Genomic DNA, 53,996 nt, shown 5'->3' on the forward strand with positions numbered 1-53,996 from the left:
AATCGAAAATTTAATTTTCAGTTTTTTTTTCCGATTTTTAATTTTTTTTATGATTTTTAAATCTATTTTCGGATTTTTTAATTTAAAAAAAGAATTTTTAAATTTTGAAAAAAATAAACAAAATTTAATTATGTGGCATGCCACGTCAGCGCCACGTGGCAAAAGTTGCGCAGTCAGCTCCTGCCACGTGGCCAAAACCATGCCGGCACATACTAGAAGTGGGGCCAGAGACCTTTTTAAAACAAATTTTTTTTTACAGGGATGTAATTAATTTTTTTTTTTACAAGGACGAAAATCAAAACGCGCCCAAATTACAGGGACGGTTTGCCTATTTAAGCCCAGAGAGAATCAATAAAAAGAAAAGAATACCAAAAAAACAAAGAGGAGAATAAGCAAAATCAAAATAAAATATGTCTGATCAAAAGTACCCCAACTACTACAAGTATGTTAAGTGGAACAATTCTGACCCGTTTGTCCTAAAAGACAAGGACGTAATCCTCTTTTTTAAAAGGAACAAAATCAAAGATCCAGTATAGTATAGAGGCATGGCTGCAATGCCACCAATAGCAAAGAATAGAATATGCGACAAATCAGAGTCTAGATTCATGCTCTTTTGTTTTTTCTGTTCCACTTCTCTCTCTCTCTCTCACATTATTTATTCATCCAATTCAAACGCATTCATTCATTCAATTGTTCTTGTTATAGGTTTCTCTCCCATTTTCACGCTCCATCATCGTGGAGTAACATTCTTAATAATAACTCCGAAAACGCATTCATCATCTTTTCCGATCTCCAAAATGCAGGCTACACTTTTACCTCTCTCCCCTTCTTTCTCTCTCTACAAATCTCGCTCTTCTCTCTTCTCATCTCCTTCCATTCTCAATTCATCTCTCTCTTCCTCTTCCTTCTCATCATGCACACCTCTCGTTTCTTCTCATTCTTCTTCAAAATTCATCTCCCTAACACCCCTTCATTCCTCCACCCGCTTCCAAACCAAAGCAACCACCACCATCGACGCCGCCGACACTCCTAGTTCTCTATTCAAAGCTCTAGAGCTTGGAGTTCTTTTTTGCCTCTGGTTCTCCTTTAACATCTACTTTAATATCTATAACAAACAGGTCTTGAAAGTTTACCATTTACCAGTAACCCTCACTGCTTTTCAATTTGCTATTGGGACACTCCTTGTAGCATTCATGTGGGGTCTTAATCTTTATAAGAGACCAAAACTCACTTCATCACAGGTTTTTACCTTCATCTCCCTATAGTGTTTTTGTTACTGTTCTATTTTTTCTGTTTTGTAATATTTATGGTTCTGTTATTTCTCTGTTTTTGCAGCTTTTAGCAATATTTCCATTGGCTTTGGTACATACATTAGGGAACCTTTTCACTAACATGAGTCTTGGAAAGGTTGCTGTCTCTTTTACTCATACTGTTAAATCAATGGAGCCTTTCTTTTCTGTCCTCCTGTCTTCTACGTTCCTTGGAGAGGTAAAGTCACCAAATTATGCTATTGTTATGAAATTTTAAATTTAATTTTGATGTTGATGTATGCCTAATGCGATACTGTTATTCGCGATTAAACATTGTTATTTTGCTCGATAACTGAACGCGACAAAATGCAAAAAACGTATCTTTAGTTCGACTGTCATGTGTTTTGCGTGGATTATATATGTGATGTTTTTGTCTTTATATTGAAAGTAGAACTCAAAATTGAATTTTTTTATATTTATTTTAGCATCGCTAGACAGGGGGTGGAACCAAAGGGAATGTACAAAACAATTTGTCTCATTTTATTCTTTATATAGTTGGAGGCTTGGAGCTGTTTTTGTCCTTGTCTACGTTATTACTGTTGTTTCTTTTTGATAAATCTGAGGATCAGACAAATGAGTATGTGGTTACTTGTGTGTCCATGAGGTGCTAGCTTAGTAATAGGAGTTTGACCTTGTAACTTTGAAGGACAAAGTTCAAATCCTCTTCGGAAAGTTTATAAAATGGTCATTAGTTCTGCTTTAATACATCATAGTATATTGTGTATGCTAAGCTTGTTCTTTTGAAGGAAAAATAAATTCATGGTTGCTGCTTCAACATTCAATACACTGTGAATTAATATTTGCAATCTTAATTCCTTACTTTGTTACAGATGCCTACAGCATGGGTGGTTGCTTCCCTTGTGCCTATTGCAGGTGGAGTGGCACTGGCGTCTGCTACCGAAGTCTCTTTCAATTGGTGAGTCTTAATCCTTCTATAGGAAGAGAAGAATAGAAATCCAATTATGAAAAGAACTATTTGGTTATTTGAATTCTAATACGTGGCTTTTTTTTCCTTGCAAATATTGAATAGGGTTGGGTTTTTGAGTGCAATGGCTTCCAATTTGACGAATCAATCTCGTAACGTTCTTAGCAAAAAACTCATGGTTAACAAGGAGGTAATAATACAATATTATGATTGATGAACATGGTTAAGAGTAGCACTTAATTAGTTATGAAACTCTTGTCCAAAATTTAATCACGCGATGTTTGTTATTGTGAAAAATCACGAACAAATACCACTGCTAATCGCAGCTGTGATATGATTGCAGAGAAATAAAAAATTGACAAGGAGCATACCATTTTTTTAGAACTTACTCTTTTGTTTCATTTCATATTGTTATACACAAGTATTAAATAACAATAATTTTGTTCTTCTCAGGAATCCATGGACAACATAACCCTCTTCTCAGTAATAACCGTCATGTCATTCTTCTTATCAGTACCTATAGCTCTCTTCATGGAGGGTGTTAAATTTACCCCTGCTTACCTGCAATCTGCAGTAAGTAACTTCATTGTTGAAAATTATAGTAATCGCTGTTAGCGTTCTCAAATCAAAATAAATTACTCTTTCGGTAACAAAATATAGGCAAAAAAGTACATACATGGATCAAATCCATGTAATTTTTTTGTTTATAGTTTGTTACGGAGTGAGTATTTTGACGAGGCTACTAATATATGATTGATAACATTTTTATTCACAGGGATTAGATGTTCAACAAGTGTACATTAGATCTCTTCTTGCTGCACTTTGTTACCATGCGTATCAGCAAGTGAGTTTTCATCTTCTATGCACATTATATTTTCCCCTTTTATTCACTTTTTTTGTGAAAAAATAAATCAAGACTTCATTAGTTATAATTCACTGAAAACAAAATCAAATTATTTAGTATGAAATGGTTTATCATATGTGCAGGTTTCTTATATGATACTGGAGAGAGTATCACCTGTTACTCATTCTGTAGCAAACTGTCTGAAGCGTGTGATAGTTATTGTGAGCTCTGTCATATTTTTCCAAACACCTGTCTCACCAATTAACGCATTAGGTACTAAAATAAAATTGCTTCCTTCTTTTTAACCATATATATCTCTTGTTGAAACTGAAAATTGTATGTGCTTATTATCCTCTGCAGGAACTGGTATAGCTCTTTCTGGTGTTTTCCTATATTCCAGGGTGAAGAGAATTAAGCCAAAGACAGATTAATTTTCACAATTTTGGTAGCAGCAGCATAACAAACACACAAACTTGTTACAATTTTCTTTATAGGTTAGATTGGGATTCATGATTACTTTTCTTGATATCCCTTTTGTGTGGATATCATTTTATATGTCTGAGTCTGAGTGGTGCCTAATGGTTCTACTCAATGAATAATTTATCATCATTTTTTTTATTACATGTCACAGTTTTTCTTTTTTATTAAGAAATGTACAAAACATTAGTTGACAAATGTTGGCCAAGTTTTACCACTTGAAATGTGGTTTCCAAGTTGAGATTTTCTCACTAAAATTAACTAGTGGTTTGATGTAATCTAGTATATAAAGTGAACTGAGATTTTAAAATGCAACAAATGGAAATTTAGACACCAGATTTTTTTAGGATGATGAAATGGTTTTCAAATCTTAAATTGAAAATCAATCCAATACAGTACTGATCCAAATAAATCTTATAGATCGTTTTCAAAACTTTTTATCTAACTTTAATCCTTACTCCTTTTTTTCTTATACTTTAATACTTCATTACAGCTTTCAGAATTGGCCTCCACCATTGTTGTCATTTTCTAATGACATGGCCAACTGATATTCACATCATCAGCACTTACTAGTGGATAAGTTGAATGATGTGACATCCACGTAGTGTTTGAGTGATTTTTTTTTAAAAAAAAAATTATTAAACCAGTTTTTATAATCGGAAGCCCCTAGTATGGACCTCTTTTTTTAGGGTCCACCAATGGTCCTTGTTAAATGACAGGCAATAGCAGGTTATACACTTCCTTTCCAGTTTCCATTTGGTTACAAATCAGTTTTCTATTTTTGTCCTCCATTTCTTCATTTCACATTGTAAACCTTCCTCCATCTATGTGAATCTTAACCCAAGAAAAACACTATCTAAATCTAACATTATCAACAACTTTGATGTATAGAACCCTTGTTGGTGTTTATACGTAACTCAGAAAATAGGAAGGGAAAAACTAGAACTTTATTGAATTGAAAAACTGCTGTCAAATACAAAGCTGTAACTTAAATAAAAACAAATACTGAGTAACTAACTCCTAATCTTAAGCCACTACTTTATTAGCTAATTAAAAACTGAAATATTAAAAACAAATTCTCCTAAAGACTTGGTCAATCAGTGCAGCTGGCAGTAACAACTGCTGATACACACGTTCAACACTCCTCCTTGTATCAGTAGTTGGATATTCCAAGTTTCTCCCTTAGTAACTCAAACCTGCCTATTGGAAGAGCTTTTGTAAAGATGTCTGACAGCTGGTCTTCAGTCTTGCAGTACTTCAAACACACATCTCCATTCTTTTGGACATCTCGGAGGAAAAATAATTTGATGCTAAAATGCTTTGTTTTACCGTGAAAGACAGGATTTTTGGAGATGGCAATGGCTGCCTGGTTGTCCACCATTACCTCAGTAGTTTCCCTTTGCTCTAAGTGCAAATCAGCTAGAACTTTTCTTAGCCACAAGGCCTGATTAACAGCTGCTGTGGCTGCAATAAACTCTGCTTCAGCTGTTGATTGTGCAACAATATCTTGTTTTTTTGAACTCCAAGAGAATATCCCTGTTCCATAACTAAAACAGTAGCCTGAAGTGCTTTTCATGTCATCCAAAGATCCTGCCCAATCACTATCTGAGTAACCTTGTAACTTGAAATTTTCCGATCGACAAAACTTAATGCCAAAATTTATGGTTCCCTTAACATACCTCAACACTCTTTTTGCTCCTTTGAAATGAGATTCTTTAGCACAATTCATGAATCTTGAAAGAACATTTACAGCATACAAAATATCTGGTCTTGTAGTTGTAAGATACATTAAACATCCAATTAAACTTCGGTAGAGTGTTTCATCCACTTGTTCTTCTTCGACATCCTTGCATAGCTTCTCCTTTGGACACATAGGAGTGCTCATGCTTTTACAGTTCTCCATATTGAATTTCTTTAACATCTCCTTTGCATACTTCCTTTGACAGATGAATATATCTCCACTTTTCTGCTCAACTTCCATGCCAAGGAAATAAGACATTTCTCCCAAGTCTGACATCTCAAACACTTGCATCATATCATCCTTGAACTGCTGAATCAGTTCAACACTGCTGCCAGTAACTAGGAGATCATCAACATACAAAGAGATCACCAAAAAATTAGCTTGATCACCTTTGACATATAAAGTGGATTCACTTAGACTTTTAACAAAGCCTAACTGCACTAAGTACTCGTCAATCCTGCTGTACCAAGCTCTTGGAGCTTGTTTCAAACCATACAAGGCTTTCTTTAATAGATAGACATTATCTTCATGCCCTTTCACAACAAAACCTTCAGGTTGCTCAACATATATTTCTTCCTCTAGAAATCCATTTAAAAATGCTGACTTGACATCAAGATGACATATTTTCCATCCCTTTTGTGCTGCAATAGCTAACAACATTCTAATAGTATCTTGCCTAGCAACTGGAGCAAATGTATCAAAGAAATCTACTCCAAAAATTTGAGCATACCCTTTAACCACTAACCTGGCTTTATGCTTGTTGATTGATCCATCTGCGTTTAGCTTTGTTCTAAACACCCACTTCACCCCTATGACTCTTTTATGCTCAGGCCTTTTAATAAGTTTCCAAGTTTGGTTTTTATCGATCATGGTAAGCTCCTCCTGCATTGCAGCCCTCCATTTGGGATCTTTTTTTGCATCCCAATATCCTGCAGGTTCAAGGACTGCAACATTGCATCTTTCATAAACATCAGAAAGCAATCTAGTACCTCTTACAGGAGGATCATCAACTAACTCATCTTGATTTTGAAAAGGATCAACTATTGACTTATTTTCTGTATCATTCCAGTTCCACTGCTCATTCTCCATGAACTGCACATCCCTGCTTATCAAAAATTTCCTTGTGTTAGGTTGGAAAACTCTATAAGCTTTAGATGTTGAGCTATAACCCACAAATATACCGGGTTCAGCTTTCTTATCTAACTTGTCTCTTTTAATCCGTGGCACATAAGTAAAACACAAGCATCCAAATATTTTAAAATTTTTTAAGAGAGGCTTGTAACCATACCAAGCTTCAAAAGGAGTCTTCCCGTCTACTGCTTTGGTGGGAAGTCTATTAAGTAGAAATACAGCTGTGTTTGCAGCCTCTGCCCAATATTCTTTAGGCAATCCTTTCTCATGAAGCATGCATCTGACCATTTCCATTATTGTTCTGTTCTTCCTTTCACTCACTCCATTTTGTTGAGGGGTGTAAGGGGCTGTAAGTTGATGCTCAATGCCTGCCTCCTCACAGAACATAGTGAATTGTGTTGAAGTGTACTCAGTGCCATTGTCAGACCTTAAAACTTGAATCACACAACCACTTTGCTTTTCAATCCAATTCTTAAATCTCCAAAATACCCCTGCAACCTCTGACTTGGACTTGAGAAAATAAATCCAACACATTCTGGTGTAATCATCTATAAAGACAATGTAGTATTTGCTCTCATTAAGCGAAGCTGTTCTTTGCGGTCCAGCCAGATCTGTGTGAATCAGTTGCAGCTTCTCTGTTGCTCTCCAGGTTGCTTGCTTGAACGGTAATCTTACTTGCTTACCATACTGACATGCCTTGCAGCTTGGTAATTCAGCATCTAAATGAGGCAAGCCTTGAGCCAGATCCTTTCTTTGCAAATTCAATACTGCTGCATGATGAAAATGGCCTAATCTTTTGTGCCATATCTCTGTACTATTAACCGTAGCTGGATAAGCTATTTGCTCCTCCTTCATTGGATCAAATGAAAAACTTTTGCTTCTCATTTTAATGCTGAAAATTACCTTATCATTGGCATCTTTGATCAAACATTGCTTATTTTCAAAGATGACTTTAAATCCTTTATCAAGTAATTGACCCACACTCAGCAAGTTTTGATCAATCTCAGGTACATATAAAACATCAGAAATTAGCTTTGTACCTGTGCAACTTTCAATGGCCACGGTTCCTTTTCCTTCGACATCAATCAGTTTACCATTACCGATTCTGACTTTTGATATTTGTGATTTGTCCAGCTCTCTGAATATTTCTTTATCATGGGTCATGTGATGGGTACAACCACTATCCACTAGCCAACTTTCACTTGAGCTACTGCTTGTAAAACATGTTGCTACAAACAACCGCTCTTCCTCTTCTTCCTCTTCTTCCTCTTGTTGATTTTCAGCTTGAGCCTCATTACTTTGTTGAAAATTGCTTCTGCAAATTCTCTCATGATGCCCAAGTTTGTTGCACTTGTTACACTTCACATCAGGTCTTCTCCAACATTTGAAAGGAGGATGACCGAATTTTCCACAATGCTTGCAAGGAGGAAATTCTCTATTTTTTTCTTCATTTTTGTAGTCGGTGCTTCCAACTGCCTCTTGTTTGTTGAAACTCTTCTTATACTTATTTCCCATGCTCTTTTCTCCTTTGTTGATTTTTAATTTAGCTTGTAATGCTCCTTCCACTGAACCTTCAGACCTTATTATTCTTCTTTGTTCTTGGGCCTGCATAGCATTTACAAGCTCCGCCACGGTAAGCTTTGACATGTCCTTGGTATTTTCCAAGGAAGTGATAGTAGCTTCAAATCTTTCAGGGACAGTCACGAGTATTTTCTGAACTATTCTTGAATCAGACAATTCAGAACCAAGCAATCTTACTTTGTTAGCAATGCTAATAAGTTTATTTGCATACTCTTTAATTGTTTCAGACTCCTTCATCTTTTGCATCTCAAATTCTCGAATCAAATTAAGAGCTTGCATTCCCCTAATTCTTTCATCTCCTTCATATTCAGTTTTGAGGAAATTCCATATTTCATATGCTGATTTGATGGTCATGATTCTGGTGAAGATTTCTTCTGAGACAGCAGCAAACAAAGTAGCTCTTGCTTTTGACTTTCTTGTTTTCCTTTCCTTGTGATTTTTTATCTGAGCCATTGTTGGATTGTCTGACAAAGGAAGAACTTCGTAGTCCTCCTCAACAGCTTCCCAGAGGTCATTTGCCTCTAAATACGCCTCCATTCTTGCTGCCCATATATGATAGTTTTCACCATCAAACACAGGTATTGGTAGGGCTTTGTAGGATGTTTCAGAATCCATCTGATTGATGAATTGAAAGATAGTGTTTAAGCTTTTATGGTGGGTTTCACTCACTTCACTCACAAGTCCCTCTAAGAAGAAGGCTCTAGATACCAATCTGTTGGTGTTTATACGTAACTCAGAAAATAGGAAGGGAAAAACTAGAACTTTATTGAATTGAAAAACTGCTGTCAAATACAAAGCTGTAACTTAAATAAAAACAAATACTGAGTAACTAACTCCTAATCTTAAGCCACTACTTTATTAGCTAATTAAAAACTGAAATATTAAAAACAAATTCTCCTAAAGACTTGGTCAATCAGTGCAGCTGGCAGTAACAACTGCTGATACACACGTTCAACAACCCTTCAATAAAAAAAACTTTGACATGGAGAAAGTAACAGCCACAAACAATTATATGAACAAATATCACCAATTGAAGAAATATCACCAAAATGTGACGGTTCTCTTGTTGAAATTGGTTTCCCAACTTCAACCATGGATATCTTTGTTATTACTGAACTGGTTCTAGAAATCCAGGAAAAAAAATGTTTGATCCAAAATCCTTATAAATGTGAAGCTTGTTTTCTTGTTTAAGGTCTTGTTCAAATGCTAGAGTTGCAATAGAAACTTTGTTTTGGAAGGTTTGTTTCGTCTTAAGGAGAATCAAGTTTATGAATTGGCGTTTTGGATACTGAAGTTAAATTGTTGAAATTGAATTTAAATTATTGTGTGAATGATGAAATTAGAGTTGGTGTAACAAAGAAGGAGTTAACGAGTTGTTGCAAATTTGATTATTTTGATTTCCGATTGCAAAAACTCAACGACGTAAAGATTCATATGGAGGAAGGGAGTGTGAAATGAAGAAATATAGAGCAGAATATAAAAAAGGATATGCACTACATGTAAACCAAAAAGGAACTGTGACTACCCACCATTGCAGGTCATTTAACAAGGACCATGGGTGAACCCTAAAAAAAGAGGTCCATATTAGGGGCTCCCTTTATAATCAATCTATTTTAAATCATCGTTTCTTTTTTGCCGTCCATATCATCATTTAACACCAATTAGGACCAACAATCAAAGTGTTTCGCGGAAATGTAAAATGAAGTGGGTGACTAAAGTTCACTCCTATCCGGAATCAAATGCTTGTGCACATGCCATAGTAATAGAGTTAATCATTACCCAAGTTATTTAGAATGTACTTACCCGTCTCAACTATAAGCAACATTTCACATTATCTGACTCAATCCGACACAATGTTCAGGTTTGGGAAGTAGTCCACAAACCAATATCAATCTCATATAAAGTTTAAAATATGCCAACTACTCTGAATTAAAGAGCATTAAGAAAGGGTCCCGTGAGCATAGCTGAGTTGGTAGGACAATGCATTATTATATGCAGGGGCCGGGGTTCGAACCCCAGACACCTCACTTATTCACCTTATAAGGTGAATTCTAGCCACTAAGCTACCTGACCAAAAAAAAAAAAAAGAGCATTAAGAAAGGAACTAATGCCTGAACCCTTTGGTTCCTTGACTCAGATGCTACACATCAATTAACTCCTAATCTGTTTAATCTTTTAAAGAGTCAAATCTCAATTAACTCCTAATCTGTTTAATCTTTTAAGGAGTCAAATCTACGAGTCTTCACAAGTCCACATGGGAAATGGGCAAGGTTTGAACATCCATTATGTTGGCTCATCTAAATAATTAATCATCGTCTTTGGGTTAGTTAAAGCGTTGTCATCACGTTAAGAACCATATTATCATTATCACCATGCTTCCGGCATACTTCATGATTCCTAATTCTCGTTTGGTTCTCCTTGAATGCTCCCTTGGTTCAAATGGCCTATACATGTTCACTCATCTTCCACTCCTCAAGGAGCCTTCTCATACCAATGTGTATGTACCACTTCTGACATGCCTGCTCATAGTTTTCATTATGTTATTTCCAATAATTCTTCTGCGGGGCATTCAAGGCTAGGTCACGCTAACTCTAATGCCATAAAAATGTATTAGATCTTTGTAACATTCCATTCATGAATAAAAATTTCAATGGTCCCCCTTCCCTTAATTTTCACTCCACCACTTTTGAACTAATTCTCGCATATTTGTGGGGTCCTACCCCTTCTCCCTTTTTTTATGGCTTTTTATACTATATTGGTTTTGTGGATGCTTACAGAAAGTACACTTAGATTTATTTTCTTAAAAGAAAATTTGACACCTTCGATGCATTTAGAAAATTTCATTGTCTCTTTAAAATTCAATTGTTTAGTTGTATTAAAATTGTACAATTTTGATTGGGGTGGGCGGGCAGTTCAGACCTTTCACAAAATACTTGAATGATCTTGGTATCACACATATAAATGAGGCTAACCTAACATTGTTGGCTCATGCATCAATCCCTCTAAAATTGTAGGGTCATAGTTTCATTACTGGATATCCACACCATTAACATGATTCCAACTTTTCCACTATACAAGTCCTTCACTAGTCTATCTCTGTTTATCTAAGCTTCAAGACATGTTGTTGTGCATTTTTCCTTCTTTAATACCATATAACCAACATGAGCTTTAGTTTAGGAGTCAAACAGATGTTTACCTAGGTTCATCACCTGAGCGCAAGGGATAAAAATGCCTCAGTTTTGATGGTAGGTTATACATTTCTAAGGATGTACTTTTCAAATAAATTAATTTTCTTTACCTTTAATTGCAACATTATTTCAATCACCTAATACTCCTTCCTTTGCTCCTAATACTTCACCCTCTATGGTTAATCTCATCTCACTGGCTCTGCTATCCATTGTCGGTTTCATACACTCCTTGATCTCATGCTTCTACATCTCACTGGCTCTAAGGATGTACCTAACGCTTGCTCTACGATAACCAGAAGTCAAATTGGTAAATTAACATCAAAGTCATTTATTGCTAATATAATGTAGAACCTCACAAGTCAAGAAAGCCTTGTCTCAACCTTGGTGGCTTAATGAAACACTCCAGAGCTTATTACACTCATACATATTGTGTTCCAAATTAATAAGTTTTTTTTTTTTTTATAAAAAATATTAAAATGTACTTTTATTTTATTTATAGTTTTTGTATTTTTTTTTTTTGGCCGGGATTCGAACCCCGGACCTTGCATATATTATGCATTGTCCTTACCAACTGAGCTAAGCTCACAGAGATTTTACAGTTTTTGTATATGTTGTATAATTTTTCCTTCAAAAAAAACTTACCCTTATAATTTCTGCTATTAATTGAACTGCCAAGTCAGAATATCAAGGCAGCAGGATGGCGAGTCATGCTATCCAATTTTCAAGCCACCAAATTCAGCGTTATTGTATACTATTCAGTGAAGTTTAATAACTGAACGAAGGAATTATACACCAAAACTTGCAACTTCATTTTTATGTTAGTAGATAGATTGCAACATTACTTTATACAAATGTCTTTAATCTCATTCACTGTTTGCAAAGGAATACTAATTTCTTTCATTTTTAAAAATAATGAAATTAAGTGCAAATTAAATCGTAACTTTACAATATAATATCTTAGGTTTCGCACGATGAAATTACTGCATTGTTTTTGTATTGTTAACAACGTACTAATAAATAGCTTACAAAGAAATCAAAACTACAAACAAACAACTCTTATTTAAGAAAACAAGGTTACAAAACCTTAAACAAACAATCAAATCTAATAATTTATAATTATAGTAATACAACATCAAACATTTCATATCATGTGACGATGATAGCACATGCAAGATTGATTACAGTGAATGTTTTGTTATATATCTTGTTTGTTGGGAAGAGGCTGCTGCACTTGAAACCTGAAATGTTTAATGATTATGCATGTAAAACTCAAAGCGTATGGGGTTGCCACACTAACCTTTAGGTTCGATTCGCCCCCACCAATAACTGTAATTGGATGCAATAAGGAATGACCGGCGAATCCCCTTCAGGATACTATGAGTTCCTTGACGTGTATTGCACAACCACACCAAGCGTATCTCCTAACAGTATTTTACAGATTTATGGTTCCAGCAATTCACTCATGCATTAGAGAATTGATGGATGATTTAGAGTAAGAGAATGATGAAGAATTATGTTGTTAGTGCAACAAAATTCTGTCCAAAATTGTGTGTCCAATTAATGCCCAAATGCCAAGTATTTATAGTGCATTATATGACCCTTCACATGAGAGAAAGCACCCCTTTGACTTGAATCAATGTTATGGTTCATTAAGCACCATTTTGCCAAAGGTTATGATCATTCATACTTGAACCAATGCTATGGTTCATTAAACACCATTTTGCCAAAGGTTATGATCATTCACACTTGAACCAATGCTAAGGTTCATTAAGCACCCCTTTGCCAAAGGTTCTAATGTATATGAAAGCTTCTCATGAAGATTTACAACTCTTGATCTAAAGTGATTACATTATTTTGGAAATCACCAACAATCCCCCACCATTTTCAAAATACTAAATCTCATAAATCCGGAAATTCCATGCCTTCAGATAATGGTATCTCACGATTTGAACCATTACTTAGTAAGTTAAGTTTTCGCTCATTCCCAAATAGTATGGTAGGCAAGCTTTGAACCAACTATTCATTAGAACAAGTGTGCATAACTTACACATAGAATCTCGGTACTGTTGATAAAGAGACTTGTAAAATGACACATTAAGAAGGCCTTGTGTCATATATCCCTTTTCATGAGAATTTAAGAGTCAAGCCCTTGAACTCCGTGAAGCGGCCAAACTTCATTCTCACATAGGTAGACTATATCGGGAATGCCCCATAAGTATGCATTCCAGCAAATATATGCTATATGTCCATTAAGAGGAAAACCTCATCCTACCTTTTTTCTTCTTATGGTCCAAGTACTTTTACCCTTGGGATGTATCTATTGTCAAGTACTACAATTACTCTAATAGTGTACTTTCACCATTGAACCCAAGACTTGATGCTACTCAAGTGTGGGTTGAGTTTCCACTATTGGTAATCAATTAGATATGGGCTTGAGTCCCATCCCCAATGATGTCTTCAACACAATATCCTTTGTCAGACCTTTCGTCAAAGGATCTGCAAGATTCTTCTCTGTTCTTACGAACATGATGGAAATTACTCCATTAGAAATAAAGTCTCTTACATAGCTATGTCTTAAACCAATATGCCTTGATTTCCCATTATAAACTTGGCTATAAGCTTTTGATAGTGTGGATTGACTATCACAATGTATGGATACTGGCGCCATTGGCTTTTGCCAAACTGGTATGTCATACAATAAATTTCTTAGCCATTCTGCCTCTTTACTCCCTGCAGCCAATGCAATAAATTCTGCAGCCATGGTGGAGTCGGCAATGCATGTTTGTTTCTTTGAACCCCAAGAAACTGCACCTCCACCAAGGTTGAAGATCCATCCACTTGTTGAAGCATGATCTTCAACATATGTTACCCAACTAGCATCCGTGTATCCTTCCAAAACAGAAGGCTCTCCACTATATGTTAAACAATAATTCATTGTTCCCTTTAAGTATTTTAATACTCTTTTCACAGCGTGCCAGTGTTCTTTACTTGGATTGCTAGTATACCAACTTAACCTTCCAACAACATATGCTATGTCAGGTCTAGTACAAGTCATAGCATACATCAAGCATCCGATTACTTTAGAATATTCAAGTTGTGCCACCGGACAACCTTTGTTTGGTTGCAAACTGACAGTTTGGTCAAATGGGGTAGATATCGGTTTACAATCTAAATGATTGAATTTCTGAAGCACCTTTTCTATGTAATGAGATTGGGATAAACCAATATGGTTACCATCTCTTATGATTTTAATTCCTAAAATCACATCAGCTTCTCCTAAATCTTTCATATCAAAATTTTTGGATAAGAAAGCTTTAGTTTCTTCTACCTCATTTATACTTGTACCAAAGATCAACATGTCATCTACATATAAGCAAATCATGACCCCTTTTCCATTTTGGAATTTACTGTAAATACACTTGTCAGATTCATTTATGATGTATCCGTTGGCTAACACAACTTGGTCAAACTTTTGGTGCCATTGTTTGGGTGCTTGTTTCAACCCATATAAAGACTTAGTTAATTTACACACTTTATCTTCTTGACCTTTGATCACAAACCCTTCCGGTTGTTTCATATATACCTCTTCATCCAACTCTCCATTTAGGAAAGCAGTTTTAACATCCATTTGATGGATTACAAACTTATGGATGGATGCCAGTGCAGTTAGCATTCTGATTGATGCTATTCTTGCAACAGGGGCATATGTATCAAAATAATCAATGCCTTCTTTTTGTGTAAACCCTTTAGCAACTAGTCTAGCCTTGAATTTATCAATGGTACCATCCACTTTCATTTTCCTTTTAAAGATCCATTTACAACCTATCGGTTTGGATCCGGGTGGGAGATCTACCACTTTCCAAGTTTTATTACCCATAATTGAATCCATTTCTTCTTGAATAGCTTCTTTCCAAAAGGCTGAATCTTGAGATTTTATAGCCTCTTCATATGTTACCGGATCATTCTCAAGGTTAAAGCAAATTGGTCCATAACTATTTATGGATTTACCTGTTCCTTCTACAAGAAACATGAAGAAATCAGATCCAAAATCTTTCTCTTTCCGGATCCTTTTACTTCTTCTAAGTTCTGAACCATCCAATGTATCTACATTAGATTCATTGTTTTCTAAATTTTGTAAATTAGAATGAACAATATCCTTGGGATAAGAAATTGAGTTAAATCTATCTTCTTGAAAAATTGCATCTCTTGACTCAATTACTGTATTAACAGAATATGAGTCATTCGATTCAATAGTCAAGAATCTGTATGATTTGCTATTTTCTGCATAGCCTAAAAATACACATTCAATTCCTCTTTCACCCAATTTCTTTCTTTTTGGTTCAGGCACTTTCACAATTGCTCTACAACCCCAAACTTTTAAATAATTAAGAGTCGGCTTCCTTTGTTTCCAAAGTTCATATGGGGTTATTTTGTTCCTTTTGTTTGGAACCCTATTGAGGATGTAACATGCTGTTAGCATTGCTTCACCCCAATATCCTTTAGATAATCCAGAATAGGACAACATGGCATTAACCATTTCTACCAAAGTCCTATTCTTCCTTTCCGCTATTCCATTTTGTTGTGGGGTGTATGGTGCAGTTACTTGATGCACAATACCAGTGGATTCAAAATAACTCGGATGATAGAACTCTCCTCCCCTATCACTTCTAAAGCATTTAATGAAAGTTTCATGCTGAAGTTCTACTTGTGCTTTAAATATTTTGAATTTATCTAAGACTTCATCTTTTGAATGCATTAAATAAACATAACAAAATCGAGTGCAATCATCAATGAAAGTAACAAAATACTTTTTACCACCAATGGTAGGCCAACCATGTAAATCACATACATCTGAATGAATTAAATCTAGCACCCTAGAACTTCTTTTAACACTTTTAAAAGGGTGTCTTGTAATTTTAGTCAACATGCAAGTAGTACATGAATCAAAGTTTTTATCAAAATTAGGAATTAGATTTGATTTCATCATATCCTCCAATTTTCTAAAATTAACATGTCCTAATCGCATATGCCATAAATCACAAGACTCAACAATATAAGCAGAAATCATATTATTATTATTAATATTTGCAACATTACATTTGAACATATTCTCACACAAATATCCCTTTCCTACAAACACACCCCACTTTGAGAAGATAAATTTATCTCCCTCAAATACAGATTTGAACCCATTCTTATTAAGTAATGGTACAGAAATCAAGTTCTTCCTAACTTCAGGAACATAAAATACATCTTTAAGAGTAAGTGTTTTTCCAGAAGTGAATTCAATCTCAATGGTCCCTTTTCCTTGGACTTGCACAGTTGAAGCATTTCCCATGTACAAAACACTCCCACCTTCATTGATGGTCTTGATCATTTTCTTGTTTTTGCACACATGGCGAATAGCACCAGAGTCTATCCACCAAGAATCAACATCTTCAATCATGTTGATTTCAGAAATGACTGCAACAAAATCATCATTTGTTGCTCTTGAATTCTTTTCTTTGTTCTTCTTTTTAAAGAACCTGCACTCATTCTTGAAGTGTCCTTCTTTCCCACAAAAGTAACATTCACCTTTCCTTTTCTTTTTGTTGTTATTACCATTGTGGTTTTGATGAGACTTATCATTTTCATGATTTCTCTTTTTGGAAGATTTGCTTGAATTTCCTTCTTCCATAACATGAACCTTCTCTTGAGTGACATGATTCTTAATACCTTCTTGTTTTCGGTATTCTTCTTCTAAACGAAGGTGATTGCCAAGTTGCTCAAGAGAAATGTCTTCCTTCTTATGCTTCATGGTTCGTTTGAAATCTTTCCATGAAGGAGGAAGTTTGTCAATTATGGATGATACAATAATTGTTTCATCCATATTCATGTTATGTTGTTTGTAGTTGTTAAGAATACGTTCAATCTCATATAATTGTTCCATAACAGACTTATTATCTACCATTTTGTAATTATTAAAATGAGATACAAGGAATTTTTACTTGTTGCGTCTTCACGCATGTATTTGGTTTCCAATTTGTCCGACAAGTCTTTTGCAGAAGGGCTGCTTTGGTAGATATCGAATAGAGAGTCAGACATACCATTCAGGATATGTCCCAAGCAGATGTAATCATCGTTGTCCCATTTCTGTCTATCTCTTGTCTCAGCAACGGTTTCATCATCCTTCTCTTCAGGCCTTGCCATGTTCAGAACGTATGCCACTTTCAATGTTGTAAGAAGAAACTTCATCTTCTTCTGCCAGCGGATGAAATTTCCCCCATCAAACTTTTCCAACTTAACAAAGTCAGAAGTCATTTCTTTCAATGAAGCAGCCATAGAAATCGAACCTAAAGATTGTTATATATCTTGTTTGTTGGGAAGAGGCTGCTGCACTTGAAACCTGAAATGTTTAATGATTATGCATGTAAAACTCAAAGCGTATGGGGTTGCCACACTAACCTTTAGGTTCGATTCGCCCCCACCAATAACTGTAATTGGATGCAATAAGGAATGACCGGCGAATCCCCTTCAGGATACTATGAGTTCCTTGACGTGTATTGCACAACCACACCAAGCGTATCTCCTAACAGTATTTTACAGATTTATGGTTCCAGCAATTCACTCATGCATTAGAGAATTGATGGATGATTTAGAGTAAGAGAATGATGAAGAATTATGTTGTTAGTGCAACAAAATTCTGTCCAAAATTGTGTGTCCAATTAATGCCCAAATGCCAAGTATTTATAGTGCATTATATGACCCTTCACATGAGAGAAAGCACCCCTTTGACTTGAATCAATGTTATGGTTCATTAAGCACCATTTTGCCAAAGGTTATGATCATTCATACTTGAACCAATGCTATGGTTCATTAAGCACCATTTTGCCAAAGGTTATGATCATTCACACTTGAACCAATGCTAAGGTTCATTAAGCACCCCTTTGCCAAAGGTTCTAATGTATATGAAAGCTTCTCATGAAAATTTACAACTCTTGATCTAAAGTGATTACATTATTTTGGAAATCACCAACATGTTTCTGTGTGGAAGATGCAAGATTGATTACAGTGAATGTTGTTGTGTGGAAGTGACCACGTTAGATGCACGCATTCTATATTTTCTTTGTGTCACTTCCTATCCGACAGAAGCACCGCAGTTTGCAATATCGTGTTAATGTCAACTAACGTTGTCATGGCGTCAAGTCAAACGACGTTCATAGTCTTCTCCGTGTGCAACAATGTATGTTTGTGTTTCTTCTTTCAATTGGTTTAGTTAGTCAAGTTCGACTATTTAATTAAAACGACATTAATTTGTTGACAGCAAGATTGAGCTTGGAAGACAAAATAAAAAATATTGTTTACTCTTCTAATTAATTCTTTATGGATGTTATATTTCGATAGTTTGTAGTATTTGCTAAGCAATTTTACACCGACTTATTAAACGTAAGGTGTTATTTTAGGAAAAAAGAGGGTTTTTGTGAATTGATTCTAAATAGATTTATTGGATTAGATAATGCCTCTACATTTGCATCTGAGATTGTTAATGGATTTGGGCCGTCTTATTTTTATGTATATTAAGACACTCTTTCATGAGCTCTAATTTTGTTTTTGCAAGTGTTAATCATTAATTTCAATAACAATTATAAACATAAATATAGAATAAAATCTTAATGGTCAAGTTTATTCATTGGAAACAATCCCAGCCATTATGTTTCGTTCTATAGTTAGTTAATACTTCGTTTTTTAAAGTGCTTCTTTCAGTTTCTTTTACACCTAAATCTCTCATGGTTCTTACAAAAATCTGCAAGAAAACTACTTAAAACACTACGATAAAATAACTTCTTATTATCCAAATTCAAAAATATTACTGGTCACCACGAGGCCTCGTAAACTATTGGTAGAAAAAACGCTTAGAAACTATGAAAATTTGTTTTGGCACAAAATGACGGAGGAAATTCAAGTTTGACTCTATGGCTGCATTGCCCGCTCCAAAATATAATAAGAGGACTCAAATTTATTTTTGCAGCGGTCTGAACGACCACAAACTTTCTGAGGGGTTATGCCGCCAAAAATAAATCTTATTACAAAGAAAATATGTGGCTTTCTTAAAAACCAAGGATAGAATATGAACTAATTTTTTTTTTTCCTAATATGGCCCATGGTAATTTCTTGCAAGATTTTCATAATGCCGTTTAGTTTCATGTGAATGGATCTTCATCATTCAAACATCAAGTTTTTGGAATCCAAACTTGTGTTTTTGAAAAAGAAAAAAGAAAAGATGAATTTTTTAATTAGGAGTATATCCAAGTTTGATCTCTAATTTACCGATACTTGGTAGCTTTCTTAAAAAAAATAGTTTTCTTTCAAAAAAAATGTTTTATTATTTATCACTGGGTGTGCACACGTTGGGCTCGTCCGTCGCGTTTTCTCAAATATAGATTATAGGGTCTTCATTATGACTGTCGGTCTCTATTATTTATGGCAATTTTAATTTGGGTTAAATACGATTTGACTTTTACTTATATTTAAAACTGGATAGAGTATAAGAATATTACAAAAAAACTCAAAATGATTATGCAAACTTTCTTCCTGTTTTTATTCTTTTATAGTATTAAGCATGTGTTTGAAACTTTTCACTTCTAGTATGTCAAATAACATGATTTGGCTCCCTCAAAAAAAAAAAAATTGATTGAACTCTCTCACCTTAAAAACAACCATGACATTTAAACACCGTTTAATTTCATATATTTATTGAATACCCTATTTTCTTTCAAAAAATCATTTTTATACACCTTTTACTCATTCTACGCTAAGAGAGAGATAAATAGATAATGATATGACATATATGATAAGTAAGTGATGTGATAGGAAGAAAGATATAGAGAGAAAATGAAGGGTTGAAGTGATATAAAAAAATGATGGTCTAAAAATATAAGAATTGTTTTCTCTCTGAGTCCTCTTACAATTTATGATATGATATCTATCACATCATATTCTCAGTTTCCTTATCTCAATGTGTCAATGGAGTGGATGGATGTCTATAAAACAATTTCCTAAAAATAAATAGGAAGAAAAAATACCTTGAGATTAGAAAAAGTAAATAAATAAACAAGTGAACTTTTTTTAGGGCGAAGTCAATTTTAACTTATTATTATTTTTAAGGAATTTTTAACTTATTCTTTTTTATCCTCAACTTCTATTAACATAAACTAAGTATTATATTACGAGGAATGTTAGAGACACTCTCTTCAATACTTATTCTCTTAAAGACAGTAAGAAAATGAGTGTTGGAGATAGTGTTGTTAACACTATCTTTAAATTATTTCAAAATTCAAACCACGAACATAAAATTACTTGCATCATGGAATGCGTGGGTCACAATACAGTTCTCTTTAATTTATTCTGTTAAAGTTGTAAGCACAAACTGAACTACCAAGTCAGAATATCAAATCAGCATAGGCCATAGTTGCTACCCAATTTGCAAGCCATCAAATTTGGCCTAATTAATCTACACTCTTTGGTGAAGGATACACATTGAAAGAAGTAATTGATATGTTACGTTAGTATTTATTAACTCAAATATTGCAACTTCATTTTTATTGTAATAGATAGATAGATTAGAACTTTACTATGTACAAGTGACACTAATTTCATTCACAACAAAAAGAAATAGCTAATTAAGTCATAATCTTAGACCTTTTTTTTGTAAAAAAAAAAAAGTCATGATCTTAGAATATGTTTGCATGGATTTGTCGCATTCACACACGCATGCATTTGTATACCATTACCTACAATCTATTCACAAAGAAAAGTGTGACCATAATAATTTTAAACAAATTACATAACGTTACAAACAAACATAGTAATTAAACTGAAAGTTGTAACTATTGATCAATTAATTTCAATGACAGTTACAAACATAATAATAAAATAAAACCTTATTAGAATATTAAAGTGAAGTTTCTTCAGAGGAAACAATTCCAGCCATATTTCAATTGTTCTCTAATTAATGCATTGTAACTCTCGTATAATAAGAAACACAAATTAGTGTTGTCTTGTAACACATATGTTACCTTCAATTTCTGTTACACCTAATTCTGTCATGGTTTTCGACACAAATCTCAGAGAAAACTATCCCTCACAATCACAACCAATGCATTTGGAAGAAAACTACCTGAAACCAAGGCTGAAAGATGAGCTAAATCCATTTAGTGCTCATTCCTGTCATGGTAATTTCTTACAAGATTTTCAGCATATTGATCAGTTTCATCATGTGCATGGATCATCATCCTCCAATCAAGTTTTTGGGGTCCAAACTCAAAACTTTGATCTTTTTGGTAATGCAGAATGTGGAAATAGAGATTTTGATTTTTATGATGGAAAGTCTTTTGCTGAGAATAATAGTGGTAGCGAGCATGCTCATAACCTTATTGACAATTTTCAATATGATGGTTTTAGTTTGAATATCCCTAGAAGAAATCATCAACTTGATATTATGGTTGAAAACCATAGTTATTTTTCCTTCAATAATCCTTCAGAAACCAAGTCATTGAGTTATGTTGTACCTGAGGATGAAGTTTCAAGCATTGCACCGACAAATTATTACCAAAGAGCTGGATTGAATAGAAACAACGGGTTGTTATCTCCTACGACAAGAAGAGCATTTAAAGCGAAGAAGAAAACAATCACAGTGAAGGGGCAATGGACAGTGGAAGAAGATAGGTGCATAAATTTCTTTAAAACTTCTTGTTTACATAACTATATAATTAAGCTTGTTACATAATTTTTTTCATCACATTTTCAAGTTTTTGCATATTTTGGTTTTAATATAAAACACATATGTGCTTTGATTTAAATGCTTCTGCAAACAGATTGTTGAGTCAAATGGTGGAACAACATGGAATAAGGAAGTGGTCTCATATTGCTCAGAAGTTACCTGGAAGAATAGGGAAACAGTGCAGAGAAAGATGGCATAACCATTTAAGGCCTGACATAAAGGTTCCATTTTTTTTTCCACACACGTATATAGAATAAATTAATAGATACACACACTTTAGACAACTGAGTCTATACATACAATGTCATCAATGATAAATGCATGATCCAATATTTGAATTTTTGTTTCTCTTAACTTTCATATAAGGTAATATTTTAACTTGGTATGCATACTTTTTTTTGTCTTACAATTAACTAATTAAGTATCTCTATATTCTCACAAAGAGTTCGATGATTGCATGACACAAATTTATCCATACGAATTTTCCTTCTATATTAAACTTCAATTCGCGCATTTTTGCAGAAAGACATATGGACAGATGAAGAGGATAAGATATTGATCCAAGCTCATACAGAGATAGGAAATAAGTGGGCAGAGATTGCAAAAAGATTGCCAGGAAGAACTGAGAATGCAATAAAAAACCATTGGAATGCAACAAAGAGAAGGCAATATTCCAAAAGAACATGTCGTTCGAAGTATCCAAGAGGCACTCTTCTGCAAGAATATATCAAGAGCCTGAATTTGGATCAAAACCCGCCAAGAGACTTTCAAAAAAGATCTTCTGTTAAAGCCAAGAAAAAGATTACTTGTAGCACAAGCAAAGCCGCAGCACAGCTTCCTCAGCCACGTATTGCAAATCAATTTTGTCCTAATGACCGCTCAGTGCCAAACTATGTGTTCAATGATTTTTCTTTGGATGATAATTTGTTTGAAGAAGAGTGTGGTATTGATTCTCTGCTAGATGATATGTCAAGTGTTCCTACTTTGGATGAAAAAGAATTTGATGAAAAAGAATGTGATAAGAGAAGCATGCAAGTTGTTAATCTTGATGAGCATCAATTGGAGAACGAGGTTGAAGTTAAGAAGGAGTTGGATTTGGTGGAGATGATCTCTCAGGCTAATCAAAATATTAATTGATATGTAAATCCTTGTCCTTGGATTGGAGGCCATTATATTTATGGATTTAGCTCCGGATGATATGGAACTTGGACTTATAGTTTCTCATTTTGTTACTATTAATAGTATATCATATTTTACGATAATTGAAGATAACAACAAAATCTCATGTATACTTTATGTTTTCAATCAACATAGTCATATACGTTAAAAAAAATAGCATACTCATAGACTATTGAATAAAGAGGACATTTTGTCCTGTTTTGTTTCTAAGATTATGTCGAAGTTATATACTCCCTCCATATTTTTTTCTATTTGATAGATAGACGAAATGTCAGTAGCTATTAGAAACTCAAACAAATATGTGGAAGGAGTCGAGATTGCCGGAGTTCCAACCCCGGCTGTAGCATCCAACCTAACAATTCAACATTTTTGTCATTAGAACTATGACTTATGGACATACTTACTAGCGCGAGACATATTTGCACTCCGACTTCATTGGTCCAAACTTAAAGTTTTTCGCCCCTTGTTAAAAGTGTGTTATGCAGAGATCAAATTATCCTACCCCACAAACTATATTATATATGGTTTAAACAAACTGAATGTTTCTTTGACTTTTGAGGTTTGTGTAACTTCTTGCCACTTGAGGGACGCATTGAAAGGAAAAATTTGAATAGAAGTGCCTCCCTTTCATACCAATTATCACTATTTGGTGGTACTGTTTTAAATTAACCATTTTTTAACAATATCTCAATTGATAGAGTTATTGAATTTATATTATTTTTAAATTAAAATTTTTAATAACTTTTTTGAAAGGGGTAAAATATTTAATAACTTCTTTATTTATTTTTTTATAAATCAAAGTATCTCCGTCCGCAATTGCACAGAATAATATCTCGAGGTAATCGAGATTTATTTAATAGAATTACCTACTTCTTTATTTTGTTTAAGACCTAGATGACATAACTTTCTTAAGCATATGTTTAGTTCTACTTTTAGAGTGACTAAAATTGATTATGGAGTTGTAAAACTAATTTTGACATGTTTGGTTGCTTTTGAGTAAAATTAATTTTGTCTCCACAATTGATTCTACTTGAAATTAAGATTTGTAGCTTTTGACTCAAAAGTTAATTTTTACACACAAATTTATAGTTTAACTCAAACACATAAATCACTTTACTTTCAACTCACTTTTAGCTATAATCAATTTTACAAAATCAATTCATTCAAAATCAATTTTTATAATCATAGAACCAAATGGAAAAAGCAATGTAGTAATAATAAAAGGGTTTTTCTATCATGTGCAAATTTGCACATGATAAGAAGTTTAAAGTAGAAACTTTGACTTGAAACTTGCGTTTTTTATATTAAATATGTAGCTTTTAATAAATAATTGTTGGTTTTCAATGAAAAGTTACTGCTTTTAGTTGCCTTAACATGTGCAATATTGCACATGTTAGACAAACCCATAATAAAATAAGGAGAATGTTAACCAATGCCCCAAGGGCAATGGTCAAGCATCTAAAAGAAGTAAATTTTTATGAAAAAGGTGTGTAATTATTGCTTGACCAAAAGTAACATATTACATTTTCAAGACAAAATTTCTATTTAAGGATTCCTTAACCATTTGCCCTGAGGGCACTTGTTAGCGAGACCCATAAAATAATAGTAAAGAGGTAATAACAAGTATCGGTTACACTTTTTTTTTTTTGGACAAGAAAGAAAGAAGTCTCCCCGTCTCAGTTACACTTGTTTGATTTATTTAATTAATAGATTAATAAAATGGTCTGTGTAACTGCATGAGGGAACAGTTCTGAAGAACGTTATTAAGGTGGTTTTAAGTAATATTAACCACTGCTATTAAATTTTTATTGTTATTAAAATTAACCGATGAACAACCATAACAATGCAGCAAATATCTCTATTGTTTGGTGAAGAGCAAAACTAAATATAAAGTTTAGGGCGAAGGTCTACACTATCTTCTCATGATTTGGGGTTAATTTGTCTCCGATAACATGAGCCAATTAAACTGTAGAATATGAAGTCCATCCTCGGAGTCGATTATATGAGTCAATTTTAATTCTAAGGTAATTTTTAGCACTTTCAATTTTAATTAATTCTATTTTAAGTGTTCAATTTTAATGAATTTACATCGTAGGGTTTATATCATTCAAAATTTAACATCAAAGTTTCTTTATCTTTATCCTTATATCAACTATCATTCTCCTTCATTCAAGAACATGACCTCCAAAGACACCCCTTCATTTCAATCAGTTTACATAATCTTCTTTATATCATTCGTTCTACATGTTATCGGTTCTTCTTCCTTCTTCTCCTACGATCAGTTACATAATCGCATCCCCTTCTTTTCAATCACATACCTTCGTTCTCCGCGATTCCAGGTAGTGTTAATCTGATATGTTTTTAGTTTTTGTTATTTCCCTCCAACTTATCATTAAATTTTGTTTCTATTATGTTTTCATATTTGATTTGAGAATCACATCTCATCACTGACATCGCTGTCGTTTACATGACTGCATTCGTTTGTTTTCTCTCGTTCATAACCGTGAGTTCTCTCTCACACACAAACACGTTAATGTATGACTTGATTATACTTGATTATCCTTCTTGATTTGATTTTTCATTTGTGTGTGTGTGTGTGTGTGAGAGAGAGAGAGAGAGAGAGAGAGAGAGAGAGAGAGAGAGAGAGACTCACAGTTATGAACTAGAGAAAACAGACATATGATGCAATTCTCAAATCAAACATGAAAACATAAATCGTAGAAACAATAATTAATGATATATCATAGGGAAATAACAAAAACAGCAAAGACATAGATCAAATTAACACGATACCTGGAATCAGAGAACTAAGATATGCGATTGGAAAAGGAGATGTGTTTGGAATAGCAGTAACAATCAGAAGCATAGATGTGATTATGTAACTGATCGTAGGAGAAGAAAGAAGAAGAAACTGATAACATGTAAGAACGAAGGAGATAAAAACGATTCTGTAAAAATTACAAATACATTCATAAATGTCTCTTTTATAAGTCATTTTGATCCTCGAATTTGTTTTGAGTATTCAATTCGGTCCTTAAATTACTAACAAAAACTACAAAAAGGAAGTGTTTGCAATTTCAATATATTTAGAGACAAAAACAATAGAGAAAGAGGGAGGGGGAGAGAGAGTAAGAACACAATGAGATTATGCGAGAGAGTTGTCTCAAAAGTTGTTCCAAAATAGTTGTACAAATATCATTTCTCAAATTAAAAATATTAAAAATCGTATATAGTTCTGTAAAAAACTTGTAAAAAAAAGGTTCAAAGAAATAGCTGGTCAATGAATAGAACAGAATATATAAAATTGCTTGCAAGACTAGACCAGAACCCTACTATAATGAGGCATCACAAACATTCTGCTGGAAAGAGCTCCCAGGATTTTTGTCATCAATTTTTGAGTGGTGAGGGAAATCATATGGCATTTTATCTGCAGAAAGTCCTGCCTCGTTGAACACCTTGATCACTTCTTGAAAGACTACTGCGTTTCCATCTGGTGTCAGGTGCAACCCATCCCTGTAAATGCAAAACAACAATATTGATAACCCTTAACTGGAGGAATCTAGCATAAATTTTAAAAAAGACAGTGCTGTTGATTTTACTATAGATATAACCAATGCAAAATTTAAAGACAGTGATGTGAAGATTATCCACTCACACTTGAATTCCAACAGTCACCCACATCACTAGCCTGATCCACACTAGATCCCACTCCCGCTACCCCACTGAGCTGAACCATGGCTCTTATACCATGTCAGGAATTTTGGCTTGATGCCTTTCTCTATTGCATTCCATACTATATATAATAGTATCAGAAATTACATGTAATTCCAATTCATAATCACAAATATTTAATATTCTATCATCTTATTTATCTCACCTAGTCTAGGAAAGTAAATTATTTACAATATGAGATTAATTCCTAATTAACATATCACAAAATAAAATTCATATTTAAAATGCGTGTAAATCTTCATATATAGTTAAAAAGAAAGCAGTTTACTTCATCACAAACTAGACTCATAAGAAGCTAAATGAATGCCCTTGACTAATAACAGGATCACATTATAACCAGATGTAGTCAAAGTTAAATCCATGATGCCTTTTGGCTTTAATCAACAAGAAAAGGTGGTTAAACCTATGTCACATATGTTTGTCAAGTCCAGGTTATAACTAACCACAAAAATTTCTTTTGCCAGCCTTCTGTTTCTTGCATCTTGGACCACAGATTGATATAAGCCACACCCATTTCCTTAGCTATCTCAACACATGCGTTCGCATATTGACCAGTAACTTCATTTGTTCTTTCAGACAGTTCTCTAGCATTATTACCATATAAGGATCTGCAAGATACAACAAAAACTGCTCAAACATGAAACTAATATAAAATGGTGAATAGTTAAAAACTAATATTCTCTATTTCATGGATTGACAAGTCTTATTCCCATAAAACAACCAGCAAATTCATAAGCAGTGTATGAGAAAGTAACATGACACAGTTTAAAGAAGGTAGTTTTAACCAAACTAGGAAAAACCACACTTTTTTTACTAGAAGCTGATAGTAACAAAAATACAGCACACTGTGAGGGCTCAAGGTATAACAAAAGAGGCCATGTCAGATATTTTAGATGTATGTGAACGGAAGATAAATAAATAGTCAAATGGTGGTTCAGAAAATATGGATGCAATAGTGGTTCTGCTAATAACAATGGTGGTAGTGAATTTAGCAATTATTGCATAAAAAATACATAAAACAGATAGCAAGAACAGTTTCATTGGATGATACCAATAAGATGTCGTAAATAGCCAAGTAGATAATAGTGCGGCAAGACAATTTTCATAAACAAATGTGTAGTATGAACGATGAACTCGGCAAGAGAGAAGGAATTTATCATACATAGCATATTCTCGACGTCCTTCTTCACAAACTGGAGGTGGAGTAATAAGCACAATAAGCATGGTTGGTGAGCATGACTGAAATCAAATTTTCATTTACAATCAATAAGTGATAACATAATTGGCATTTAAAGTATAAGGGAATAATTCATGCTAAGCCCGATTTTGTTAGTACAGGCAGGTCACTCCTTGACCCAATGCAGCCAGCACTCAACATAGAAGCAAACAACAATGCTGCAAGAAATCATTTACCTTTGAAAGCATGAGTAACAAGATAGAAACTCATCGGAATCACAATCATCCAACTAATATTAGATAATACTAAACAAGCACAAAGCACATAAAAGTAAAATCAAAATTTTCCGAGTGAAATATTCTAGAAAATCAATGCTTTGTTACCAAAAACAAAAAAAACTTAATTTCTCTAAAAAATACTGAACCAATCCTGATATCTTGAATCCTTATATTTTCAGGCCATGATCCAAAATATTATCATTGGATAAGTAGTTGAACCATAATGACTAGTGTCACCACATTGTAAAAGAAATGTTCCAAATCGAGCGCTAATTTCAATTTTCAATGTAATATTAATTAATTTTTCCAAATCGTGTCATGGAGTAACAGATATCACTCCCAAACCATTATTTATTGTAGTGATAAAGTTTAAATGCAAAACATAGAAACTGATAAAGAATAGAACCTTTAAGTGGAGCACCATTTTTTGGAGGTTGTGTCTGTATTCTTGAATAGGTACATGTTGTCTTTCACTAGTTCTTCCGAACAAAGCAGCATCGTTAGCACCGAAGAAAATTGCTGTAGCAAGAGGTGGTTTAGTTGATTCTGGAGGGAAGAGATGATGGAGTAAGAATAAAGCCCATCTAGTGTTGTATCCACCATAGCCACGAACAAGTATATCAGCCTGAAAATTGAAGTTAAATCAATTTTCTGATTTGTTAGTTACAAGATCACACGAAAATAAATAAAATGGATCTAATCTGATCTGAGAGTGGTTGATTTGATGAAAAAGAAGCTTAACTTGCGAGAATAGGCATTGGCGAGTGAAGCACCCCAACCATTTACTCGGAATGATTGTTCCGTTAATGAATCTCCAAACAACACTATGTTTTCTCTCATCATCGCTCTCGCTCTCGCTCGTTGGGCAGAGCAGAGAAGCGCATCCCTCGTTGGGCCTTTTTCTCAATAATAGTGAAATGACCATGTCACCCTTTTTAATGATTTTCATAAAGTAAAATGAATAAAATAAAGGGTCATGGGCACTGGTTAAAGAAGCAAATATAGTAATATTAGCATTGATAGTTGTGTAATCAATACATTAAAAGCTTAAAAAATATCTTTTTTGACTTAGAACAACTTCTTTTAACATCCTTAATCAGTGCCCGAAGGCACCGGTTAACATTACCCTAAAATAAATCGTGTTGCTATTTTCATGTCATATTTTTTATTCAAAATAAAATAAAATTCATGTCATATTTCATATTTTTCTTAGTAGTCGTGACACTACAAAACAAATTTGTAAAGTGCGGATGACCTCACTTACAAACACATTTTCATATATATATATTTATGGTCAAGTGTAACACAATGATAAAAGTTACTCCAATATTCCTTTTAAAATGAATGTCGTTTAAAATATTGCACGCAAATTAAAAAATTTAATAAAGTATTCAAAAGTCATATTATTTTTACTAAACTCACTCTATTATCAACCATTAGTGTACCAGTAATAACTAGAGGGCATAGTTGAAAATAAATAATTGATTACACTCATGAAAAGAGAGAGTAGTAATGTGATAACATGAGTGATGTTATATGGCCAGTTTAGAAATAGCCAATAATAATTTAACTTGAGGCAAGTGTGGCTATTTGGATGGAATAATGTTACTGTGATTACTTGTTCGAGTATCAGTCGATAAGTATGCTAAATACACAATTTTATCAAAAATTCTAGTGAAAAGTTGAAGAATTTTGATTTTTAAGCATTCTTCCTTCATAAACGTGTGAGGGGACATATTCTACCCTACCCCGAATCCAAATGAAGACAGGGAAAAATAAAAGTTAGGTAATGACAGCAGCAGCTACACGAGTGATGGGAAATTGTTCTTCGATGAAATGCACACAACAATGCATAATTTAAAAAAAGAAAAAGAATACTAGCCGAATTATTCCATGGTGATTGTTGATTATTTAAGCAGAATAAACGTTATTCATAGGGTAAAGCATAGAACCATATGCCAGAGCAATTCAGGATTTTTCGTTCTTAAGAATATCATGCTGCCTAGTGCCTAGAAGATTAGCACCATTCATAAAGTAATGCTGATGCCATTCCACTGTTTTATTTATTTTTTGAATGCAATGCATTTACTATCATCAATACAACACTTATTTTGAAACCAAAACAGTTACTCAGAAAAACATAACAAAGACAACTAGTCAATTTGGGGGAAAACATCATTACTCTATCTGGCTTGAAAACTCACCTAACCAGTCTTAGTTTTCTTTTTATTTTTAGAATCCGGCATCTTTTGCGTGCGACTAATCTCTTGAGTCAAATAGGATCGCAATGAGGGGCAAAGCTCCCCCTAATCCGTCTTAGTTTGTTGCATAACATCCAACAAAAAATTGGTGAAAAAGGGCTCAAAAGATGGCAATTTAGCATACCCAGGAAAGTAATTGATATCAATCACAAGATACCTTCTGGGATTTTTGCCATCTCTAATCACATCAACATTGAAAAGATTCAGTCCCAATCTTTCCCTCAACCCACTAGCCAACTCAGCAATCAAACTCTGAGGTGGCATTTCAGCCATATCAACAGCATCACCACCAACACCTTCCTCATAGTTTTGAGCACTCAAATTCGACACTTGAGAAAACGGCACTGACCCTTTAACCGTTTTCAAATTCTCCTCAGAAATATCACACAAAGATTTACGCTTTACGCAATTAAAATGCTTCCCAGCAACGTAAATCTTGAACACTACCCCACCGTGGTTTGTAAACTCTTGCAGCATCATAGCACTATTCAACGACTTAACACCGTCGAAATCGAAAACCAAAAACAGATTGTGAGAATCAACAGTGCTGTTAGCTTCCAACGGTTTTGCAATGACAGGAAACCTCAAACCCAGTTCCTCAATCGCGCCAAAATCAAAGGCTTTCGGCTCTTTCACAACAACTTGTTTTGGAACTTCGACAATGAAGGTTTCATTTTCAATAGAAAGATTCAAATGGGTCACTGATTCAAGCATGGTAAGACGATTATGAAGACGATCTATCAACTCAGGTGGATCGATGATGACTGTTTTTGGGTGTTGGGTTGAGAATTCTTGCAATTGTTTCTTCCAATCTTGAGTGTGGAGTTTGTGGATGATGCAGTGGAAAGGACCTTGTTGTGATAAGGGTGTTGTGGTATCGATTTGTATGAGATCGATACCATTTTGTTTGGCGTAATGGAGGAGTGAGGGTTGAATGAAGCTTTGAACTTTCTTGGGTTCAAGAGCATAGCCTACACGAGATGCTGCATCACCTTCAGACATGGCTGTTTCTTCTTTCTTGATGTGTTGAAGGAGGATGCGATTTAAGTTCTCTTCTGTTGTGACTAATCTCAGTTTCCTTAAGTAAGATTCTTTGTAAAATTATGAAAATAGCAGTTCTGTCTGTACCTACCTAGGTTGCTTTACATGTGTAAAATGTAAAGTTTAAGGAATATTAGGTCGGCACAAAAGTCCACGTAGATCCGTTTTTTTATTGTTATTACTCCCTCCGTCCCATATTAAGTGACACCACTGACTTTGTTACATATACCAATGCATATGTTTTGTTTTTAATATCTTCAATTCTGTATTAGAAAAAATTATGAAAATTTAATATTTTAAAAATATTCATCGAGACGAATCCAATGACATCTTATATGATATTATTTATCTCTGTTTATTAATAGGAAAAATGTGGTCAAAATATATTAGGTCAATAGTACACATTGTCAAATAGGTGATCTATTGTGGGACGGAGGGAGTATATTACATTATATTCTTTCTCCTCTCAAGGCTCAGACTTCTTGTGTCTGAATTAACATATCTAGTGAAGTTTTAATATAGATTATTTAGATGGAAAATATATATTTTATGTTTATGCTCTTTCAAAAAAGTTATATGTCCATACTAACAGTATAAACTATAAACTAAACTATTTACTTGGATGAAATGTAAAAGTTTCTTTAAATTTTTTGTTGGTGAATTGGGTTTGAATCCAACTTTAAAAATGCAATGGTGTTAAAAAAGTTTAAGGGAGAGTTTTATCGCTCGTCAGTCTTATCTAACTCAATATATTTGTCGTTGTAGCTACAGACAAAGGATATTATGTCGCACAATATATACTCCCTCCATCCCTATATGTAAACACTCTTTTATTAGAGAGAAAGGGTGGTTACATATAAGGACGGAGGGAATATATTTTTTTTTTGTTGGTTACAAGTCGCACAATATATAGTTTTCAGACTATTAACACTCAACCTTGAGGAAAAAAAAAATAAGAAAAATATGTGGACTAAACAAATACATGGCTAGTGTTTTACAAGATATATAGATTATACTTTTTCTTCATTAATTTATGTCATAGTCTCTCACTCGTATCTCTCAAAAAAGATGGCTCACCTCCTATCACGAGCATTAGGTGCACACACCACATAATCAGCACCTCATGTCACGACTTCGTTATTTGATTTCATTTTTTTAACAGGTTTGTAGCTGCAGGTTCAACACTGATTATTTTGATGACAGGTAGGAAAGATGAAACTGCTATTAATTTGACGATTGTGCTCTTTAATTTATGCACGTTTATTTTGGTAATTTAGGAAACTGTATATCACTAGTGATGATGAAGGACAAGAACAAATGCACCTGGACAATAATCTTGCTTAGTATGAGAATTACGATACATCATTACATGCACAGATATTTAAAACATGTTACATGCACTAAGACACAAGTTCTTATCATGTCCACCACGAAAGAAAAAAAAAAATCTTATCAGAACTGCGAATGAACCTGATATGATACTGTCCGGTAAATATGATACTGTTGGTAACGCACATAACTCCCTTTGGATAAAATTGGGACAAGATAAGGAACAAGGCATAACATGATAAAAGTTATGCGGGACAAATGTGCCACACTGCCTAAATTAGAGAAAGAATAAATCGCTGAGTTCATGCTAAAGTTTACAGTATTTCTGCATATCACAATAATTTTTTTTCATTGGGAACAGGATTGGGAAATAATCAACATTAAAAATAATGAAATACTGATACAACACAGTGGCTAAACTTACCTCTCAATTAACAGCAAAATTGTGGCCTACGTATTCTTAAATAAAAGCAACATTCAAAACTTTGAAGTAATCAAAAGAGTTCTTCCATCAGTCAAACAACATATGTATACACGAGAGGATGAAAGCACAAACCTATGCTTGTAATTGTATAGATTCGACTTTGTTGTAAGCAACATCCTTGACTTTCTTGTGGGAACCATGTTTTGATTTCTTTTTCTTTGAAGCAGTATCATTTTCTAGAGTCTGATCCTTCTCTTCGATCCCATTTTCATGTCTAGATTTGTTTGATTTCCTTTTCTTCGAAGCAGACTTATTTTCAATAGTGTGATCTTTCTCCTCAATCCCATTTTCTTGGTCCGGAGCATCGATTTCAGACCGTAATGGAAACTCATCATTTGATTTCGTCTGTTGGGTTTCTGGTTCAATAACTGACATTCCTGATAGAATGAAGTCTAACAAAAATGTGCTTCTTACAAGTCTGTCTATCCTGCCAAAGTGCCTCTGACTATATGGTATAAGACCTTCAAGGAGTTCACTGATCCCTTTAATCTGAAATGTCCCATAAAAAATGTATGTCAGACCATTTTTTTGTTGCCTCAAAACCTTCCAATGGTTATAAAATACAACCAAAAACATCCTGAGAAATTGAATGAAGATACATATGCAAAAATCCCTACTCCTAAATCAGTGAATATGAAAATGTTTACCAAAAACAACGATAGGATAAAAAGTTGCATTATGTAGGGTTCAATATGTATCGGTTTATCATCTATGAACATAATTTATCCTGATGACAATGCAATTTCTATCATATCATCGGAGTTTTAATTGGTGCCAAATATCACATTTCTAAAAGATTTTTTCATTTGTATTAAAGCAAAGAATACAATCTATAAATAAATATGATTTTGGACTGGTTAATTTACTGCTTTTAGTGTCCGTTCGAATCTTTAAGGATCAGAATTGCATAAAGTATCTTAAAGGGCTAGAAAAACACCTGAACAAGATCTGTTGGAGGAAAGATGTTGAAAACTCTAAAAAGCACGAACTGTGAGACATAACAGAGCTTTGGTTTTGTATTCCACTCTCGAATATAGTTAAATAATAAACGAAGCTCTTCATTGCCAAAGGCCTTTAGTGCTCTGTCAACGTGATCTTCAGCCCCTCTCTTCCTGCACAAGAAGATTCAGGTGTGCCAGTTAAGGATATGCCAATAAGATTCAGATCACAAAATGGATAAAAGCTAACCTGCAAAGTTCTGCAAATAACTCCAAAAGTTTATGAGGTCTTCGCAATTCAAATGCAATTCGGACTGCCTTAGTATAGTCAGCATCTGATAGAGCATTCTCTAGCTCTTGACCTTTCAAAACTCCCTCTTCCTGTATCAGCAGTAGAAATCATGTTACTTTTTGTTAAACTCTGGTCTTATTCAAAGAAATTGGGATAAACTCCCCAATTACAAAGATGTTGCAGAACTTCAAGCATGTTACTTCTCCCTTGACAAATGCCTCCATTCTCTCATAACATGCCTTATTACCTGAAGTCTCAACCTATTTTACTTAACTCTCACAGTGATAGTCCCTAACAGAGACCCAACACTTTTCTAACACACCGAGGCACACGTGATTTGGAAGAGTGTTTCTCTCTAATGATTTGAATAAAATCATTTTATTTATAATTCTAATTGTCTATGTAACCATCGAAATTTGTGCACTGGGTAATGAACATGGTAGACAAAATCGCGATCTGGACCGTAGAATCGTACGGTTCCACGATCTTGCCACCCCTTTCCGTGCTGGTGAGTGACCGGAATCGGAAATTGGCCGGAACGGCTTGGATCGCAGCGCAAAGACGTGGACGATGTGGTAACGTAGATCCAGACGAGTTAGGTTGAAAACCCAGAAAACCAGGTTCGCGGGTCGATTCGCAACCCGGTTGGCGTTTTGTTTTCCAGAAATCCGGATTTACCGGGTCGGGTTCGTGACCCGGTTCACCAAAAAACGAATTTTCCCAAACAGAAAGTAAAAAAAACGTTTTTCACCCTTCTTAATCTCTTAAACGGTTTCAAATCCTATCATTAAACCTATTGATTACTGAAGATCTTCCCAATACAGCCACTATCAATAATTAGGGAAATTTTCGAATAAATCATGGAACCTTACCAATGTAATTTCCATATTCATAGCACTCAACTCCCTCTCTTACGTTACTTATTTAATCAGTCTTCTACCTATTACTTCTGCAGACAACAATCCTTCATTCTTTACTTTCAAGAAAAAAACAATCCTTCATTCTTAGCCACTCTATTTTATATTCAATTATGTTGCTTCATATGAATATGTATCAATTTATATGCAATATATATGAATTTCTAAATTTGGTTGGATCTTACGATCCGTGTTATGATCCCCCGATTCACGATCTCATGTGTCCTACCCGATCTTACTTAGGATCTCGAGTTTGTCTACCTTGGTAATGAAGAATAGTAATTGTATAATGAAACTTAGCAATCAGTATATATCATGAACAATCACAAGACATGATCTTTGATTTTAACATCAATGTTGTGTGGGAAACAAAATGTACAATCAGTTTAACTAACCTCTTTACGAAAAGCTTCTTCTTTATCAGCTGCAGTGGAGTCTAGCCATAGATTGACAACAGCATCACTGCCACCAGTTGCAAGTGTTTCTGTTTTCCTGCCCACAGCCAAGGCCCAAACCTGCAGACCACATTTTTCAGCAACAGATGATAAGGGGAAAAAAAAAGTCGAATTCATTGTGTCATGGAAAATTGTGTGGAAAAATAACAGGAAGGAGTAATTCATTATAACCTTAACGATACAATTGCATTTTGAGAAAATTCATGAATGAATCAAAACATCTTTGGTAAAAATATAGAATATGCTTGACAATTCATTCTAACTATATGAGATCTATATGATATTAACTGTTAATCAAGTACTCAAATAAGTTATGATGATCATTCATCATATATATTATACATATATTATTCATTCATATTATCGTATGGCCAAAACATAATCTACAAGCTTAAAATTTGGATTAAATTTTTCTCTAAGTTTGGAATAATAAATGATCAGAAAAGCATTATTTGAATGTTCCGTAGCATTAATATAATTTTCTGGCTGACAAGTTGATAGATCAAATCTTAAACTTCAAACTAATAATAAAAGATTTAAAAACTCTCCTTCTTAGAATCTCCAACTTCCAAGTATGCAACGCATTTGAACAACATTTTTCCAGATATTTACATGTATCAAGAGAAAAATATTATTGGTTCTTAAATCTTTAAGGATCTGTTTGGTTCCAACGAGGGAAGGGATTTTAATGGAGGGAAGGAATTTTCTGGAGAGCTTCCCCTTCAAATCCTCCCCAATATTGGAGGGAAGCCAAAATACTTCGGAGGGATTTTGCTCCACTCTCCTTCCTCGCCCTCCAGGAAAATTGAACTGAACAAAGGTTTAAAATAATCCTCCCTTCCAACCAAACAGGCCTTGAAGAAAAACCGCAAAAATGAGGAATATAAAAAAGGATCAAGCAGAACCTTGTCTTCATGATTGTCATATGTGGCAACACATTCATTTGATTTTACAGTCCATAATTTTACCAAACCATCAGCACCTGAAACATTAATTGAGGTGATCACACAAGCAATCAAAATGTACGAAAAGAACAAAATCAGTTACAAGTAGCCTCATACCACAAGAAACAATTTGCGTTCCACGAGTAACAAACAGTGCTCTTAACACACTTGAAGTGTGCCCTTCAAATGTCTTCAAACACGAGCCATCAGATATAGCCCATATCCTTATTGTTTTGTCACCAGATGCTGTTACTACACATTGATCCACAGGGGAAAATTCTACAGACCAAATTCCTCTTTTATGCCCTTTAAATACAACTACTGATACAAGATCTGGAAGTCTCCAAACACAAGCAGTGCGATCCTGATTGGTAACATGAAAAAATAATTGATGGTAACTACATGGAAACTAAATCGTCAAACAATAGGAAGAGTAAAAGAAGGCCAGTGTAATGTAAGTAGTCTTTACTACTTAGAACACAATGGTAACAGGATTACTATAGTCAAAGAAAAAACCAAAGAAAAATGCAAGTCAGATATAATACCAACCTGAGAACCACTACATACTAAACTATCATTTGGAGCAATAGCTACAGAATTGATATCTTTATCATGAGCTGCAACAACAGCTTTTGCTTTTAAATTAATTGGAGCTGCCACATCATCCAAGAGACCGTCTATACTCCACACCTTAAGAGTATGATCACTGCGAAACATTCACAAATTCATAAGAAATAAATCTACACAGCATAGTAGTATCGAAAAGCTTGCATGTTTAAAACCAAAGAGTTCAACAGTATACTCTGTAACATATTGGAACACTCATACAGCATAAAAACAGGGAAGTCAAATTTTATGTTTTGGGGAAATGATCCATTGGTAGCAGATTATCTTGAAAGAGATAAATGTGGTTATCTTCTTTAAAAGATTGGCAATACAGCATAGGTCAACCATAACATTCTTTAACATGTAGTATCATATTGTCACTATAGCAAAACAGAGCTACAGACAGCAATCAAACTTAACAGCGGATGGTTTTGAAATTATTGCTTTCTAACTGGTTCAAGTCAATATTTCCTATGGGTGCTAAACTGCTGTTGTGAGGGAAAATAAGAATGATAACATTATTTATTCTCTTCCTGATATATAACATTATCACTTGAGAATAGATTTAACAAACCAGGCATGACACAAATTTATTACAATTTTCATGCACTTTTTTCATTTTACAGTAATTACTTTTGCTAGTAAAAGAGTTACCATGAGAAAAAGCATATAAAGTTCCTCCAAAAGGCAGGAACTTATGGAGAGTAAAAAGATAAATAAATTCTTGTTGTGAATAAAAATATAAACAAATGCATCAACACTCACCTGCTGCCACTAACAAAGAAGTCGCGCTTTCTTTTTGAAAAGGCAATGGCTCCAACAGCTCCCATGTGACCTATACCGACTCCAATGCAACTTGTACTTTCTGATTCCCACAACCTAACCTATACAGCATGTGGGAGTTGTTATATAATTCTAAATGACCTTAACACAGTACACTGCAAGCATATTACTATTATCAACATATAAGGACACCGGTTTTTAACATTATACTAGAGCTGTTCCCATAGAAGAAAGTTCAAAGTCGTGGTTGAGACCAAAGAGGAAAAACTTACTGTGTTATCTTTACTTCCAGTCACAATTAGGTTTCTCCCGGAACTTGATACACAGGTGTCCAGACATAGGATGATTTCGGTATGGCCAGATAAGACATAAGAACATGACATGGATGCAAGGTCATAAACCCGAACCTGCAAAACTCCAATAGGGTAGTACATTAAAGGTCACAACCTTAAACATCACACTTGCTAAACTGAACAATGGAGAACCAATACATAAGAAATTGAAGGATGGTAATCAAATGTTGTACTTCTTACATTGATCAATCATTCAAATCCTATCAAACAGGGTGTCCATGTCTCCATTATTGAAAATAATTATATATTTTTGTAAAATTATAATTGTGCAATTTCAAGAGATTAGGACATATAGCTTTCTGATGTGATACTATACCAGTCTTTGTAAGACGCTTTTGACTAGCATTTTATTCATTTTTCTTGTTCATTTTTTTTTCTCGTTTCAAATATTTTCTAAATTACTTGGATTGTATTTGCTGAGATGAGAAACTATAATCAAACAGTATTTGGATAAATATAAAAAAGCACGTTTGTTATTTTATCTAAATCCAAGATTGTGACATGATGTTAACAACAGTAAAACTAGAAATGGGCATTCAAAACACCACGCAAAATCTTTTTAATCCTTCTTGCACAACACATGGTTTCCAAAAACAAAGTATGAAACCAGTGAGCTTTTGATGTCACGACTCGCAACTTGCTAAGCATAAATACGACCATGGCAACATTGCAAAATTATCTTAAACATGAATAGTTGAATACAGCTCATTGTCTTTGTGGATTGAAGATTTAAAAATTGTCTTATTTCAAAAGTTGAAACAGTCAGTTACAGATTGAAAAATCTCCACAAATGGAATCTCATTTTAAAAATATTCTTAAAAGTGTGTATATTCTCAGTCTTGATTCTTGAATGCATGTAATTACATTTTATCCTAATATATGGAGATATAGATCATGTTCTGCCCTTGGTGCCTTCATTTCAATAACACACCACGTCAAATTTTTAATGCAGTGACTATAACAAGCACTGCAAAAACTAACAATAAAAACAATACCCTGCACCCAATGGAAATTTATCCTTTTTTTCAGCATTGATATGTTCAAATTGACAGAGTTGCTAAAAAAAAGTTAAACTCTACTTGCAGCATAACAGTTTACTAATTTCTAGATCCAAATGCACATTCTTATACCTGTTCAAGATTTGTAGCAAGAGCGAGGAATTTTTCATCATCCCCAACAAACTTCATATCTACAACCTCTTCATTGTATCCCACTAGTCTTTTGGTAAGATTTAATACCAACAACTCTTCAGTCCAGTTTAGAGAGTAAAACAGAAACTGCTGATCTGCAGTCACACAAAGCAATCCTTGATTTGAGCCAAGCATAACAGCAGAAGTGAAGCCCCTTCGCGAACCATCTTCATCTACACTGTTTGTAACATCTGAAGCTTTTTGCTCGAACAAGCAAGCTGCACTGTTGATATTAAAAAAACTAAGTGCACAACTTCTATCTTGATCGAGACAGTTTTGAAATTTAAAGACAGTCACCTTTAGTTGGTAAAAATGTTACTTCACAAATTTAGGTGTGCCAGGTTACTTAGAAGCTGCCTTCATCATAATAAATCTTCAGTAACAAACACAAATTTTACTACCAAATTTTTAATTCCAGTCCATGCATACCTCCAATATTTAATTTCAGTCGACCAATAACTAAGTTTAACTCATGCAAATTGTTAAAGAACTATAAATGTTTTAGCTAATGGAAAACATCATATATATTACCCTTCAGAACTCCATATGCGCACAATGCCCCGTTCACCAACTGTAACAAAATACAATGCTTGGGAAGCAGCATGTTTTTTTGAGTTTTGCCGATGTGAATCCAAAGAAGAAGCAAAAGGACTCCCAGCACCAATTGCACAAACAGATTCAACTGCTTCATTTGTGATGACAGTCTTCTTGTTGCTATAATCATGAAGATCCCACAATGTTACAACCTGCCAATAAAATTCCAGGGTTCAGTGTGTCAAATTAATAGATTAAGTTCATTTCAGTTTTTGTCTACTAGTAAAAACATCATCCAGAGAAATTATGCAATCATGCAATGTGCAAAATTAAGGATACATCTCACACAAAAATCTAAGGAAAAAATATACATTGCTTAAAGCATTTAACATACAGGTGTTCTAAAATTACTGGGACTCTACTACTTCTAGTCCCAAACCAAAAATAAAGGCACGAACTTAAAAACTTTAAAAAGAACGAGTGAAGGAAAAAATAAAATGAGGAAAAGAAAAAGCTCATAATGTGACCATTGTATCACAAGTAAATTATAACAAAAAGTAAAGTGGAGTCTTATAAATCTTACCTTATCTCTTCCAGCACTGAGCAATGTCCATCCGTCTTCGGATACAGCAATAGAAGTCACAGCAGAGCGATGATTATCTAGTGTTGCAATGCAGTTCTTTCGCGTAGTCTTGGAAATATCCCAAACCCTTACAGTTGCATTATCACCCCCATCATCACTACCAGAAAAAAGCTGAAGAAACAATGCTTAGGATAAGTTCAATATATAAAGGTGGAATCGATGCTTAGGAATGGTCAGAAACAAGTAATAACAAGGTAGAGGTAAATGAAATTCACATTTGCATTAAAAGGATTAGAACAAACTATCTTATCAATTATGTTACATTAGAGTAATTAGACTCCTCTTCCCTTCTCATGTTACACTAACTTCAGTCTTCATGTACTTCACAAATCACAAAATGTAAACCAAAATGGAAAGTATAAAGAAAGACACAATCACATTATATCACCATCAATTAAAACTTATACAACCCATGTCCCCTTTCACCAGTCATCAATAATCACTCTATTCGGTATAATGTTGACACCAAGCAAAAAATCAAGCAGTTACCAAATGATTGGTTGCTTTGGACTTTCCCATTGGATAAGGGGAGCAAGTTTGCATGCACCACATTCAATTCATGTAAGTTTTTAACGTGTAGCCACAAAACAGTGGTCAGTGATTATGATTCAATTCACCTTTGAAGTGACAATTGGTTCAGTTAGTCCCTATCAAGGAAAAGCATACTAACACAAACACAATGCAACAAATAAAAATCATTAAGGTAGAGGAACTCACAAGCTGTTTCTCGGGATCGGGATGAAACATAATACAAGAAACAACTCCACCATGACCTTTAAAGTAATGCGTGCAAAAACCACCATCAACGTCCCAAACAAGGACCTTCCTGTCAGCTCCGCCAGTAGCAAGCAACCCTCCAGAAGGATCAACCGCCATGCACATAACAGGACCCTCATGACCCTAACACAACAACACCAACATCAATCACATTACATACACATACACATAACCACCAAACATTCAATTGAACTTGTATCCTGTTTGGGTTAGCTTATTTAATCTTATCTGCTGGAATAAACACTTGAAAGACTGTTTCGCACAACTTATGAAAACAGCTTATGGCATTTTCATAAGCTATTTTCAGCTTATTTCCAGATATGCTCTACATGATATAGATTATGAAAACTGCTTTAACTTGTACAAAAACTAATTTGACCTAAATTTTATACTTTATTATAGAAATAGCTTATACATAAGCTGCAAAATAAGCTGCTATCCAAACAAGGCTTAAACCTAATCTGATTGTACCTTCCAGGAGCGCACGCATTTGAGAGTCTCCAAGTCCCAAACTCTGATTTGGCGGCTGTGACTAGCAGAGAAGAGAAGTTTATCGTCGGGACCGAGAATCAAGGCGGTGACTTGTTCGGAGTCACCTTCAAGGGTGGATTTAATGGATGCATTGGCGGAATCAACGATTTTGATTGAATCACCGCACGCACAGACGATGAAAGAGCCGTCGGATGAGACGACGTAGGGGCCGCCGGTGTAGAACTGTTGCAGAGCCGGAACACAGCGGTAGTTGGTTTTCAAGCGAAGAGACTCCATTTTAGTATTGGGGCTCAACGCAACGCAACTGTGTCTGTGAATGAATCGAAATTAGTTGCGGTTGAAGTAGGGTTTAGATTTCAGGGTTTTGGTTGGTTTTGGCTTGGGTTTTATTTTTTACTTATTTTATTATTATTTTTTTATACTTCTTGAGCCTTTTTTTTCGATCAAAGTGCATTTCATTAATAATCAAGGGATACTAAGCAGGAGATTCAGTTAAAACTCTATAAATTAATAATGTCAGAACCGGAGAAATTTATTAATTTAGAGAGTTATTAATTTATCGATAAATTAATAATTATTAATTTAAAGAGTTTTTAAGTAATTGTACTGTACATACCAAACAAAAAGGCAAATTAGTCTATGCCTCTTAAAATTACGTTGCAGCGAACTTTGGGACTCAACGTAAATTAGTAATTACTGTGTTCATATGCACTGGAAATCAATAATAATTTTTAATGTACAGTAAATGTAAACAAGAGGAACAAATGTGTTCAATGTCTTCTTAATATATTTTTTTTCAGTTTCTATGAATTATTAATTTATGATTTTCTTGGGACCGAAAATTATAAAGGGATCTTCCGAAAAATTATTATCTTATTATTTTATCGAGTTTTTCAATTTTTTACATTGGCCCAAGTCGGGACCGGACAAATTTATTATTTTAGAGAGTTTATTAATTTACCGAGTATTAAATTAAAGAGTTTCTATTGTACATCATGAAAGTTACAAAGATTAAGACTAGAAAAGGCAGCTCTAGCAATAATATGAGCTCTCGGAATTATTAGATGAGAGACTCTTGCATTCAGGTACTAGATCATCGAAATCATTACATGGAATATTGAGAGCTTGAAGCGCGGCTAACAAAGTTTCTCTATCCGTTTCAAATATAACATTGCGCAAACCGTTGGATATTGCTAATGTGTGACTCATATGCATTGTGTCCAATCAAAGAATGAGGGTTAGGAAAAGTAATGTTAAAATGACTATTGTTAGCATTATATGTATCACGAATACAAATGAATAACCCACTTATGTTGGCATTATGGTGTTGACATTAGACTTTGGAGTGTGTTTCTCTCAATGTCTCGTGTTTGATTCTTCTCGCTGTCAGTTTTGGTGGGGTTGACTTCTTAAAAAAAACAAACAAATAGGTACTCACTAAAAAAATGGAAAGAAAATTATGTTGGAACAAAATGTGTTTAACAATGAACCTTAAAGGGTTTTGATGATAACAAGGTATTAAAAAATGTAAATTGGACTAGCTAATATTTGTTCAAGTGTACAGGACCATAATTATAAAGTTACATCATCATTGGTTCTGAATGAGCAAATAAAGAGCTATGGAAACAACAAAAATTTGAAGCTTGGACGCTCCTGAAGGCAACTTGCTACTGAAGAGAAAAAGCGCTCCTGAAGTCAAGCTGCTCCTGAAGAAATAGCGCTCCTGAAGTAAGCTGCTCCTGAAGAATAGTGCTTCTGAAGACAAGAGGTCCAGAAGCCACATCATCAGAAGCTGCGTCATCAGAAGCTGCAGAAGTCATATCATCAGAAGCTGCATCATCAGAAGCTGCCTCATCAGAAGCCATTTCACCAGAAGCTGAATATCAACTGGATTTGCAAAGAATCAAGAATTGAAGAATTATCAATGCAAAAGCTGTCTATTGGATTCGAAAACACAAACAAAGGATTAGTGGAGTTTGCAACGGTCATTTCAAAGGTGTTTGAAGGCGTGTGTTTGCAATTTGGACGAAAGCGTTGACATTGTACTTTGTACGAATTGTACAACCACGTTCTCCACTACTCTGTTTTGTGTCCGCGCTACAGGACAAGAAAACAGCTCCAGAATACGGTTTCGCCTGCATAGATGTTCCTTTGGATAAGGAATGGATTTCAAATTTGTTCTTCATAGGACAACAGCCAAATCAGGCAAAAGATTATTGGTGAAAGATTAAGCTTCAACAACGACTCTTTGGTGTGCTGGCAATTTCACAACGTCTCTTTCACACCACTATATAAAGGAGTGAAGACCTAGAGAATTGGTAATGCATGAACTCTGAACGAAAGACTCACAAAGATTTTCACAAGTACCAAACCTCTGCTGAAATTGTTCTGCATTCACTTAGAATTTCTGTGTCTCAAAGTCATATCTTAGAAATTCTTAAGTCCATTGAGTCTGTATCTGATTTGTATTGTGAGCACCTCTGATTGTATATCAAGTGTTCAACCTTAAACAATTTTCTGTGTAATTTTGTTTAGTTAGGAAGTCTCTTGCAGTTGTGCTTGAGCAGGAAGTCTCTTGCTTGTGTGCTTGAGCATTGGAAGTCTCTTGCTTGTGTGCTTGAGCATTGGAAGTCTCTTGCTTGTGTGCTTGAGCATTTGTAATCAGATATTACTCATAGTGAAATCTCCTTGGAAGTGCAAGGGGGACTGGACTACTTCCGGATTGTGGAAGGAACCAGTATAATTGCTTTGTGTCGTTCTTCTTCTCTCTCTCTGTTTTATTCCGCTGCATTTAGATTCTGATTATCACTTCAGAAGCTGTCTCGCTTAGCTTCTGATCAGTGTGTTCAGTTTTTAGGAGAAAAGAATAATTTTTCTAAAACACAATTCAACCCCCCTTCTTGTGTTTTTCTCACCTTCAATTGGTATCTAGAGCCTTGGTCTGTTGTGTAACACTTAACCGTGCAACAGTCAAAGATCTGAGAAAAACATGTCTACTCCTACTCCTACTGGTCCTGGTGATACTAGCTATAAACATGTCTCACATGATTATAGTGATAGTAAGAAAACCAGTATTGGAAAAGTTCCAAAGTTCAATGGAGATGCTGAAGAGTTCTCTTGGTGGAAGACCAACTTTTACAGTTACATCATGAGCCTAGATGAAGAATTATGGGATATTCTGGAAGATGGTGTTGGTGATTTAGTCCTTGATGAAGAAGGAGCTGCTGTGGATAGAAAGAAACATACTCCAGAACTGAGGAAACTTTACAAGAAGCATCATATTATCAGAGGAGCTCTTGTCACTGCCATACCCAAAGCAGAATACATGAAGATGAGTGACAAATCCACTGCTAAAGCTATGTTTGCTTCTCTCTGTTCAAATTATGAAGGGAGCAAGAAGGTCAAAGAAGCAAAGGCTCTCCTGCTTGTACATCAGTATGAGTTATTCAAAATGAAGGATGATGAAACTATTGAGGAGATGTACTCAAGGTTTCAAACCTTAGTTTCTGGTCTACAGATTCTAAAGAAGAGCTATGTTGCTTCTGATCATGTAAGCAAGATACTCAGAAGCTTACCTGCCAGATGGAGACCAAAAGTGACTGCCATTGAGGAAGCTAAAGATTTAAACACTTTAAGTGTCGAAGATCTTGTTAGTTCTCTCAAAGTTCATGAGTTAAGTCTTAATGAACATGAGTCTACTAAGAAGAGTAAATCAATAGCTCTTCCATCCAAAGGCAAGTCATCAAAAGCTCTCAAAGTGGTTGAATCTGAAGAGGAAGAACAGTCAAGTTCAGACTCTGAACCAGATGCTGCAGAAATGGCCATGCTCTCAAACAGACTTCAATATCTGGCCAAGAAGAACAGAAATTTTCTCTCCAGAAGGGGTAACTCCAGAAGCTCAAGGAAAGAAGATCAGAAGGGATGCTTCAACTGTAAGAAGCCAGGTCACTTCATTGCTGAATGCCCTGGTCTTCAAAGAGAAAAGTCAAAGGACAAGTCAAAGAGGTCTACATTCAAACCAAGCAAATTCAAGAAGCAGATTAAGCAGAGTTTAATGGCAACCTGGGATGATTTGGGTAGTGAATCTGGATCTGATAAAGAGGAAGCTGATGAAGATGCAAAGGTAGTTGTTGGGTTGGTAGCAACAGCAACTTCAGAAGCTGGGTCAGATTCAGACTCAGAAGATGAAAACGAGGTATATTCCAAAATTCCCAGAGATGAACTTGTTGAGTCACTTAAAGAACTTCTTACACATTTTGAAGTAAGAACCAATGAGTTGAAGGATTTAAAAGAAAAATATGCTGATTTGGTACAACAGCAAAAATCAACTTTATTGGATCTGAAAGCTTCTGAACAAGGACTTAGGGGCTTTGACTTCATGTGTAAAACATATGAAGATCAGCTCAGGTTCTTATGTCAGAAGCTACAAGAAAAGTGTAATGAAAAACCTTTAAGTAACCATGAAATTGCTCTTGAAGATTTTATTATATCTGGCATTGACAGAAGCAGAGTGGCTTCTATGATTTATAGCATTTACAAGAACAATGGCAGAGGAATTGGTTTTCCAGAAGTGAAACTGGAGAAAACCAATCTAAAGTCTTGTTGTGAATGCATCAAGGAAGGTCTGAAAACATTCTTTGTACCAGAAGGGGCTGAGTTGGAAACTGTTGTTCAATCAGAACCTGAAGCTTCTAGTTCTAAGGCTAAGATTACTTCAAAGCCAAAGAACTCTAAGTCAAAGGCTATGATCAAATCTGATTCCAAAACTTCAAAGGTTAGGATCCTGAAAAGATCAGAACCTATTCCTCAGAGTCTGGTGAAACCAAAATCTGGGGCTCTGAAGTCTAAGTTTCAGAAGAAGACAGTCACTGCTTCTGAAGTACCAAAACCTAAGGTGATGGTTAATCAGAAGCAACCCAACTCACAGCACAAGGTACAAGAAGTGAAGAGTAAAGCCTTAAGTACTAACCTTCCAGGACCCATAGAACAATGGGTACCTAAATCTAAAAATGTCAATGATGCAGGTATGTCTAAGAGCAGTGCCAAAGCAAAGATCATGGTACCTAGACAGTGGTTGCTCAAGACACATGACAGGAGACAAGTCCATGTTCCTCAGCCTAACAATGAAAGAGGGAGGAAATGTGAAATTTGGAGGCAACCAGTCAGGCAAGATCATAGGTAGAGGAACTATTGGTAACTCCTCTACCTCAATTAATAATGTATGGTTGGTAGATGGTCTTGAACATAACCTTTTGAGCATTAGTCAATTTTGTGATAATGGTTATGATGTGCTTTTTGAAAAACCCAACTGTACAGTAATCAACAAGGAAGACAAATCCATTGTGTTCAAAGGAAAGAGAGTTGACAATGTCTATAAAATCAATTTTTCTGAACTGGCTGATCAGAAGGTGATGTGCCTACTATCAGTGAATGATAAGAAATGGATGTGGCACAAAAGGTTGGGACATGCTAACTGGAGGTTAATATCTAAGCTTAGTAAGTTACAACTTGTGAAAGGGCTACCAGACATTGACTATTATTCAGATGCACTCTGTGGTGCATGTCAGAGAGGGAAAATTGTGAAATCATCTTTTAAAACAAAAGATATTGTTTCAACCTCAAGACCTTTAGAATTACTCCATATTGATTTATTTGGACCAGTAAGTACTGCATCCTTATATGGAAGTAGATATGGATTAGTCATTGTTGATGATTACAGCAGATGGACTTGGGTGAAATTCATAAAGAGTAAAGATGTTGCGTGTGATGTATTCAGTAGCTTCTGCACTCAAATTCAATCTGAAAAAGAATCAAAAATTTTGAAAGTCAGAAGTGATCATGGTGGAGAATTTGAAAATGAGCCATTTGAAGCTTTTTGTGAAAAACATGGAATTTTCCATGAATTCTCTTCTCCTAGAACACCACAACAAAATGGGGTTGTAGAGAGAAAGAATAGAACTTTACAAGAAATGGCCAGAACCATGATTCATGAAAACAATTTACCAAAACATTTTTGGGCAGAAGCAGTGAATACAGCATGCTATGTTCAAAACAGGATCTATATTAGACCTATTTTGGAGAAAACAGCATATGAACTCTTTAAAGGAAGAAAACCCAATATCTCTTACTTTCATCAATTTGGATGTACATGTTACATTCTGAACAACAAGCTCTACCTAAAGAAATTTGATGCCAAGGCCCAAAGAGGAATCTTTTTAGGTTACTCTGAAAGGTCAAAGGCATACAGGGTGTATAATTCAGAAACACTCTGTGTTGAAGAATCTATGCACGTTAAATTTGATGACAAAGAGCTTGAAGATAAAACTTCAAAGCAAGGTGAAAGTTTTGCAGAGATACAGGTTCCAGAAGCTACTCCAGAACCTGATCAGATAGCTGAGTCTGAAGATAGTGCAGAAGCTGAACCCACATCAGAAGCACAAGATGAAGCTGCTTCTGATGAAGCACAAGATGACTCACATCAAGAAGATCCTCCCAGAAACACATTCAAACACAAGTCTTCACATCCTGAAGAGCTAATCATTGGAAACAAAGATAGTCCAAGAAGAACAAGATCACATTTCAGACAAGAAGAGTCAATGATTGGACTAATCTCAATGATTGAACCTACAACAGTTGATGAAGCACTTTCAGATGATGGATGGATCCTAGCTATGCAAGAAGAGTTGAATCAATTTCAAAGAAATGATGTGTGGGATCTGGTACCCAAACCTCAGCACAAGAACATTATTGGAACAAAATGGGTATTCAGAAACAAGCTGAATGAGCAAGGTGAAGTAACAAGAAACAAAGCCAGACTTGTTGCACAAGGGTATAGTCAACAAGAAGGCATTGATTACACTGAAACGTTTGCTCCAGTTGCAAGATTGGAAGCAATCAGGTTACTTCTTTCCTATGCTGTTAATCATGGCATAATATTATATCAGATGGATGTCAAGAGTGCATTTCTCAATGGTGTCATAGAAGAAGAAGTGTATGTTAAGCAACCTCCTGGATTTGAGGATATTAAATATCCTGACCATGTTTTTAAATTGAAGAAATCACTATATGGCTTGAAACAAGCTCCCAGAGCTTGGTATGATAGACTAAGTAATTTCTTAATCAAAAATGATTTTAAGAGAGGACAGGTTGACACTACACTCTTCAGAAGGACCCTTGGGAAAGATATTCTTGTTGTGCAAATATATGTTGATGATATAATATTTGGTTCTACTAATGCATCTCTTTGCAAGGAATTTTCTGAGTTAATGCAGGATGAATTTGAAATGAGCATGATGGGAGAGCTGAAGTTCTTCCTTGGCATTCAAATCAATCAATGCAAAGATGGAGTCTATGTTCATCAATCAAAGTACACAAAGGAGCTTCTGAAGAAGTTCAAACTTGAAGATTGTAAAGTGATGAACACTCCAATGCATCCTACGTGCAACTTGAGCAAAGAAGATGAAGGAGCTAAAGTAGATCAGAAGCTGTATAGAGGTATGATTGGTTCTTTGTTATACCTCACTGCATCTAGGCCAGATATTTTATTCAGTGTATGCTTGTGTGCAAGATTCCAATCAGATCCTAGAGAATCTCATATGACTGCTGTCAAGAGAATCTTCACGTATTTGAAAGGAACAACCAATCTTGGACTCCTTTATAGGAAATCCTTAGATTATAAGCTAATTGGATTCTGTGATGCTGATTATGCTGGTGATAGGATTGAAAGAAAGTCAACCAGTGGCAATTGTCAATTTCTGGGTGATAATCTTATATCCTGGGCTAGCAAAAGACAAACAACTATTGCTATGTCTACAGCAGAAGCAGAATACATTTCAGCTGCAAGTTGTTGTACACAACTACTTTGGATGAAACATCAGTTGGAAGATTATCAGATAACTGCTAACAGTATTCCCATTTATTGTGATAATACTGCTGCTATTTGTTTGTCTAAAAATCCAATTTTGCATTCAAGAGCGAAGCACATTGAAATCAAACACCATTTTATCAGAGATTATGTTCAAAAAGGAATTTTAGATATACAATTCATTGATACTGAAAATCAATGGGCTGATATATTTACTAAGCCTTTAACTGTTGAAAGATTTGATTTTATAAAGAAAAATTTGAACATGCACTTTGTATCTGATTAAATGCTTGCTTGCTCCTGAATAGGATTTTAGGTTCTGAAGTTAGTTCAGAAGCAGTAGTCCATCAGAAGCTCTTTATTGAGGTTCTGAGGAAAACTCGCTTCTGATGATGACGTCAGCATCTGAAGTCCAGAAGCTGGATTTATTGCTTCTGAATAGTTGAATTAGTGGAAACGTTGGAAGTTACCTTTTAAAAAGTAACTTTTGGCCCACTAACTTGGTAGTTACTCTGTGAACCTCTTACGTGGCCTGTATGTGTTGGTGTATAACTAAAAGGGCAATGATGATTTAAAAGCTTTGAAAGTACTTTTCACGCGCCCCCAATTTTGTCATTAATGTTATGTTTGTTTGTCTCTTTTGAATTGCAATCGTTTTACTTTTAACACTTTGTCAATTCACACACTACTCACTCACAACAAACACATTTGCTCTCAAACCTCTTGCGAAGTAAGCGCATTCTCTCAACCTTAGAACCCTAAAATCTTCATCTTCTTCAAATCTTCGTAAATCATCAAATGGCATCATCAAGCTCAAAAGTTTCAGAATCTACATCAAACAAGCAAAGCGTATCAGAATCTGGGTCCATCTACAAAAAGAAGACTATGGATATTCCATGGGAATCCTTAATAGTTCAAGTAGAGTCACCGGTGGATTTTGCTTCACTCAAGAAGTATGAAGTAAACATGGAAGGTTTGATAGAAACTCAGATGATGTCTGAGTATTTCAAGATGCTAAATGGGCCAACATATGTGAACTTGGTCAAGGACTTTTGGTTAAAAGCTGAAGTGTACAATGAAAAGCCTGCAAAAGTCGTAAGCAAACAAGCGGGGTCAAAGAAAGGGAAAATGGTCATGGATATGAATCCTACATCATTTGATAGCTTAGAAATAAGGTCTGAAGTGATGGGCATTCCTATAACCATCACTGAGGACGTTATAGCTAAAGCTTGTAGGATGCATGCAGAGGGAAGATTCCAAGAAATAGTCAGGAAGGAAGATGTCCTGCTAAAAGGTTACTACAACTCTCTTCTGGGTGGGAAGAAAGATGCCAAGCCTTCAGAGATGGAGATTCACAACAGAATGTTGGTGAAATTCAGTAATGATTGCTTCTTTCAAAGAGCAGGAGGGTCTGACCAACCCAACAACCAACAGAAGCTAGCAATTTATTTCATGACCAATCTTGAAAAGATAAACTTCCCCAGATATGTAATGGATCATCTCTGCTGGGCCATAAACGAAAGCACTACAAGAGGAAGAAAACAAGTACCCTATGGAAGATTGCTTTCTGAAATCTTTCATCAAGGAAGGGTGCTGGAGTTCTTAAAAAGGACAAGGAGTGCTTCTGATAAATGTTTCGAAGTTTCTACTGCTGAAAGGACTATCAGTAGCAGGAGCTTATGCTCTATGAAGTTCATCAAAGAAGCCCCTAAAGATGAAAAGTGGTTAGAGATGACAACTGCTGAAACTGAGATAATCAGGGACTTTCCTCCCATCTTTAAGGAAAGTGACTCTGATTTCCTAGTTCAATCAGTAGCTGAGTACGTCTTGGAGGAAGATGCAAGGTCTCAGGAGGAAGCTGCTCTTGCTAAAGGGAAAGGCAAGAAGGCCAAGGCAGTTGCTGTGTCAGAAGCTGCTGTTTCTGAGGCACCTGAAGGGAAAAGGGCCAGAACTAGTTCTGAATCAGAAGCTGCTCCTACTAAAGGAAAGAAGGCCAGAACTAGTACTGAGTCAGAAGCTGCTAAACCTGTTTTTATCAAGGAAAAAGGAAAGATGCAGAAGGTTGGTGCTGCTTCTATTCCACAGAAGAGGAGAAAAGGTAAGGCAGACTTGGTAATCACTCAAGAGCAGCTGGATGAAGCTCTTGAAGAAATAGAGAAAGAGGAGGCTGATCCCAAGCTGAAGAAGAAGAAGGCTCCCCTTCAACTTGTGAGTCCTATGGTTGAGATGACTCGAATAAGGAAAAGGATGGCAGATGAACGTGCTGCTGATCTTATATCAGAAAGAAAGGATCAAAAAGCTCAATACATTCATCAAAGAGATGAAAAGCTCAAGGCTTTGGGATTGGAGGACTGTGATAGGTTCTACAAAGATAAACTGGCTGAAGTAAGAGCCATTGCTGGTAAACCTACTGAAGACAATGAGGAAGACGATATGATGCTCGTCTTTGAAAATGCTCCAGAAGAGGGAACTTCAGAAGCAGTTTCTCAATCTGCTGATCCACAGAAGATCACTTCTGAAGCTGACCCTGCAGATCAGGTAATCCAGATTCCAGTCACCTCTATCCCCTCTTCACCCTCTTCACCATCAGCACCTGAACAAATAGAAGACACTTCTGTCTTAGACAATCTTGCTCTCCACTACTCAGGTGAATTACCCATAGACAAAACTTCAGAAAAGGCCTCTGAAGCAACTCCAGAAGCAGCTGCTTCTGAAAATGTTGTTTCAGAAAACCCCCATCAACAAACACCTGAACCACAAAAACCCACAACACCCCCACAATCACCAATAGCCATCATTGACCACCAACTCAACAATCAAACAACAACTTCACTACAACAACCACCAACTGAAACTGAATTTCAACCTTTACCTGAACACTCTCCAGAACCAACTCCCATGGATGTTGACATCTCTCAAGTCAATGTTCAAGACTCAACCTCCACCACACACATTGATTCTGACCAGCCTTCGTCTTCAAACACACAAACACACCTTACCTTTCCAATTCCTAACCCCATTCAAGATTTATAAATCAGTGATTCTGATCTTGAAACCCTTGATCATCCACCCACAAACATCCTGGAATCTGGATATATTAATTCTGAGCTTCTCACAATCTTGAGTCAGATGCATAATCTGGTGGATCAAAGAAGGACAATTGATCTCACAGGTGCATATGAAGACTCCTGGGCATCTCTTCAAAACCGGGCAGCTGGGGTTATTGAAGAAATCAAGGCCAAATGCATCAGAGTCAAGCAAGCTTCAGTCAGAAGGCTAATGGAGCAAGTGAATCAGAGTCTTAGAGTAAGAAGTTCTACACTGCTCCTGGCAAACCAGCCTTTCTTCTTTGAAACGGATTACTTGACCAGAGAAGCAAGGCTGTGTAAGCTTCTGAAGAAACAGATGGCACAGCAGCAGCAAGAAGCTAGAGAAAGGGAACAAGCTCTTCTTCAGAGGCAACAACAACTTGAAGAACTGTTGAAGAAGAAGATTGAAGAAATGGAAGAGATGAAGAAACAACAACAAACCAACCCTTAGTTGCACACCCTTGTGTTTTTCTTTGTTTGTTGTCTGTTTTAAAATTTCTTAGTCCTTGCTTCTGAAACCATCTTGTCTTATTTCTCTTGCTTCTGAATGCTTACTGATTCTGACTGTTTAGCTGCTTCTGACAATTGATATACATGTTCATATATTTTGCTCTGACTTATTTAGTTCACTTTCTTTTATACTCTATCCTGTTTGAGTTTTTCTCATATCTTTTTGTCTTTT

The 53,996-nt window shown here is 35.1% G+C and overlaps 5 protein-coding genes across 5 annotated transcripts; 2 read left to right on the forward strand and 3 right to left on the reverse strand.

The window, feature by feature from the left end:
* The first annotated feature begins 684 nt into the window (after positions 1-684).
* LOC146901731 (triose phosphate/phosphate translocator, non-green plastid, chloroplastic-like) lies at positions 685-3,792 on the forward strand. The gene is made up of 8 exons (XM_085732227.1): positions 685-1,241; positions 1,336-1,488; positions 2,141-2,226; positions 2,341-2,425; positions 2,689-2,808; positions 3,011-3,079; positions 3,223-3,352; positions 3,440-3,792. The coding sequence occupies exons 1-8, from the start codon at positions 798-800 to the stop codon at positions 3,508-3,510; spliced, it is 1,158 nt and encodes a 385-aa protein (XP_085588353.1). The 5' UTR covers positions 685-797; the 3' UTR covers positions 3,511-3,792.
* Positions 3,793-21,245: 17,453 nt separating this feature from the next.
* LOC146901732 (transcription factor MYB98-like) lies at positions 21,246-23,158 on the forward strand. Its single transcript, XM_085736162.1, has 3 exons — positions 21,246-21,901; positions 22,051-22,177; positions 22,479-23,158. The coding sequence occupies exons 1-3, from the start codon at positions 21,246-21,248 to the stop codon at positions 23,091-23,093; spliced, it is 1,398 nt and encodes a 465-aa protein (XP_085592288.1). The 3' UTR covers positions 23,094-23,158.
* Positions 23,159-26,280: 3,122 nt separating this feature from the next.
* On the reverse strand, positions 26,281-29,234 carry LOC146901733 (SGNH hydrolase-type esterase superfamily protein). The gene is made up of 5 exons (XM_085736164.1): positions 29,064-29,234; positions 28,729-28,947; positions 28,030-28,106; positions 27,311-27,475; positions 26,281-26,648 (listed from the first exon to the last, which is right to left on the reverse strand). Exons 1-5 carry the CDS (start codon positions 29,163-29,165, stop codon positions 26,468-26,470), a joined length of 744 nt encoding a protein of 247 aa, XP_085592290.1. The 5' UTR covers positions 29,166-29,234; the 3' UTR covers positions 26,281-26,467.
* A 1,118-nt stretch (positions 29,235-30,352) lies between these two features.
* On the reverse strand, positions 30,353-31,755 carry LOC146901734 (inositol-tetrakisphosphate 1-kinase 2-like). Its single transcript, XM_085736163.1, has one exon. The coding sequence runs from the start codon at positions 31,583-31,585 to the stop codon at positions 30,629-30,631; it is 957 nt and encodes a 318-aa protein (XP_085592289.1). The 5' UTR covers positions 31,586-31,755; the 3' UTR covers positions 30,353-30,628.
* A 1,561-nt stretch (positions 31,756-33,316) lies between these two features.
* Positions 33,317-42,675, reverse strand: TOZ (Transducin family protein / WD-40 repeat family protein). The gene is made up of 14 exons (XM_085736166.1): positions 42,341-42,675; positions 41,810-41,992; positions 41,033-41,203; positions 40,447-40,661; positions 39,856-40,138; positions 38,645-38,779; positions 38,355-38,473; positions 37,533-37,689; positions 37,101-37,347; positions 36,945-37,021; positions 35,980-36,099; positions 34,626-34,756; positions 34,375-34,549; positions 33,317-33,926 (listed from the first exon to the last, which is right to left on the reverse strand). The coding sequence occupies exons 1-14, from the start codon at positions 42,635-42,637 to the stop codon at positions 33,510-33,512; spliced, it is 2,727 nt and encodes a 908-aa protein (XP_085592292.1). The 5' UTR covers positions 42,638-42,675; the 3' UTR covers positions 33,317-33,509.
* Positions 42,676-53,996: the final 11,321 nt, after the last annotated feature.

The sequence above is a fragment of the Medicago sativa genome, chromosome 8, assembly GCF_051527215.1.
Source record: "Medicago sativa cultivar Bolivia chromosome 8, Bolivia_mono, whole genome shotgun sequence".
Taxonomy (NCBI): domain Eukaryota; kingdom Viridiplantae; phylum Streptophyta; class Magnoliopsida; order Fabales; family Fabaceae; genus Medicago; species Medicago sativa.

Excerpts from the sequence above, each read along its gene's own strand:
- LOC146901731 (XM_085732227.1), top strand. The coding sequence starts at position 798 with ATGCAGGCTACACTTTTACCTCTCTCCCCTTCTTTCTCTCTCTACAAA. Across the intron at positions 2,227-2,340 it reads ACCGAAGTCTCTTTCAATTG|GGTTGGGTTTTTGAGTGCAA; the intron begins GTGAGTCTTAAT and ends AATATTGAATAG. Across the intron at positions 2,426-2,688 it reads AACTCATGGTTAACAAGGAG|GAATCCATGGACAACATAAC; the intron begins GTAATAATACAA and ends TGTTCTTCTCAG.
- LOC146901732 (XM_085736162.1), top strand. The coding sequence starts at position 21,246 with ATGTTACCTTCAATTTCTGTTACACCTAATTCTGTCATGGTTTTCGAC. Across the intron at positions 21,902-22,050 it reads TGGACAGTGGAAGAAGATAG|ATTGTTGAGTCAAATGGTGG; the intron begins GTGCATAAATTT and ends TTCTGCAAACAG. Across the intron at positions 22,178-22,478 it reads ATTTAAGGCCTGACATAAAG|AAAGACATATGGACAGATGA; the intron begins GTTCCATTTTTT and ends GCATTTTTGCAG.
- LOC146901733 (XM_085736164.1), bottom strand. The coding sequence starts at position 29,165 with ATGATGAGAGAAAACATAGTGTTGTTTGGAGATTCATTAACGGAACAA. Across the intron at positions 27,476-28,029 it reads GGACGTCGAGAATATGCTAT|ATCCTTATATGGTAATAATG; the intron begins GTATGATAAATT and ends TGTATCTTGCAG. Across the intron at positions 26,649-27,310 it reads TGGCAAAAGAAATTTTTGTG|GGATGGGTTGCACCTGACAC; the intron begins GTTAGTTATAAC and ends TTGCATTTACAG.
- LOC146901734 (XM_085736163.1), bottom strand. The coding sequence starts at position 31,585 with ATGTCTGAAGGTGATGCAGCATCTCGTGTAGGCTATGCTCTTGAACCC.
- TOZ (XM_085736166.1), bottom strand. The coding sequence starts at position 42,637 with ATGGAGTCTCTTCGCTTGAAAACCAACTACCGCTGTGTTCCGGCTCTG. Across the intron at positions 38,780-39,855 it reads TTGCTACAAATCTTGAACAG|GTTCGGGTTTATGACCTTGC; the intron begins GTATAAGAATGT and ends GGAGTTTTGCAG. Across the intron at positions 34,757-35,979 it reads AAGAAGCTTTTCGTAAAGAG|GAAGAGGGAGTTTTGAAAGG; the intron begins GTTAGTTAAACT and ends CTGCTGATACAG.